At 42.2% G+C, this 62,540-nt stretch overlaps 3 protein-coding genes across 12 annotated transcripts; 1 reads left to right on the top strand and 2 right to left on the bottom strand.

Annotated features, from left to right (window-relative positions):
- Positions 1 to 1,874: 1,874 nt before the first annotated feature.
- trpm7 (transient receptor potential cation channel, subfamily M, member 7) lies at positions 1,875 to 34,836 on the bottom strand (the record flags this gene model as incomplete). Of its 4 annotated transcripts, XM_079282660.1 has the most annotated exons (36): positions 1,875 to 1,961; positions 2,241 to 2,524; positions 3,612 to 3,677; positions 3,909 to 3,974; positions 4,600 to 4,659; positions 5,253 to 5,281; positions 5,913 to 5,950; positions 6,090 to 6,166; positions 6,265 to 6,361; positions 6,479 to 6,567; positions 7,625 to 8,421; positions 8,805 to 8,937; positions 9,143 to 9,321; positions 9,467 to 9,599; positions 10,558 to 10,732; positions 12,036 to 12,287; positions 12,457 to 12,585; positions 14,589 to 14,732; positions 15,108 to 15,263; positions 15,941 to 16,169; positions 16,264 to 16,541; positions 16,688 to 16,822; positions 17,072 to 17,212; positions 17,298 to 17,351; positions 17,443 to 17,577; positions 18,022 to 18,122; positions 20,356 to 20,428; positions 20,748 to 20,871; positions 21,864 to 22,038; positions 22,945 to 23,116; positions 23,315 to 23,439; positions 24,183 to 24,396; positions 24,813 to 25,020; positions 25,688 to 25,726; positions 26,717 to 26,796; positions 34,711 to 34,836. In XM_079282660.1, 36 exons carry the CDS (start codon positions 34,711 to 34,713, stop codon positions 1,875 to 1,877), a joined length of 5,277 nt encoding a protein of 1,758 aa, XP_079138786.1. The 4 variants fall into 4 exon arrangements, with proteins under 4 accessions (XP_079138786.1, XP_079138784.1, XP_079138785.1 ...); XM_079282658.1 differs by lacking the exon at positions 34,711 to 34,836 and having other exon boundaries at positions 26,717 to 26,823; XM_079282659.1 differs by lacking the exon at positions 34,711 to 34,836 and having other exon boundaries at positions 3,930 to 3,974; positions 26,717 to 26,823.
- A 5,693-nt stretch (positions 34,837 to 40,529) lies between these two features.
- sppl2a (signal peptide peptidase like 2A) lies at positions 40,530 to 51,382 on the bottom strand. Of its 7 annotated transcripts, XR_013772765.1 has the most exons (18): positions 51,187 to 51,382; positions 50,434 to 50,544; positions 49,872 to 50,054; positions 49,353 to 49,442; positions 49,104 to 49,237; positions 48,513 to 48,658; positions 47,331 to 47,427; positions 46,923 to 47,024; positions 46,327 to 46,408; positions 46,063 to 46,137; positions 45,640 to 45,696; positions 45,043 to 45,096; positions 43,766 to 43,865; positions 43,440 to 43,520; positions 43,133 to 43,305; positions 42,894 to 42,994; positions 41,663 to 41,696; positions 40,530 to 40,999 (listed from the first exon to the last, which is right to left on the bottom strand). XR_013772765.1 is itself a non-coding variant. In XM_079288484.1 (17 exons), exons 1-17 carry the CDS (start codon positions 51,238 to 51,240, stop codon positions 40,959 to 40,961), a joined length of 1,614 nt encoding a protein of 537 aa, XP_079144610.1. In that variant the 5' UTR covers positions 51,241 to 51,382; the 3' UTR covers positions 40,530 to 40,958. The 7 variants fall into 7 exon arrangements, 6 of the variants coding, with proteins under 6 accessions (XP_079144610.1, XP_079144609.1, XP_079144612.1 ...); XM_079288484.1 differs by lacking the exon at positions 42,894 to 42,994; XM_079288483.1 differs by lacking the exon at positions 42,894 to 42,994 and having other exon boundaries at positions 41,667 to 41,696.
- Positions 51,383 to 58,231: 6,849 nt separating this feature from the next.
- Positions 58,232 to 60,423, top strand: LOC306793890 (putative gonadotropin-releasing hormone II receptor; the record flags this gene model as incomplete). The annotated part of the gene is made up of 3 exons (XM_079291688.1): positions 58,232 to 58,774; positions 59,085 to 59,289; positions 59,897 to 60,423. 3 exons carry the CDS (start codon positions 58,232 to 58,234, stop codon positions 60,421 to 60,423), a joined length of 1,275 nt encoding a protein of 424 aa, XP_079147814.1.
- Positions 60,424 to 62,540: the final 2,117 nt, after the last annotated feature.

The raw sequence follows: 62,540 nt of genomic DNA, 5'->3' as shown, positions 1-62,540 counted from the left end.
TGCACCCCTGGGGGGTGCGCGAGCTGCCTCTAGGGGGTGAGCGAGAGGAAAAGTGTAATGGCGTCTGATGGTGTCCATAATATTAAATATTAAAAAAAAAAAATTATTTTAAAAAGTGGGATTTTTCACAAAATAAAAACATGATTATAAAAATCCCCTTTGTAAGATTTAAAATTAAAAACGTATAATTTAATAAATGCACTTGAGCTCCTTCCGGCAGTCTTGCCGCCTGCCGCCAGTCGTACACACTAGCCAGCCTAGCTTGTGCAGCTAACAGCGATCTTCATGCATTCAGCAACATTCATGCAAATATGCCTAAACTGGCTGAAATCGGGGAAACTGTCAGGTGGGTCGAACGGGGAGTCGAACGGGAGTCGAACGGGAGTCGAACGGGAGTCGAACGGGAGTCGAACGGGAGTCAAAGGGGAGTCAAAGGGGAGTCAAAGGAGAGTCAAAGGGGAGTCAAACGACACCAAAAAGGAGGAAGGGATAGCACAGACAAATCGGGAGCACATCGGCCCAAGGTGAAAAAAGAGGAAACGAGAGTGAGCATCAGACTGGGAAAAAAAAGAGGAAATATGATGAAAAGTATGTGTGTCTGGGCTTCACTTGGATTGGCAACGCAGATTGCCCAAAGCCACAGTGCGTGGTGTGCAGTGAGGTTCTGGCTAACAGTCTGAAGCTCTTATTTACGTCGCCACCTGAACACAAAGCATGCCAGTGCAAGTCAAAAGCCCCTTACATATTTTAAATCGAAATTGGAGGAGTTACAAAACAGCCAAAAACAACTGGAGTCTCATTCATGTGTTGGGTCTATAAATGACGCACTACGGGCTTCATATCTGGTCAGTTACAGAATAGCGAGAAAGGGGCTACCGCACACAATCGCCGAAGACGTGATCTTGCCAGCTGCCAGAGAGATGGTGGAATGTATGATTGGGGGGAAAGAACCAAACAAGTTGGACATGATCCCGGTGTCCAACAACACTGTGTCGCCGCATCGATGCTTTGTCCGAAGACATCCTGGCTACATTAGTCGGTCATTAATTGTAAGTTAAATGTGATAATCTGAGCCTGTGCGTGTGTGCTCGCCATCCGTATTGCTATTTAAAAGTGACGCCTTGTGTAACTGAAAGTTATTGAAACTTTGTTGCAGTGTTTCAGGGCGTTTTCACACCTTCAGTTCGTTTGCTTTGTTCTGATTCAGGGATTAATGATACAATGTTGCAGTTTCCCCTTTGTTCGGTTTGTGTTCACACTGCAACATTTAACAGCGGACTAAATATTTTAAACTAACGCCACGCGCGAGCAAACTGTTCTAACATTGGTCAGATTTTTATGCGGCTGTAAATGGGCTCTGTTGCTTAAAAAAAAAAAAAATTTATTAAGGGGGGGGGGGGGGGTTGCGCGGTCGGGATGTAGAAGGGGGTGCGCAGCCTAAAAAGTTTGGGAACCGCTGCTTTAGAGGAATAGGTTTGCATTCTTGGAAATGCACTTCTTTGTTTACTTCCTGATCAATACAAACTGTGCGTCTGTTCAATACGAAGCCAGCCGACAGTTTGCTTAGAATAATGACTGGAAACATTGGGAATCAAAGTGCAATGCAGAGGCGTGTTCCTCAAGTTGGGTGTACAAAGGGCTTGTGTTCATAGTCAATTGTGTTCATCGTTAATTGAGGTAGTCTGTACAACAGGTGATTTACACCTGTTGTACAGACTACCTCAATTAAATAAGCCAAACTACAATGAGCCAAGCAATATCTGTGACTTGGCTGTGTGCATAGCATCTACAATCATGAGAAAACATATCAAAGTTTTAAGAGATGGGGGGGATTTTATGCGTCCCTGTTCTGCAAACCCTTCTTCAGCGCGTGCTCACCTCGGTGAATAAGGACTCGTCTTCGGCCTGATTTGGTTGAAGGCAAACGTCAGCTTCTGAGCAGCTCGTTGTTGCTGAATTTCCTGGAGTGACGTAGAGAAACAAATGCTTTTGTCATGGCCACAGTTTTTTTAGGTTAATGTTTTATGACAGTTAATTTAGGCTATGTCGTTATAGCGAACAACTCTTATGCATTTTGAGATTGCAATTTTGTAATCTTAAAGAGGCAGAGCCGGATTGTTTGACACACTGCTTTCAAAAAGTGGCACATCAAACAACTAGATCTAACTGAAAACAAGCTGAACAGTACAGGGAATATGCGAGTATATGGGCTCTTCCGGGGACGTGTCTGTGCTCCCTACCCTGAGACAAAGGTGCAGCACCGTGTCCTCCTTGTAGATGCTCTGCCAGGTTTGAACCACCTCAGGAAGGAAGGATTTGACTATATACAAATGTCCTGCTTTCAGGATGTCGTACTCTGACCAAGTGCAGAGCACCTTGAGGGCCCGTCTGAGTCCTCCTCCCATCTCCTCCTTGCTGAGAAACTCTATTTTAGCACAGAGGCCCCGCTGGGCCCAGGAAGACATGCTGTTGTTGATGGTGTTGGGGGAGCTCTCCTCCAGACGGTACACAGTCACCGGCTCCCCTGAGGAAACACAGAGCAGCAGGTGAGTAACGCCTCGGTTACACTTTCCACCAGGATGATTGCACGGACGTGACGAGAAAACGTTTGGAACTTTTATACTCCGTGCAGGTTTCTGCTTTCTCAAAGCTCCTCAAGGTTCTCCATTTTCTCCACCCATCCGCGAACATTGACAAATGCACCCTAATGACCACCTTTTAAATATAAAGCAGCCGTACTATTCAATTGATGTTATAATACTGCGTGTTTTAGTAGTGATTTCACCCATTAACTCTTTATTTAGGGATATATTTGCCATGCCAGGTATTTATTTATCTTAAGTCTTTTAAATATATTTTGGACATTTAGCATGGAGTACAACAGAGAACCAGACAGGAAATACAAAAAATGACAAACAATGCAGTTACAAGGAACGCCTGACACTGACATCTGTTCCAGTGAACAAGCAGAGTTTCTGCTACCTGTCTAGTGTTTAACTGGCACAGAGACAGTTTGTTTTGGATGTGCCACTCAGAGAGAGCCATGAAACTGTGCAACAGATGTGTCAAGGAAACAACAGTTAGATGATTGCTTCACTTCCTCAGAAGCTTTAAGACTACTGTTGAATGAAGGTTTATATCGGCTGGTGTCAAACCTTTAAGAAGTGAGTTGTCCCTACATTTACTTTGGTCAGTTATTGTTGTGTTTTTGTACATCGTCTGTACTGACCTATAAAACCAAAACACAGCAATTGCATACTTAGTCGGAATTGAGTCAAGACCAGAATCTGATCTTTTACTAGAACACAGAGGTAAAAACCAAAACCAAAACCAAACATCTTTACTTCCTGAATTGTGAAGCTAAAATAATTATAGAAAAAAATACAACACACATACAAGGCAGAAGATATACTTTGCTCATCAACAACTTGGGCAAAGCTGTAAAGCAAGCAACTGCAGGTGTGAGAGGGCGAAAACAATGCAGAAAGCACATCTCTTATCTCCCTCCAAACTTCCTCATTCTCCAACTGCCGCTCGTCTTTTCTCAGAACTGTCTGCGGTGTTTTCACCTGAAATGACACGTCTGGGTATGCAACGTGATCCAGACTTACCTCGAGGGGGCACAGGGGTGAAAGGGATACTCTGGGACAGCCTCATCAAGTTGTTGCGCTCTACAGCTGCAGGAGGAAAAAGTATGCGAGCACACGTCAATAAATACACAAACCGGTTGAAAAGAACCGTGTGAGAGGAGTCAGAGGTGGAACCACTTTGTAGAGTTATTCTTTGCCTCAGTGAAACAATCATTTAAACCCACAGACGGCACTCTGAATTAAATGCATAGTTTAAATAGAACAAAAAAATCGACAATCATCAATTTTGGGAACTAAAATAATCTGTAAAACACTGACATTTTATTCTCGCTTTCTCACCCGAGTACTGGTCATTTTCGATGGGCTTGAAAGGAGAGCCAATAGCTATGGAGAAAAAGAAAAGAACCGTTAATCTTTTTACAGAATTAGCAGATTTGATCAATTCAATGAACATGCCAATGATAATCATTACATTAAAAAACATTAGGGCACATTAATGCAAAAAAACCCCCAAAAAAAACACCCTGAGCTGTCTCAGCATCCACCAGTAGATGTCTCTGTACGACTTCACAACAAAAGATCGAGCTCCACAGTTTTACTTCCTGCAAGTCATTTCTGTCGCTAGGTAAAAAACTAAATTCATATTTATATGCATGTTAAACTTCTTGCATATTCCTTTTATTCTCATAAATAATAAAACATCAAGTGCAACACTCTAGAAAAAATAGACCATCGTTATCACTGCAGGTATCATTTTAACCAGGCCCGTCTTACTGTCATCAGTTTATTTGGGGGGTAAAAAAATGGCAATAGACCGATAAAAACAATGTAGAAAAGCAGAAAAATAGCCACATGGGAGAAGCTGGAACTAGCAAATGTTTGGTACTTTGACTATCAAAACAGTTGCCGCTTAATCCTCCGTCGATCAGCCAATCGGACTAAACGTTTAAACCTGATATACGGCTTTGAGCCGGTTGTGCTGTTTGTTCAGTCAGTGTGGGTTACTTACAGTCCTTTCTGGCTCCGAGGTGGGAGTGCCGAGGCGTGTAGAGAGAAACTGCTGCTGTAACTACAGAAGAAGAAAAGCACAGTGAAGCATTCATCCAGAAGCATGAGTAGACATACACGAAGTGTTGTACAGCAGAGTTCACTCCCTTTTCTAGGATATTTCATCAACAAAGATCCATAATTACTTGCAAAACAGGCATGCTTTCTTTCTATCTCAACTGAAACACCATCTAATGCAATATCTGCAAATGTAAGAGTTGAAATATCTGTGGAATAGTGTTGATATTGCTCACTACCCCAGATCTTTCATTCACTTCTATCAACCTTTCCTGGTCTAGAATAAATCTCCTAAAACTTTCCTTAATATCCAGGAAGTAAAATGACACATCCTCCTTTCTGTTGCTAAATCCAGAACACAATCACACCACATACTGTTCTCCAGTAAACCATGAGAAACATCTTTTTCCTTTTTGGTGATGATGTTACAGTATGGATGTTATCACACACAAACATGCATTGGATGCCAAGACAGGCTCTGTTATCAAAGTGACCTTTGACCTTTTCCCTGTGAAAATGCTGCTGGACCAGCTGTTCCAGACAGAACGAGTCGGACCAAACTAAACCACGCAAGATGGAGGAACTACATCTTCTTACCATTTGGTGCATCTTCCACAGGGGCTCGCCTGATAGAGAGCAGGAGAGACAACAGAAAGACATTCGTTCAACAAAACAGATGAAAGCGCTTGTGTCATGCATTTACATAAGGTGGTGTGTGAATAAAGTGTGTATCATCGAGTGCTGGCTTTAAACAAGTGAAAAATAAATATACATCAGAAACAAACTTAAGTCAGACATTAACTGGTCTGACTTTCATTCGAGTCCTTAAACGTGGTGTGTGTTTGTGTGAGCGTAGCCTACTTGCACGAACTATCTTTGTGAGAACCAGACTGAAAATTAGACCGGGAGAATGAGGACATTTTGGAAAGTGAGAACATTATGCCTTCAGACAGAACTGTAAAGGCCTATGTGAGGGTTTAGACTTGGTTAGAATTAGGTTTAGGTTAAAAGAGAGGCGGTCTACAGCCCACGGGTTCAGCTCATGGTCCACGGCCGCAGGTAAAATAACATGAACTCCTCTGAATGTAGAGTAGGAGGTGGGGTTGGGCATTTAGTTGAAGTATGTTTAGGGTTAAGGTCAGGAGCTGGGGAATGTATTATGTCAATAAGGGTCCTGCTCACAGGTATAGAAGTACGTGTGTGTGTGTGTGTGTGTGTGTGTGTGTTGCGTGTGTGTTGCGTGTATGTGACACATACAGGCTGCTGGCTTGGGCTGATTTGACCTGAACTCTTTCCTGGTGGAGAAACGAGGAGTCGTTAAACACTGAGAGAAACCAGCATCAGTTAAGTCAACAACATTTAAACTTCACAGAGCTGTGCTGTATTTGTTTTACTTTGTAATCATGAAAGTACATATGTAGACACATTTCTTACCAGTACTGCAGCCCGGGGGTCCTCGTGGATGAGGATGTCTTCAGCAGACACTCTGCTCCGGTCCTTCTTCTTCAGAGCTACAAAAACACAATGAACAATCACCAACCAGAAAACGATCACATGTATTCAAAAAGGTTCTTCCTTAGCAGCCGTTTCCTTATTCTTGTGAGCTTACTGGAGTCAGGATGGAGGAAAGCCGGGAATCTATCAAACTCAGTGAAGCCAGCGTAGGAGTTGACTGCTCGGATATGACCGCGGTCTTGAGGCTGAGCCTGTGGAAGACAGACAGACCGAGACAAAGACCGATCAAGTAACTACGTTAGGAAAAAATATATATACAGTCCATACACCAAATAACCACATTTATTCACACACACACAAACACATACCTGCAATCTGGTCTGTGGCACCGGGCTTTGCTGTCTGCTGGAAGTCTCTTTGGGTGTAGAGTGCTGGAGGTCCAAACTGTCTTTATGCCCTAAAACCAGAAACATATTGTCAGTGGACATTAGCCACGTTAGTCTGTAATAAAGTAGAATAAATTACTTTTATTTTCCCGAGTAATTCATGTTTGGCTCATGCAACAGTATCCCACCAAAACAATCACACAGAATTATTTGCTAGAACTATTTGCTAGAGATTTGTTTGCTACTCCCATTGTTAAATCTAAAGCAATCGTTGTGAAGCACTCAGAACAAGACAAACAAACATGTGGTGACATGCTCATCACCACAAATGTTAAAACAATCAGGTTCAAACATTTGATTCTCATGACAAACCCCCTCACCTCCACCTGCCAAACAAATCCATAAATCATAGAGAGCTCGGAAAACCTCAACCAATCACTCAAACATGGGAAGACCTCAGAACCGCCCAGGAACAGAAAGTAAACAAGACAGACAAGAGGTCGAGACAGAGCAGAGAAGAAAAGCCACCAGCTTAAGGTCTCCTGGGATCCTGATCTGGAGATGGACAGGCCCGAGCACCCGGCAGACGCAGTCCTCAGCCTAAGCTCAGACTGAAACTCAAACCTCTTGTGTTTGGCTCGCTTGCCGTGTTCCTCCTGTCAAGCGGGATTTCTGACCCGCTTTGATCCTCATAGCAGGACGCTGGTAGGGCAGGTGGTCCTGACACATTCCCTTCCCTGCTCCTTCGTCTGTGGGGCCTCCCGAGCGCCACGGCAGGGGCATGCGCACAACCAGGCAGGCTGCTGCTGTTGTTTCTGTGGGCGTCACCCAGGGATGACTCAGCTTCAGGAGCCAGTGGGACTTCAGTGTCTGTACTCCGTCCACTCGGAGAGCCTGATCGGCCTTCGTCGTCACAGAACGCCTTGTTCACGTACCCCCACCCCACCTCCCCCTCTCTCCCGCTGCCTCCTAACACCTCTGTGTTCTCAGGCTTCGCAGTGCAAGCAGGCAAGCAATCAGGCCGAGCAGAGCCCGAAGTCTTAGAGACAATGACAACAGTAGGATACACACACACACAGTTCTCAACCTCCTCATCAACACCAGATTCAACCTCAGTCTCGTACTTACCCACAAACGCCCCAAACTCTACAGTGGTGCTGTCTGGCTGGAGGGGCTGCTGGCAAAGCCTAGCTTGGGTGAGTTCTGGGTGGCTGGAGCCACTGGGCTGGGAAGGGGTGCTGCTGATGTGGAACTGAGCCCCGGGGGAGGGCACATTGGGCAGGCTGGATGGGGAGTCGAAAAGAGCCGGCTCTTGTGGACGGGTCAGTTTACTCTGGGTGAGAGAGCGGCCTCTGAGACGCAGCTCCGGCGGGGAAATGGCCACAGCACTTTGTACAAAGGCACTGGAGCCGACACTGCCCGAGGAGCCGGCCTCTGCAGCAAGGAGCCCAAATAAGCCCCTCCTCTCTGGACTCAATGCTGGGTTGAGGTTGGGGTCCAGCCCCAGTCCTGCTCCATGGCTGTGCCCAGCTTTCCGGCTACTTTCCGTCCCAGCCCCTCCCCCTACACCAATCCCAAAAAGAGAATCTGCAATGTTGGCTCCTGCCTGGGGAAAAGAGGAGACGAAGTAGGCCCCCACACTGCGTTTTCCGATGGCGGACGATTTGGAGTGGGGGCCGGTGTCTGTTGCCCCAGGGCCGACGCTGGGGACCAAGTTCTTCGAGAGGCTGAGCTCCCGTGTGATCTGATTGTGGACCTTGCTGGCCTCTGACGCCCTCTGAGCAGTGAGGGTCTTCAGGGTGTCCACAGTCAGTGCCGAGAGGTCCTGCAGGTGGCCGATCTGGGAGTCCAGTGTGTGCAAAGAGCGTTTTATAAAGTTGACCTTGTTGCCAACCTCCTTCAGCTGCAAACACATGGTCTCAACCCTGGAAATGACAAACGGTAGACTCGGTTACCCACAGCTCAGCTCGTGTGTTAAATGACATTTTGAAATTGGTCAGGTTTTTTTTTATTTCTAATCCTCTGAGGAAATGTTTTCATTTCAGAATTACTGTATATTCAGTGGAATATGTTACTCATTTGACTGTGGAGTTTTCACCTCTAGTGGCGCTCTGGAGAAGTTTATTATGAAAGAGTCCCTGTTTAGTTTGTCTCAGGCACGAGGACGCACATGCATGCACATTTGTTAGACCTCAAGGCTAGACATAGTCATGCATTTTGGTGAGTAATGCTGACTTTAAACAAAGCTTTTCTATGTTTACAAGAAAACTCCACAGTGCACCTTTAAGAAGGCCATAAACAGCCCCACCTTTCTGAGGTAAGACGAATACGCTCCTCACTCCCAGAGTGAAACTGATCATCCTTTTCATGAAAGTACGTCTCCACACATTGCTCCTCAAAATCATGAAGCTTCTTTTGGTCTTCCTCTGTGAGAAACAGCTCTGAAAGAAAGAAAGCAAGAAGGCAGACATGCCGTACTTAATGCCCAGTTAAGCAGCAACAGTTTGTTCAAATGTATTGTTCTGTACACAATGCATTTTAATCCCAGTTGGTTCTTGAAAAATACAAATAAATGGCAGGTTTTTAACAATCAATATTAAGGAGACATGATGTTTCTGCCAGGAAACGGCAGTAGTGTGGTCGTACTTGGTCCGTAGGTAAGCTCCTTCTTCCTCTTTCTACACGTACAGAAGAGGGAGTAGATATGGCAGAGGAGGATGAAGGGGGGTGGGAGGACAGGCTTCTCATGGTAGGCCATAATGAAGTGGTAGCGCTGGTACTTCCACACCAGATTAGAAATGGACTTCACTTGCAGATACACATTGCTGGAAAACAGAGAGCACAGAAATGACACCGGGGATGACGACGCTGTGGAGAATCCCAGCAACATTTGATAGATTCAACACACAAGCCAAAGCTAACGAGTACCCACAGTGTCCTGGATTTAGCAGTGAAATGTTGTGAACTCACTTGAAGAAGGCGATGAGGAGGTTGACCATCAGTATATACTGTACAAAGAGGTAGACTGCTTGAAGGAGAGGAGTCAGCCACACTCCTGCTGCACACAGGGGCCTTGATGATGGTTCAGTGTTATTGGCACACACTGTGAAGAGGAGGAAGCTTTTAGCACATGCACACACGCAAGTATGCACGCACATACCAATCCCCCTAAATAGGCTGAAGATATCACCTCCGAGTCTTGTTTATTGCACAATCTGTAACTCACTATCTGACCTGTGTGGGTTCAAATGTGACCATACCACGCATAAATACATACCAAGACAAAATAGGACAATACTCACTTGAAACATTATTTCTTTTAACTTAAAATCCTGTTTATATTTGTAATTAATGTGTTCATTGTGATGTTTAAACTGGGGATATGTACATTAATTGTTAGATTAGCTGTAATAATTGTAAATCCCAAAAAAGGACGACACATACATGTGTAGATTATCCTTTACTTCAGCACTAACAGCTGTAAGCTGCTTCCAGTTGAGAAACATGCACTCTAACTAGGATTTGTTCAGAGGAATACTTTGTTTTTTCAAAAACAAACTTTGAGCATTAAATGATTTTCTGAATGTATTTGTTAACTCCACAACAAACTTAGACTTTGTAATTGACATCAGACTATCCACCACTTCCAGGTCGTAGTAACAGTGATGAACCATGTGATCAATTTCAACGGTGGGTGAAACCTTTGGGATTCCAACTCAGGTTATGGAGCACAACCAGGCGCTTTGTTCCACCGAAGCGTCAAATGCGCACCGACTCAAGCGACGATCACTTAACCGTTGCCCGTTAGCCAGAGTCGAGGCAGTCGATGCTGCGGTGAAACAAAAAGCCCCGCCCTCCCAGAAGATACCTGCGCGTCGGCTGCTTCGACGCGTGACCCATGTCGTGTGAAAGACGTTGTGAGGCGGAGGCAATGATTAGGGCACCGTGGGTTTGATTTGTACAGCGCTCGAGTGACAATCAGCCATCATGCCAGGGTGAGAAGCATCGAATAAAACTGTTCTTACCCTCGTAATCTCCCCAACCATCCTCATCGTCCTTACCATCGATTTCATAGGCATACACTTCCCCGTACATCATCCAGTATGGCTGGAAGACCACATCTTTGGCCAGCGTCCAGCTGGGCTCCTCGTTTGGGTACAGAATGGCTTTCCTGGGTACGCCGTAGCTCAACAGGACGATAGCCATTATTACCACAATATAAAACATGTTGGCCACCTGAAAGAGACGTCAGACATTCCAAATGAAGCGTATGACTGATGGCATCATCACTGCTTGAAATAATATTGGACTTATTAAGGACATCAAGACAGTTTTTTTGAAATCCCCAGGGCAGACGCATTACTGTTGAAGGTTTACGACTACTTGACAGCTATGCCGGTGTACATGATGGAAACTTGATTGTGTTCTGATCAAATCTAGATTCACTTACAGAAGGAGTTTGATATTTTAGGAAAAACACTTATTTGCTTTCATGCTGAGAACTGGATGAGGAAAACAATGCCGCTTCAACATCTCTACAGGAAATATAAAGCCACAGCTAACAGCTGCTTAGCTTAGCATAAAGACTGATGAACACGCGAATCGGCTAAGCTGGCTCTGTCCAAAAGGTAAAAAACACACTTAGCCAGTTCACTAATTCGACTTCAGGAAGTCAATGGCTCAAAAAAGGTATCGTCCAACTTTTATCTCCCAAAAACACTCATCTAAGCTGATTCAATAAGCTTAGGACAGACGCATGGTAGTCGTTTCTCCCTGCTTCCTGTCTTTATGCAAAGCTAAGCTAATTGTTTGCTTATTCTAGCTTCATATTTAGCAAATATTCAAGAAAACCAGTCGGCATACATAGAAACTCCTCAAACTCCTCTTTTAACTAAATTAAACAAGACATTTTTGACATGATCTTAACATACGTTTCATCCAATATCTGTTGACGGAAAGCCTTCACCTCGGAGGTTATATAAATACTTGAGAACTACGACACGGAGCACAATAAACGGACACAATAACAGCAGAACGTTCTATAAAGGGGCTGCTCAGGATAACACAGTAGGTTTAAGATACCTGGTAACAGCATGTAGATAATTAATGCTGTTTAAATATGAATGTTTGAACTGATTAATACATAAATATTGATGAAATCAAGTTGTGAATGCACAAAAACAACAACTCTCTCACATGTTCAGACTACAGTTTAACCTAAAAAGCTACTAAACAATTGCGTGTAATTTAAAGTGGTCTGTTGTACTGTCATGGCCTTAGGTACCGTACAATAACTATTAAAACATTCATAACTTCTTACTGTATATGACCCGTTCTTGGCTTATTACAGTGTCACATCAACAAAGTAGTGTAAGCGTAAACAATGTAATATTATTCCTGTTTCATTACATTTCTGACCAGAAAAAAACATGGTTGGAAAAATAACAATAATGTTCAACAACTTTAACACCGTGTACAAAAACCTTCTCGTCTGCTGACTCTACATTATGTTGTGGTGAGACCTCTCACAAGAACTCACCATTTTAGCGATCATCATGACATACGGTCCGGCTTGCTGGTTGACAGCCAATATATCCAGCAGTCGCACGTACCAGAAGATGATATTGAGACAATACACCGTCCTCCCGGGGACAAAGGCAGGACCTCCAGCCAATCTCAAGCCAAAGCCGATAAAGAAGGTAACAATGGCCAGAAAGTCAGACACATTGAAATAGTCACTGAACCACACCTTTACCTTCTGGCTTATTTTTCCGGCTTCAGACATAAACATCTGGGAAAAAAGGAGAGCGAAGGGACAAAATGTGAAATAATACTGAGGAGATAAGTTCATTTACAATCTGTGGTGAGTCTTTAAAGGACTACAAAAACAACGGAATCTTCATTACCCACTTTAAACATCAGAGAGCACTGTGTGCCTAACACTTGTATGTTGCACATACCTCTCGAATTTTCTCAATGGCAGAGGTGAATATGTAGAGGATGACCACCCACTCTTGAGGAGAAGGCCAAACGGGCATTTTCACCAGAACCACGTACGAGTAGAACATCAAGAAGCCCAGGTAGAAGAGCTGACAACGTGAGATACACACCGATAACGGTCATAAGCAACACAAAAAAACAGTACAACGAATGTAAGTAAGCGATTCATTCTCCCAAGCATGGGAATGCAGTCATTCTTTTTTACTTTGCATGTCAGAAATGTGGCTACACTGCATCTAAGATGTTGGACTAAGATGATCACTGGCCTGTGAGGACAAAGAGCCTCTAAATTCAGAAAGCTCCCGAGAGGGGCTTCCTCCATATTTTGAGACGAGGTCAGTCGAGGCCCTCTGAAGGGGCTCAACCTCATCATGGGACTTTGAGTCGGGAGTAAATACTCTGCCATTTTGACTCGGAGTGAAAATCACAGTTCCCAACAAAGTCTGCTCACAGAAGGGAGGGGTGAGCGGTTCAGGGGATTATATAAGAAATGGAGATTGGAATTTTCTACTAATTTAAAGCTGCAATAGTCAGCATTTTTGTCACAACACTGAATGAAGCTACTGTAAGTAATTGGACTGTTCACTACCCTCATCAACCAGACGTTAGTCATAACAACTTCTACTAGGTGCGAGATATCTTGACAAGTTTTGAATGGATCGTGACATTTAGTTCAGACATTCAAACCTCCCTCGGGAGGAAACTGTGAAAACTTTAGTGAGCCCTTAACTTTCCCTTTAGTGCCATCATACGTTCAAATGTCAATCAGTCTAACACTTTCCCAACAGCCTCAGATGTACATTGTTTTTAGAACTAATTAGCAAATGTTGTTCAGCTAAAACACTAAATTAAGATGGTGAACAAAGCACTGTTGTGCCAAAGTACAGCATCACAGAGCTTCTGGCATGGCTGTGGACTCTCTTGTTTTTTTATCATCTCATTAAATAGTTATTTACATAAATGAAAACTCTCGTGCTTTCTTCTATTTCTGTATAGAAACAAATCAAAGCCACATGATAGTCTCCCAATGGTAAATGTATTCCCCACTATTGTTTAACCTGCGCTTGAACAACCATACTGCAGACTGTGGGAAAGTCACACACACACACACACACACACACACACACACACACACACACACACACACACACACACACACACACACACACACACACACACACACACACACACACACACACACACACACACACACACACACACACACACACACACACACACACACACACACACACACACACACACACACACACACCTTGGGATTACAAAAAATTGCTGAACCTTGACATGGGAGGTGTGAACTGCTGGGAAAATCAGCCATTAACACTCACGTCTGATCGGTAAGCTATTGTGTGCTGCATTGATGTGTTGAAACGGGAATGGAAGCAGGTACAGCAGATGTAGATAAGCTTGGGCACAGGCTATATTATGCAGAATAGCAGTTTCAGTGATGGTATCAGCACCTCGCAGTCTTGAACAGCCTGAAAAACAACCCTGCTCCTGAAAATAAAACCCTCAATGACGTCGCCCAGGCTCCTGAGAACCGGCCTCAGGCTTGTAAGTAAACATAAGAACAGGCGAGAAAAGAGTGAAAAAACAAGCGTTAACTGCGACCACTGCTTTTTTTTTTCTTGACAAATCTGTGGCCCATAAATTAGTATTCTTTAAATTAAGTGTAAATTCATGCTATCGATTTCAGATTCGTCCTCACTCCACTAAGCCAACCAGTAGGAGTGCTGGTGCAGAGGGACGGAAATAGTCCCTCATTTGCGTACCACTTGTGAACACTTCTAATCGGCTTTAATGGAGCGCAGAAAAAGTAGTGGCTTATATTTTATTCAAACAATTTTATTAAGAAAAAAAAGGGGGAAAAAGGGTGGTTTTTCAATTTCACATCGCTATACCACTCTGGGAAAGAGATTATCCGACTGCTGAGCATTGGATTAAATACTTCTCACAAATAATGGAGGGGTCCAACTAGATGCATGTTGTGGATTGTGAACGGTTTGTGTTCCCTGAGGCTGGATGGATGTGTAAATGTGTGTGTGTGCATTCTCTTCTGTAATCTCCATACCGTGTTAGACCAGAACTTGACAATGGGAGCGTGGTAGAAGGCATATATTTTCCTGGTTAAGGGCAGCTGTCTGGAGCGAATTTGTGTCTCCATGTCATTCTTTGCCTCCACGTGGTCGTGGGATCTGGCCTCCTTGAACACATCCTGCAGGGAGGTTAAAAAAGGCCCAAATTAGACAACAGCAGGCCACAATGTGGAGAGAAAATGAGAGCAAACAAGCAGCGGAAAGAGAAAAATGTGAGGGAACGAAAGCAAGCAAATAAATGACTGAGTGAGCAAAATGTTCATCTTTTAGTAGCTTTGCTACTTTTGTTATTACGCAACAGATCTCCAACCTGTTCACAGCTCATGAACCCTTTAACACCATCTAAACTATGGACAGTGTTTCATCATCATGAATTTGGACATTTTCAAAGATTTATTTCATTGTAGGACTGCGTTGACGCTGGGGAGATGCCATATTTAAGAGTTTCAAAAGAAAAGGAAAAAAGTGACTGTATTAAAATACAAAAATCACACCATTTGGATTTCTTCAGTTATGCTCTGGAAGTTGTGTTCGCTGTCCTCCATGGTCATCTGGTGGTCGTCCTGGCTCTGAGGGATGTGAGCCATCTCAGCCTTGGATTTGTACTCCAGCAGCAGGATGGCAGGAGGCACCAAGATACTCAGGATCACCTGGAGACACATACACACTCAGGTGGGTGGATGCTTCTATATTTGTCAAGAACGTCCTTTGCACACGCACTCATGAATCCCAAGTGTTTTATTGCCCAAGTGTACATATAGTATAACACAGGCTGCTGTGAAGGTCTCCACACTGATGCAAACACTTGAGACTGTTTATTTGTCACCAAACACAAAGAAATTACAGCATGATCATTTTATGTGAGTATTCAAATCCAAATTTAGAAAAATAACTTAGGGAATTTAGGGAAGACATCTCAGAAGAAGATCAACCCTACTAAGCTACTGGAAAAGCTTATTTAATCTATTTATTTTCATATTTACTCAAAATGTTTGGAGGAAAAAGTGACTTTTGTAACAGAACTTGAAACCAACAAAGTGTTTTTGCAGTGCAGATAGTTCCTCTGGTTTTATGAACGGATTTTGATCTATAATTCAGGAAACGCTAGTAGGAGGTCACCTGCGATAAACAAGTTTAAATATTGTTTAAATTCTGTTCCTATTCCGAACCATGAATCGTGGTGGCAGTCCAACACCTCAACAAAGTACTTGAAATTAGGGATTAGATACGAAAGCAGACCTTTGTTAGGCCCCAAGAACACTGCATCTGTTGACAACACTTTACCAAATACAAATATCAAAAATAAAAATCTAAATGGATCATGAACCTTGTACCAGGAGTTCTTGCGCATGTTCAGCCGCCCCATCCACATGTCTGACAGCAGGAACTGGGTGCAGGTATGAGCCACAAAGGGCCGCAGGTGGGAGGAGACGGCCAACTTCAAACAGGTGGAGTTGCTCCAGTTTTTCAGCTCGTAGGTGAGCAGCTTCATGGCCATGGTCTCATCCTGCTTGAAGGACTCCTCCAGCAGGTCCACTGCCAATGTCCCAAACTCACTGAAATACGTCAGCACAGTTTGTTTAGTCCTCACAAAGAAATGGGACAGTTTTATAGCTACCCGACACGAATCAAAGCCACAGGAAAACCTACTTTGAGTGCTCCTTGAGCTCCTCCGAGGTGTCGTCCACCACGTCGCTCTTCTTGGCCTCGTAGCCCATGGATCGGCAAAGCTTACAGGCCACCAGTGCCTTTGCCATGTTCTCCTCGCCGTGCTGCCAGAAGAAGAGGGACATTTTCTGCCTCTTCATCAGCACCGCCCACACCAGCAGCTCATTGAAAGGGTAGGGAAACCGCCGCGTCTCTGGGTCGTCTATGTCCACAATCTCTTCTTTGCTCCTCTTTTTGTTCTGCTCGATGGAAGATTCAAGCTGGGAGGAGAGGGAAGCAGCGGTGAGAGGAGTAGAGGGAGACTGACTTCAGACAGACAGCGCTTCATCACTAGACCTTTTCATTTTTAGGGACGTGGGATGCGCCAGTCTAAAGGAAGCCCTGTTCCTTTTATTGAAACATTTACCTTAGGTTTGTATGGCTGTGCAGTTTTGATGAAGTGGTTGTGCCTCGTCTTCTCCTTTTTGTCAGCCTGCATGCTAAAAGACTCGTGACTTTTCCTCAAATGAGAACCAGGACCTGCAGTGTGGCGCCCAGACCTCTGTGCAGAACATTAACACATTTTCAGATTGGTTGATTTTACTCTGCCGACTTTTACAACAGTTTCAGGCCTAACATCAGTGATACAATGCATTCAGTGTTACTGTAGATAGTTTAATTTTTCTACTACATACACACGGCATTCCAGGTTTTCACTCCAGTGCATCGTACCACTTTAAATAAAGTTAAGACACAGACCAGAGGTTTAAATATCAAACCATAAAAAAGACGTTTTGGACACTTGACTCACCCTATTGTTGCCATGGAGGTTGTTGTAAATGATTCGGAAGCGTTTCCTCGTGTAGTTGCACCTGTAAGTCCCGCCCATCAGGTGCTCAATTACCAGGCCCACATCAATCAACGTGATCTTGTAGTTTGGAGGCAGATGACTCTGCAAGCAGGCACAGTGGTGGTGAATGAACAGACTCTGGTTCAACATCCACTGATGAAAACGTTACTTTGCGGCTGGACTATACCTGTTTAACATCTCTAACCAGGTGGAGGAGAGTTGGGTTGGTGGGAGCTTGTTTCTAAAATTTAAAAGATACAAAAACATTGATGTATATATTGTTTACACACATCTCTGTCACTCGGCGGCTGGTAGGCGTTTCATAACGTTACCGTGTTGTAGAGCTCCTCTAACCGACTGATTGTCAGGAATCGATGCATGCTCACACCGTTTTCTATGAGCAACTTGACAAAATCCACCCTGTCCATCACGAGTGCATCCAGCATTGCTTGCTCCAGAGAGCTCACCTATACACACACACAAAGATAAACATGATGTTGTGAACCATATTTCAACAGCAAATGAGTGTTTATAAAACAAACGCAGTGAGGGGAGAGACCAAAAATATGTCGATTACAAAAAAAAACACAAGCAACATAACTAAATATCATCTATCCTCTTATTCACGCAAAAGCCAGGATCCCCCCCCCCCCCCAAGTTTCAAAATAAACATCAGCACTGAGGGCAGCTTCTAAAGACAATTTTAAGAGAGTTCATGTTACAGTCAAGACAAGCAGTTCATGGCAGGCTGCCCGAGTCCAGTCCCCCGGATCCTCAGACTGCAGATTGTGGTAAGCAAGAGGTTCTCGGGGTCATTTTGGGCAAGTCCAACGATTTGGAGGTAATGCTGAGCGAAATAAACATCCATGAACAAAAACACACACACAAGACAAATAAACACGCATACGTACCAGGAGCTGCTGTCCATACACAAACACGTGATTCTTGGCGATGTCTACCCGGTCCCAGGCCAGAGTCAGGACCAGCTGATCGAAGGCTGATGCGTTTGTGCCTGAAACACACAGGTACAGCCGTGTGTGAACAACACGTACACAAATATTAATTCCCAGGAGAGGAAAAACGTATTAACCGTGTCGTCTAACAGATTAGACAACAAAGTAAATCCTAGTTCAGTCTACTGCTCTCTTCCACACTCATCTGCTTATTGTCCTCTAGGAATCATCTCAATCAAATAATCATAACCACTGGACACAGAATTGATTGTGTGCCTGTCAAACATGAAACTCAGTGGGAATTTGATTGGACTAAAATGACGATATTAAACGCCAGATAACCTGAGCTCTCAGGTAGTCTGTCTGCTTAAAAAATCCACATGTAGAGAAGAGGATGTATTCAGCGATGGCAGTTTCAAACTTCCCATTTAATATCCAGCCTGCTGAATGAATTGAAACACAGTTGAATAGAGTAAGATCTTAAAGCAGCACTCTGTATTCTGTAGCAGGCCTGAGAGCTTTTGTACTCGAGGGTCCTGTTGAGGAAGAGTTACTGTTTCACCACGAGGACTGCGCCTTAGGGAGACAAATATTTGCCTGAGTGGACATTTTCAGTCCGTCTGTTTGTCAGAACCATTGTCTGCAGACTATCCATCAGCTGCTGTCACTCGCAAAGCCTTTGCTTTTGTCTAAAAACACAAGAATTACAAGAATTACTGCGACCCACCTACATTCAGTACAAAACACTTCTTCCAGGTGAACAACTTGCTCCACACTTGAGACAAAGAATGCTTTTGTTCACACAACAGCTTGTCAAAAAAATCATTAAGTGGGAATTCTTTTTTTCCAAATGCATTCATACAAAATATATATATATTAGGGGTGTAACGATACACGTATTGAACAGTTCGGTACGAGGCTCACGGTTCGGTACGCATGACGAACCGAATACGTTTGAATCAAAAAAAAAAAAAAAAAGTGTATATATATATAAATAATTTGGGTATATCTATATTGAAGAGGTCTAGTAGTAGTAACGGCTGTGTAGTAAACAACTGTCAAATCAAATAAAGAAAGTACACATTTAAGTACACAATTATATTTCAACAAATATTAATCTCATTTTTCAAATTTAACTGGATGGATTATAAATAATACATAGAAATACATAAATGTTCTTCTCATTTCAAGTAAAATAACGGCTGGATTAAAAAATAAATTACTGAACCAAATTCATTTTAGCAAAATAATTTTCACTGAATTGCCCTGCAGCTTTAAATTCAGTTCATTCAGGGTGAAGTGAAAAAGCCATAATATTATATTTGTCTCATCTTCTAAAAAGAGAAATTAGTGTTTGACTGGACAGACTCATGTAGGTGAATTCTTCAGAGTCTAATGACTCTGGTCTCTCTGGCCATTTCTCTCTTTTGGAGATCGTCCTATGATTTGACTTTCACGACTCACACCTCAATAAATAGTCCTGCTCTGCTCTCTGTATCCTCGTCTCTCCCCGTGTGTCACGGTGTGTGTACATCTCACTCAAGTCAGGAAACTTGTCAGAATACTCATATTTGATTGGCTGAGCTTCATCACGTGATGTGATTCACAACGCATTGGGGTGTTTTTCCTGCACCGCTGAACAAGTGCCGTAAATGCTGGAATAATTCCGCTGCATAAAAATGCCCTTCAAAATATTTTTTATTTTTATTTTATTTTTTGTTTTTTTTTGTCAGGCAAAGGCCCGCGACCCACTGGAAACGGGTCCGCGACGCACTTTTGGGTCGCGACCCACCAGTTGAGAATCACTGTTCTACTGCACCGAAACGTACCGAACCGTGGCTCCACTGTATCGTACCGAACCGAACCGTGAATTTTGTGAACCGTTACACCCCTAATATATATATATAAATAAATAAAAGTTAAAAAAAGAAAAAAAGTACAAATCCTCTACCGCATAATGACAAAAGGTGAACATTTTTCTCTTCCTCTAATAGAGTGTAGAGAAGAGAAATAGGACTGAGACGTGCAGCTCAGTGACCGGCAGTGTTGGAATAAGGAGGCCCTGTGAATGTGAGCAACATGATCTCCTCAGGAACACAAAGAGAATGGCACACAGGGGGAACGCTGCTCTCAAAGCATATCTTCATCACAATGAAAACATTACAAAGTCCTGAAATCTTTATCTCCCAATGCAAACAACCTCAGCACATGAATAGACTGAATCAATGTTTTCATGTGACTCGGTCCCTTCGTGAAAGAAGTTGAAGGTTCAGAGAGAAGTCATCTACTGACCTTGGAGCAAAGCCCTCAGGATGGCGATGTCGATGTCCTGGTGCTCGTCGGAGCTGATGTGAAACACGGTGATCTGTTTTCCAAGAAACAATATCGCACTTATCAACATGTTCCCACTGGATATCCAGATGTCTCAAGAGTTTGTGATATATCACTGTTTGCAAACTAACAGTGGGACCATCATAGCCGTTCATGCGTCGGTTCTATTCCCTCTTTTTTCTCTCGAAGCTTTTGTGTTTGGTTTCCAGGAATTGTGTTAAATGACTCTGATCTCTGCAAGTTTACCGCTACACTCATTTAAATGGGAGTAAATAACTAAAACCTTAAAAGATAAGAAGAGTATGAAAGCGATTTAAAAAATAAATAAAAATTTTAAAAAAGCATGAATGTACCAATTCTTTGCTTTTCATGCACTCCATCAGAGTCTGGAAGAGGTGGACGGCATCGCTCTGGCTGAAGTTGAAGGTTTTCTTGATGGTGGCGATGATGTCGGTCTCCACTCCAACAGGAAGACTACTGTCGAAGAATTACAGAATAACATGGCTACGGTCACACTGCTCAAACCTTACAGCTTTAAAACACAGGTTGGATTCCACCACAGAGTGATTTGATCTCTGGGGAACACGCTACGAGAAGGTTTTAAACAGTATATACTGCAGCCGTACAATCCCTCTGGGGTTTCCAACGGTTTTATTTGTTCAATGACGCTAGTTTGTACTATGCTAGCTGCCTTTTGCTGTTAACTAACCTTCAAAGGAATGGTTAAACCATAACCTCCTCTGGATCGGTGCATGTTTCCTGTATCTAATCACTACCTTTTTGTTGTTTTTGCACAGCTGGATTGGAGAAACCTGGATTGACAGAACGAATAGAGCTCATAATCACCGTTAAATTAATGAAGATATTGGTCAATTAAGTCTTTGCATGTAAGCTAACAAAAAGATAGATCTTAAATAGGAGCAGCACAGAGATAAGTAGTCAACCTGGATCACTGTTCTGTATAAATCAAACCAAACACAGCAGTAATGTTGGCTGAGGTGGCATTTGCAAGAGGATGAGGGTTTCAAGTTCATGGACAGACGCATTCAAATGAAAGACAAAGTGTGGTCGTGTGTGATTGTCTCATCATTTTGCAGCACTATGTGCAAATTTCATTGGCTAATTAAGCTCGTCAGCAGAGTACTTTGAACTGCATTCTGTCACAAGCTCAACTATTTTCAACTCTCTTGTAACAGACTGGGTTGCGGCTCGGTTGTTCGAAATCCTTCTGGGACAGAAATAGATGGGAGCCACCGACGACGCTGGCATCAGAGGAATTGTAAAACCGTGATCATTCTCTCTGGGTAACTCCTTCCTAATTAATCACGAATCAATACTACTGCTTCTCCATGCATTCCTTTCTTTGCAATCATCGGACCATTTCTATTGCGATTACACAAACACGAAAACGTTTTTTGGAAAGATTGGAATTTCCCCACCCACCCCTGTCCCGTGTGTGCGTGTCCTACCCTCCCTCCTCGGTCTGCTTGTGGACGTAGGCCAAAATGTCAGCAGCACGGCCGGTCCCCTCACACACCACCACTGGGACAGGAGGGCTCTCCTGAAGGTAGTCCAACACGGTCCGGATCACGTTGGGACCCCCTTCTAAGATCAGGGCCACAACGGGAACACCCTGACCAATTCCTACAAGAAGGACGACGAAGAGTGAGCTTAACGTTTCGGTTTGTGTTCGATTATTACTCTCAGCTTCAGTGTTATTCCCTTAATACAGCTCCACCCAACTGACAGTTTAAGAGGTTTAGATGATAATAGCCAGCTCACTGTTATCATCTGGTTTCCACCAGGCAAAGACAAACTGACTTCTTAATGGTTACTTACCGTCATACATAATGTCTAATATAGGACTCAATGATTCCAAATAACCACTCAAAGTTTGGGTTGCTTTCCTGTGATGCGTCTGGAAGTCGTGGTATTCCCACCTCAGTATACACTCCACATATCTGCACTTACAGTATTTTGTAAACCAGATATAACTGCTAATGAATAACATCCAGGAAATGCCGGGGCAAAAGTTAACTATGGTCGAATAATATAATGACCATTCCCACGCTCTATTGTGTCTCATCAATTGTTTTGTTGCTCAGATGTAGGTAAAGGAGGCTGGTGGGTACTCGTGAACCCATTTTCATTCAGATATCTTGAGGTGACCCCGTGAATAAGGGCATTCCAGTTTTTTTCTTGCCAAAACTTTTGCCAAACTTTGGAACATTATTTAGTCCCCTTTCCAACTAGCTTCATATGATGTGATGATCAGCACATTTTTTTACATAACATAGAATTTAAGTTCAAAGCCCCTAAAAACAAAATGATGATAAAAGAATATTCTTCGGGACAAAAATAAACTCAAGTTGGCAAATGTTTTCTGATATGGATTTCAGTTCTTTAATGGATGCAAGGTGTGGCATCTTCACTAGATGGGCACACACACAGTCGTGGGCTCTTCTTCTGAGATAATGCAGTGAGAGCTTTTCTAGATCTAAAGTGATCACTAACGATCTCTTGTTGTAGTGAAGTTACAGTTGTTCTTACGTGCGTGTATTCTTTGGAGGTTGATGTGCTTCTCCAGGTCCCGCCGCAGTTGGACCTCAATGCCGTACTTGCCCACTGTCCCATCATCCACCAGGAGGAAATGGGAATGCAGGTTGTTGAGAACGTTGAGTTTGCTGAGAGGGTTCAGCAACGTCTGATACGGAGCGACAATCTGCAGTGTGGACATGAGAAGGTAGTTCAAGGGAAGTGGATAGGAGAGTTTAGTTTAGAAAGAGAATAAAAAGACTTCCGTTACTTAATAAAACCAATCTGGGACAAAACCCATGCTGTCACGAGTCAAGATTAAATAGATTGAGAGGTTATTAAGTATGTTATAATAACAAAGGGGATTGCAAGAGCTGTTTCTTACGTCTCTGCCAATGAGATCGGTACGGTTTTCAATGACTCCCCAGGGTGCGATCCCGATAGTGCAAATTTTCTTTGATGATCTTGAACAGTGTTCTTTGAGAGCGTCTCCCACATGCTTCGCCACACCTTTAGGAAGGATACATTAAACAATCAATACACGTTCAAGGTTTTATTGCCACTTAACCGGTGGCATACCTCAGTTAAATTCCCCTTAGTACATATATTTGGCAAGTAGAATTTTGCTGCAAGTCTCTGTCAAGTAAAAGTGTGCTAGATGGTGCAGATTCCATTAACCATGCATGTTTAAAGAAACAGCCAAGACACTCAGGCTTCTGTGACCTCAACAAGTGCATTCGTCGGGGTTGTTTGTGAACCACAGTCCTCAGCTAATGGATCTCATGGATTCAGCAGTAATTTGTGATCCAGGAGACCATCCCGACTGGTCAGGCTGCCAGAGGCATTAGGAGTAATCACTGGTCTGGGTAATTGACCCTGTGAGTAATGATTTAAACACTAGGATCAGACCACACCATCTTAACGTCGCGCTGTGGCTGCAGACACACCTCGGCCACGACACACAGCCAAATGACACGCTTAGAGCCCGGTATTACAACTTCTGCTACATCAGCGCATCGCCCTCTGATGGTGTGTGTTTGTGCAGGTTTGAGTACGATATAAGTGTGTGTGAGTGTTCCTTTAAAGAATATGTAAGTGAGCAAGGGGTGGAAAGTAAGAGTTATTTAGCTGCCGTGTTCAATAACAATACTGATTCTTTATTGCACTCGGGCAGGTTAACACTCACACGTTGGCCGTATTATTTTCCCATGACCTAAACGTTTATTTGTTGTGCTTCAGTCGAGACTACAGACCTGTGTTGACCCCTCCGGTGAGGATCCAGGCCCCGGTGGTGACTGCGGCTTTGATGAGGCCCTTGCCCACCACCTGCTTGAGGCGCGGGTGCAGCTCAAAGTTCTGAACTCCTCCATGGACAGAGATGAGGATCTTAGGAAGCTCCATATGCCACTCCTTCAGCATCAGCCGTAGGATGCTGTCCGGCCGCGAGTCGTGGGACAAACGCACATACTGCCCACAGACACAAGACAAGTTCACATGAACACATTAGCCGGGGAAAGCTAGCATGACGAGGTTTGGTTGAATCGCTACTCATCGATTGATCGATTGTGTCAGCACAACATTTTTTGATAATTAATAATAACCAGTAATAAAGACTGGGAATATACTTTTCCCATGATCCCTTTTTCCCCCTCTTTTCTATATTTTGTGTTTGGTGGTTAACAAATGCATATGAACATAATATACAAACAAAATCACATTACCACACGGGGTTAAATGTATGTCAACAGCATTCACAGAGAGTCGCCGCACACCTACATTAAAGAAAACACCTTCAAATACAGCGTAAGACTGTTTCATATCTGTGTCACAGTTATTAGACATGAACGGCTCGCCCTCCAGCAGAGAAGACTTCGCCGTCCTACCTTGGCTCTGTACGAGTGAGACCCTCCCTGGAAATTGATGACACCGTAGGCATCACTGGGGCTCGCCTCTGTGTGTTTCTCCACCGACCACTCCTCCAGCTCGGGCGTGGACAGGTTGGAGTTATCACCCAGCTTCACGTCCGAGTACTTCGTGGCCAAGCTGGCTGTGAAGCCAACGTGCTGCCGCACCAGCCGTCCACAGCAGCATCTTTAAAAAAGGTGAACAGATATAATTTTATATTGATATAATAATAATGTACTTATTAATTTCTATACATTTTTAGCAGCAATGTTGCAGAACACAGCAGATACAACTGAATATTAACAGTAGTACATTTAAAGTGCGTTGTGCATTTATGGCACATTTATAAATCACTGTGCGAAACAGATATTCAAGAGCAGGGAAATGATATTAACTGAAAGTTTTCAAAAAGGAGCTTTCAATCTATCCTGTATGTAGCCACCAAGTACATATTTAAGACCATTTAACATGCGTCACACATCGGATACAATCTGCTGCTGACTGTCAACAGTCGCTGGGTTGAGAGGGGAAGCCTACTATTTTTGACTTTCTCCATCCTTGTTTGAGATTTGGCATTTAAGTATTGAATATGAATGTTTAACCTAAATCTTTCCCTATTATCACCGTTAACTGTATATGCAACATGTGAGAATGCGCTTTCTAGATCAAGCGTTCTAGTTTCCACACCTCCTTTAATTACCTGAGATGAGAATATGAATCCTGACATAAAGTCAGGGGGTAAATCGTTTCCTGCATGTGTTTTCTGGTGTAAAGTAAGTGGTTAGCATCGACTCTCTCCAGCTAATCCTGTGAGGTAACAATGAAAGAAGGCAACAAACAAACAAATACTTACCGGACTAGCTGTTGGCAAATCTGGCATCCTGGAAGGCATCTGGAAGGAATTTAATTTAACATAATTAATCATTGATTTGAATAAATACAAAATGTGGAGTACATTTGACAAAGACAGTTATAACGGCCGGATCTCTCCTAGTGAGACGCAAACTCTCCGCAGACAAAGTTTGAGGACACTATGGAAGGTTATCGGTCAGCTGGGCAGGACGCCCGGTTAGATTGGCCTTTAACCAAGAGAGGGATGTGAAACCTGCCAAACTCTCCCTTCCATCACAGTCACATGCAGGCCTTTGGCCTCATGTTAAACGTCTCCACTAACACCTTTGAATCATCTTTGAGCAGCAGCACGTACTGTAGTTAGCGAAGAAAACCCAGCGGCAAATAATTGATGTAAAAGAAAACACAGAAGTAACCAAGTATCATTGCGAGTGTACAAGAAGAACGTCGGGACTGTGACTTCTGGAAAGTGTAACTTAAAAACAGAAATGTCTTCCACACAAAGAGGGGGTTAAAACAAGCATCACTGCCAGAAACGTCTTTGCCTATTTCTTTATAGCTGGATGCATTTTATACCAGCTGCTGTACCTTTAATTCAACTATTTTGTGTGTGTGCTTCTCATGCACACACATGGTATATTGTGAATGAGTGGCCTGCATGAGAAGTCAATAAGAAGCCTTCTCCATACTAGTTTAACACTGCTTTGTAAGATTAACTTTTTTACTATTTAAAATGAATAATAAGTCAAATTTAACAGGAAACATGAAATGGGAATGAGACTTTATTGAATCCAAATGATTAAATCCAAACTCTCTAAAACAGCTGACAGGTAAGAAGATATGACACACTGCTTCATCACTGGTCTTCCCCCTCACTTACCGCTATAATTACAGTAACAAACATATATATCTAAATTATGTGGAAACAGACTCATTTACTCTTTGGAGAGTAGTGGTTAGGGTTTGGGCCTACTTTAACACACGCCATACAATTACATACGGGCACACTGCAGCGCCTCTGAGCACATACCTGTGGGGGTCCTTTGACACTGGAAGTATGTAGACACATTCCCGCTTGGTGAAAGTGCTTTCTATCCAGGGTTTCTGGGACTGCGAAACAAAGAGAAACAGTTTCATATTGAGAGCAGTGGACTGATGTTCCCTCATTTGTGTTCGCAGCTTTATTACGTTTGCATTTACAGAATACAATCCGATAAGAAAACGGTCGCTTGCTCGTCTGCGTAGCTAGTGAGTGCTCCTACAAAGAGTGCCGACATGATATCCAACGTAGTCTCACAAAGACAAAACAACAAACACGGGGATAAATCAAAAGTGATAAGCTGTCGGTTTTCTCTGAAAATAACAGAACATCCTTCTGAAAGAGGGCTCGTAACCCTTTAATCCAGGATTTAGTCGAGGGAAATCAAACGGATTAGAAGTTTTAAAATGAAAAAATCAAATCAAAACAATAAGGATAACTATAGTCATCAGCTACAGGTGCCTGCCAAATTTCTAAACCACAATACAATAATAGCATTCTGCATCACTATTCCTTTAAAACAAGGATTTATGTCCCAGGAATTTTCAATTAAATGCCTCATGCCTTATTGTTCCCACCGGTACGGCTCAGAGCGATTAGCACCATTAATCCCTCCGAGCACAAAAGAGGGAAACCTGCAAACACCGTCACCTGCTTCCCACCAAAGCGTTTCAACTATTCGTGAAACTCTAAACAACAGTATTGCAACAACCAGGGATGGAAAGGCTGTGAACCAGGCGGCTACCAGCAAGTCAACAATTCCAAATATGTCTAAATTTCAATCATTTCATCTCTCCCGAAAGTCTCTTATTTCTCTGGTGTCAAGAGTCCCGTCCATAGTGGCCCTGGTTCTACGCTGCAGACAACAAATGTTGGTTTTTACGGAAACATCTTAACCAACAGGTCATCCCACCGCTTTGACCAGTCCCACCGAGCCACCGAGCCTGTACCTGGATGTCCTCCTCTTCATCTCTGTGTTTAAGGGCTTTGTACAGAAACATGCCAAGGCTCCTTCATGCATCTCCCGGACAAACCACAGTCGCCACAGCTTCTCCCCCCTGAGCACTGGATCGTCGGCAACAAATCGCTGCACTTCCCTCGACCTCCCGTCTCTCAAAAGAAGATTTCCATACGCGTCTCAAAGTCTACAGCGACGCCGTTACCACACAGATGGACCCGAGTTAAACGCTGAGCGATCAGTGAAAAAGGTGGCAGCCTCCAAACTCCATTCACGGTTAATCTGTAAGAAGCCACTCGGGGGGGACGGATGAATGTGTCTGAGACCAACTAGATATTATACTTTGGTGTGCGGAGAAAGAGACGAGGGAGGCGGGGGTGTGGGAGAGGATTAGTGGAGAGGCCTCAATGATATATACCTAGTTGTCTACTGAGGACACACCACCAACTGTGACTAACGCAGTACACACAAAACCTCTCCCAACAACACGGGCTCCGCACTTCTTTTGAAACTCATTTCCAAAAAGTTTACCCTGTGAACTAAAAGAGACACGGAACCCCAAACGCAGGTTTATACGGAACCGTGTTTTTGTTATTGAGAGAGAGAGTCTTCCCTGTGGAAGAAGGCTGCATCGGGTGTGTCCACACAAAGACATCTTGATAGATGACTCACTTTTCTTCCCACAACAGTGCTGGAGAACATGCATGAGTTGGGAAATGAGTTCAACAAAGTTTGCTTTAATAATGTAAATACTACGCTAAGACAACTACATCGTGAAGAACACCATAGGAAAATGCATGCAGTGATTTGGTATCAAAAACCTTTTGACATTTGGAAGATTTCTGCAAGAATTCAATTTCCAGCAATTTGGTGGCGAGCACAGAAAGCGCAGAAACTCCTTTGTTTATATACACTGTCGCTCAAATGTTTGGGGTCTCCTGTTATGTTGATGTTTTTCTTCTTTCGCTGACTATGAACTTGAGTATTTATATTTAAAATAGCTTTGGCCCCAAAAGAAGAAACCTATGTTTCGTCATGAGGCTGTGATTATCCAACAGGTCATTTTAAACCGTGATGTAAAGTGTTTTTTAAAATGGTCTCACGATGTGAAATGGACGATATGGGGACAAACATCATCATACATGAACACAGTCAGGCTCATTGGCGCAACAAGAGTCTCCGATTTCCAGTCATACACAAGTAATGCAATTCCAGGACTGTTTAGCGACCAGTGTGCAGAAACCATTTTAGAATGCTGTAACAAAACAACAGAAACAATCTGTATCGGACAATATGGATCACAGACAATTGGTATCGGTGTAAAATAAAAAACGTGATCGGGGAATCTCTTAAAGTTATATCTGCTCCTTTTTGTTTCGTTTTTTGTTGTAAGAAATAAAGAGAGATGCTGCACCAGCTGTTGCTCTCCCTGGAGACTACTGGACATCGCTGCGGTAAAGTCAGCAGACACTTACACTTTATATGCTGAAATTCACGGTAAACGCATTTAAACGGCACAGATCGGGAGCGAGCGAAGGACTTTGAAAGTTAGCGGAAACATTAACGTGAGACAACATCCGGTTTCTTCAGACAAACATCCGGTTTTCAGAATAAGATGCCAACAAAGTATGAATTATATTCACATTAAGTATGAAACATGCTACCTGCATCTCGTGAACCAAATATTATTGCACTTTTGTTCATATAGCAGTACTTATAAAATAAAAGTGCGCAATACACTAATACACTACCTTTGAATTCATTATTGAACTTTGCCATAACAATGCGATTAATCGCAAAAAATCCATGCAATGAATCGCGATTAAAGATTTTAATCGTTGCCCAGCACTAGTTCATACATTTTACTCTGTAGCCTACCTAACTTTGTTGTTATTATCACATGCGGCCTTGTAATTGGTCGTTGACTCTTCAGTGGCCCCTTGTTCATCGACTTAGTGACCTAATCAATGTCTGTCCTGCGCTGTGGAAGAATGCTTTCAACGAACACTGGCGGCGTCGTCGTCTGGATCTAACAAAGTGTTAATGAGGCAGATGAAGCACGACTGTGCTCTGCCAACCTGTAACCATGGTACCTGAGAATGTCCTGCAAGAAAAGAAGTGAACACTTCAGAGCTCCTGCCAAAAACACCCCCCCACACACACACACACCCCCCTTGCTCCCTCCCGCTTCCTCTCTGAGCTCCACTTTATGATTACTTTGTTACTGTAGGAAATGTAACCCAGGACCTTTCCATCTCCCTGGGTTCAACAATGTAGGACGCTCAACGTTATGAACTCTGTGTGTGTGTGTGTGTGTGTGTGTGGGGTCGGTCATGTTCATCTGCACAAACATGCGTTCATTGAAGCGAATGTATCGGAGACGCACACATCTGATCACAAACTGATGCTTTAGCTTCCTGCTGTCACCTCCCAGCACACACACAGTCTCCCTCACACGCACACACACAGTCTCTCTCACACGCACACACACAGTCTCTCTCACACGCACACACACAGTCTCTCTCACACGCACACACACAGTCTCTCTCACATGCACACACACACACAGTCTCTCTCACACGCACACACACAGTCTCTCTCACATGCACACACACACAGTCTCTCTCACACGCACACACACACAGTCTCTCTCACACGCACACACACACAGTCTCTCTCACATGCGTGCACACACACACAGTCTCTCTCACACGCACACACACAGTCTCTCTCACACGCACACACACACAGTCTCTCTCTCACACACACACACACAGTCTCTCTCACACGCACACACACAGTCTCTCTCACACGCACACACACACAGTCTCTCTCACATGCGTGCACACACACACACAGTCTCTCTCACACGCACACACACAGTCTCTCTCACACGCACACACACACAGTCTCTCTCTCACACACACACACACAGTCTCTCTCACACGCACACACACAGTCTCTCTCACACGCACACACACACACAGTCTCTCTCACATGCGCGCACACACACACACAGTCTCTCTCACATGCGCGCACACACACAGTCTCTCTCACATGCACACACACAGTCTCTCTCTCACACACACACACACAGTCTCTCTCTCACACACACACACACACACGAAACCTTGCCAGCTGAGCCCTTCCTTCCCCCTCCTCCTCCTTCTTCTTCCCAACAATGTGACGGGGCCGGCTGGTCGACCCATCATTCCTCTGGCCCTGCCTGACGTAATACGGGGTGAGATAACATCTGGCTTGGCCATTCTATTCCCCATTAGAAAGAGTGGCGGATATGGGGTCAGCACTTAAACGTGAGCAGTAGCCAAAGAGAAGATTGGTTCTCAGAGAACCAACAGAAGCTGTTTTTCCTATTTATTTTGAGAAAGTGTAGTTTGCTGCATAAAGGCTTCAAGGAGTTCAAATAGAGGTGTAAGACACTAACTGGTAAAAAGATAATTTAAAGTACAAGTAAAATAAGAGTAGGCCATGGGATTGTGCTTTGCCTTACCATTCTGATGCACATTTGAGATATATATATATATATATATATATATATATATATATATACACACACACACACACACACACACACACACACTATATTTATAAGCATGGGCACAGAACTAGGGCACTCTCTACGCTACAGTGAACTCCTGTCATGAGTTTTTCAAAGCCATAACCATAATTCCTCACCGCTGCTTCTCTTTGCATTGAGTTGCATCACAGGGGAGCTGCAGTTGTGCCGCACAACCCCCCGGAGGTTCTACAAATCTGGATATAGACGCAGACATTATACACTTTGGATTAGTAGATTATTCAATTAGATGATTTTGACAGTCAATTAAGCAATTATTAAGCAAAATAAATCTGCGGTTCCAATTTAGTTTTTTTATGTGAATCTTTGCTGGTTTCTCAGTTTCATAGGACGGTAAATTTAATATCCGACGGTTTGTTGGACAAAATAAGTCAATTGAAGATGTTATCTTAGGTTTTAGTAAATTGAGATGGAAATGTATTATTATTTTCTGGTATAGAGCAAACAGTTAATCGAGAGAGTAACTGGCAGATAGTTAATAGTTTGTTTGGTGTCTACAGAATACAGTCTACAGAAAAGCAAAGTATACCAACATATATGCAGGTCAAGTCGTTCTTGTGCCGGAGCAGGTCTCAAGTCAGGTTTACCCAAACAAACTGGAAGTTAGGACTCAGGTCTATCACGTCTCTGAATACTGACCAGTCACATTGATAACATGGCAGTTGTTCGAACATTTCCTTTCAAAGCCGGTTCAACAGTGTTTGTCAACGGCCCGGGTTGTGTTTCAATGGAACCTTTATTTGACAAAATGGCTGCGCTGTGACTTCATGCAACAAAAAGAAAGAATGAATACTCTGAATGTTGCACACTAATCCTCTAAGGACACAACGTGAAAGTTCTGCTTCAGGTGACCTGGCTCACATCCAAGTCTCAGTTACAGCTCGAGCCATTACAACCAGTCCTAGTAAATGTTTTGATCGTGCCAAGACAGGATCGAAATAGGCCTTTGTAATGGCATCATTAAAAGAGAACATACAGTATATATTAAGGAATGTTAAATGGCGGGAAACAGTTCAATATAACCTTCAGATAAGAAGCAAATTGGTATCAAAGTGTCACGGCTGTAATAAAGACAGGAAAGTCAGCTAATACAGTCATGAGACCAGCTCTCCCCATTGCGCCCCGTAGGCACAGCTCTGAAAGACTACGCAGCATGAGCCGATACCATGCTGGCATGCTACCCCGAGTCTCATAGCTCCAAGCAGCTGTATGACTTAGTAATGTAAAGCATGCGATGGCTATTCCTCTCAACATCTGGATGGTTATGTGAGCCTATGAAAACCCAGGTTATACCCGCAGGAACAGCGCAAAGTTACTGCTTCTAGACCTCTTTGCTTAAATAACAGAGCGAGTGAACAAAATAAAATATCAAACCTCTCCGTGCACATTAAATAATAATAACTGCAACATATTAAACTGGTTTTCCCTCAAGTGTTCTTCTGGTAGTACAAAGCACATGCAAGTCAGCTGAGTGGAAGCAGTGTGTGTGTGTGTGTGGGGGGGGGGAATCAGCTGGGTAACATCTACAGGGGAGCACTCCATTCATAAAATCAACAAACTGAGACTCTGACTCCAGAGCCGCTGGAAAAACTTTATCAGTCATCTTCAAATGGGCTTGTGTTGGATTAGAGCGTGAGATAACAGAGCTCAGAGAGGCATAACTCAGTCACTCCACAGGCTGAAACACGCAAGCAGCTACTGCTACACACAAACAAACACGGTCAGTACACACACACACACACACACACACACACACACACGTACTGCTAGAATCTATTCTGGAGCACCATAAAGTGATGCAAGACCATTTTCAACCAACTCACAGAGCGCCAAAGCCCGAGCCGATGACCAGTTCAACCCGCCACTGTTTCGCAAGAGACTGTGACTTGCAGTAACGAAGCTCTATTACGGATTGATTATTAAGATCAAATCAAGCTGGTCTGCTCTGATGAAGCAGACCAGCATTGATGCATCAGCATTAGTTCATTAGACTGCTCAGAGCAGCAGCACGCAAGTCTCAATCATGTAAGCCAGGGCATGTGACCAGGCCAGCACTGTGGGAAATAACTCAGGTCTGCACTGAGGCAAAAAAAAAGCAACGGCTGCTCTGGCGTCTCAGCTAATAAAAGGATATCGGCTATATATATATATATATATATATATATGTATATATATATATATATATCGCATTACGAAGCTAAGAGATCATCTGTAATACACAGTTGGGCTAAATGATGTTCAATTTGAGAGAAATGAGCAACAAACGTGTGCAGGTGCTTGGCCGTCACAGCCACGTTATACATTTGTTTTACTTTTGTAAACACGGTGAGTTTGTCTTTAGATTCCTGCATAAAAGTGTCAATAACGAAAATAATGTTAGAGACCATTGTGGGCAATGCTGCAGACGAGTGAGCCGGACTGATAGATTTGATGAGGAACCGTTATTTGTCAGGTCTTCCCCCATCTGGTTATTGATTTTCTAGAAAATGTACTTTATTACAACATACATACATACATACATACATACATACCATATAAGGTTTTGCTCACGGCCAGATCGCTCCTAATCTCAATTTAATAGCCAAGCACCAGGTATATTATGATAGTTGATTTCGTCAATAGTGCCTCGTTTTCACACTGTGTAATAACAATAATACTGACTTTGGCTACATGTCACCTCCTCTTTCCAGTCAGCCTGAGCTCCTCCAGAGAAGACTAGACAGGAACTCATTAGTGACAACATGGAGGCCATGCTCGTCCCAAAGAGGAAGAGGAACAGTTATACCAAACAACCACAAACGTTGAGAAAATGTCTGAAGCCTAATAAAACAGTCCACCCTCACCAGACAGCACGCAGTCACCAGTGGGCGTACGGGGGACTTGGCAGTAACTCAAGGCGGCATTGACTTGTTACTGGCAGTGACAGCGTGTCTTGTCCGACATCCGAGACTATCCGGTAGAAATGTGTCTCAAACTAGTGCCAGCTGCTCTGACGTGCACTATGTTGTCCGTTTGTACGAGAGTTTGGAGGAGAGTCTCTGTCTCCGTCGTTTCATGGCAAAGAAACGACGCTACCGGGGAGCTAACAGTTAGTTAGCTTCCGTTACACACCTTAGCATTCAGCGCTCGCGAGCTAGCTATTTAGCCTGCTAACGTCAACGTTACGCCCGTGTGTGGTTGTTTAGGGGTGTTTTTGCAGCTAAGACAGCGTTGTTTACCTCACTGAGAGAGTCACCGTGTTTTAACAGTACAGTCAGGCGAACACGGCAAAATGCCACCGGGATCTCTGATGGGTGTCTGACAGACAGGAGGCAGCATGCATAGGAGAGGGGGGGGGGGGGGACCTGCCACTCAAAACCACCGATCAGTCACGACGGCACATAAAACCCAGAGGAAGGTAGCCCACTGACTAAAGATCGGATCACGTACCATTCTCTTCACCGTTGAGACTCAGGAAGCGCTGCGTGGTGGCTCTTATCCATCTATCGGCGGTGCTCTCTGTTAGCCTTGGAAGGAAAGCCCGGTGGCCGTTGGAGAGATCCGCTTCGGCTGCAGCTCCAGCGGAAGGTTGCTTTTTCATAATTGTGCGACTCCAGACTGACGCGGCGTGACGAGCCGGCTGAGTCAGCCCGCACGCTGTCACGTGGCAGAGGCGGAGCCAGCGGGCCACATGTGCGCTTTGTTTTAGTTCCTAATAGTGACGAACAGCCAGCAAAGAGATACATTGATTAATGTCCCTCGTCCTGTGCCACTGATGACAGGGTGAATGGCTCTAAAATAACAAAGCACAGTTCCCCTTTATGATAAGGTACCCTTACTTAAATACTTATATTAATAATGGCTTTAAATGTAATGGCTTTTTAAAAAATCATACAGAAGTTATTTAGAGAAGAACAACGTTGTGGGTGGCTTTAATCCTCATCCATTTATTTATTTACTTACAACTCTTTAATTCATCAGCAAGACCGCCTCCTATGTACCGTTAATAATAACCCAGTGAGCACTAACCCGGATTTCAACGTTGATTTCTGGTTGAAAAATCGTTGATATGGGGTCTGAACGTCTAAGACGTATTTTAACCGTCTTTTGAACCGGCTAAATTACGGTTACAATATCAACGTGTCACAAAACACCAATTTGTTTTAAAATATTGATGGTTTGTTCAGTTGTAGGTCGAAAGAGACGCGATTTTGGTTCCTTTAAACGTATTTCTCCAAAATCATATTACGCTGTCCGTTCATATGTGGTCTACACCGAGACGTGCTTTCAACGCATTCAATGTCTCATATAAAACGTCGTAAATATGGTACTATAGACTGTGTGCTGTCAACAAAGCTCCCAGGACATCATAATGAGAGCAGAGCACATTATGTCTGTATGTTCACTAAAACACAACTCAGTGTTTGTTTATTTTATATTGACATATATATTACTGTAGACTTTAGAACCTGATAAAAAGTGAGAGAGCCATTAACATGTATTAATATTTACCTAAATTTATAACATGTTATTCAAGCAGATAACAAGACAAGCACATTTTGTTTTGACCTAGTGAACTAAACTTGTTATGAACGGCTTCTAACTGGTATAAAAAGCCTTCATAAATTAACCATTAATATTATATCAGTCACGAATGAGATATTTAGTGTTTGGAATAACGAACGTTCCTACAGAACATGTCATAGCTGTCAGTTAAGTCTTTTTTTCCTCAGGCTTATCATGAAGGACAAACAACTGATTGATTAAAAAAATACAATTACAACAACTGCATCATTTAGAGCGTATCTAATTGAAATATGATGAAGTGGCACAAGGCAAGGCAAGGCAAGTTTATTTGTATAGCACATTTCAACAACAAGGTAATTCAAAGTGCTTCACATCAAACCATTCAAAGCATCAACACATAAGGCAAAAGAAAAGGAGATTTCAAAAACAATTAAAAAACAGTGTAAGAAATAAAATGCAGCAGTAAAATGCAGAAATGCAGGAAATTGATTAATATATTAATTGAATGTGGTTCAATTAAAGGCAGCAGCAAACAGAAAAGTCTTCAATCTTGATTTAAATGAGCTGAGGGTCTCAGCAGACCTGCAGCTTTCTGGGACTTTGTTCCAGATATGAGGAGCAGAAAAACTGAACGCTGCTTCTCCATGTTTAGTTCTGACTCTGGGAACAGAAAGTAGACCGGTCCCAGACGACCTGAGGGGTCGGGATGGTTCATAAGGTAGCAGCAGATCAGAGATGTATTTTGGTCCCAAACCATTCAGTGCTTTGTAAACCAACAGTAGGATTTTAAAGTCAATTCTTTGTTGGACAGGAAGCCAATGCAAAGACCTCAGAACTGGAGTGATGTGATCCACCCTCCTGGTCTTAGTGAGGACTCGAGCTGCAGCGTTCTGAATCGGCTGCAGCTTTCTGACAGACTTTTTACAGAGACCTGTAAACACACCGTTACAGTAGTCCAGTCTGCTGAAGATAAATGCGTGGACAAGTTTTTCCAAATCCTGTTGAGACATAAGTCCTCTAATCCTTGATATATTCTTCAGGTGATAGTAGGCTGATTTTGTAATTGTCTTGATATGGCTGTTCAGGTTGAGGTCTGAATCCATAACTACACCTAGATTTCTGGCTTGGTTTGTGGGTTTCAACATCAGTGACTGAAGCTGAGCGGTGATTTTAAATTGTTCGTCCTTGGTACCAAAAACAATTACTTATGTTTTATCTTTGTTTAATTGAAGAAAATTCTGGCACATCCAGTTGTTGATTTGTTCAATGAAGTTACCCAGCCCTTGTATGGGATTATAGTCCCCTGGTGACATAGTTATGTAGATTTGTGTGTCGTCTGCATAATTATGATAACACACTTTGTTGTTTTCCATAATCTGAGCTAGTGGAAGCATGTAGATGTTGAACAGAAGAGGCCCCAGTATTGAATCTTGGGGAACACCACATGTCATTTTAGTCATCTCTGATGTGTAATCAGCTACAGACACAAAGTATTCTCGGCCCTTCAAGTAGGATTCAAACCAGTTAAGTGCTGTGCCAGAGAGTCTTTCTAGGAGTATGGCATGGTCGACCGTGTCGAATGCAGCACTGAGATCCAGTAACACTAAGACTGAACTTCTGCCATTGTCTATGTTTAAGTGGATGTCGTTGAAAACCTTAACAAGAGCAGTTTCAGTTCTGTCGTGCTGTCGAAAGCCTGACTGGAAAACATCAAAGCAGTTAATTACGGCCAAGAAGTCAGTCAGCTGTTGGACAACCGCTTTTTCAATTATTTTACTTAAAAATGGGAGGTTTGATATTGGCCTATAATTTTTCATCGTTGCGGAGTCTAAACTATAGCTTTCTTTAGGAGTGGTTTAATGACGGCAGTTTTTAGGGCTTGTGGGAAGACACCTGAGAGAAGGGATGTGTTTACAATATGTAAGAGATCAGTGGTCATGCAGTTTGAAATATTTTTGAAAAAGTGTGTTGGTAGAATATCCAAGCAGCAGGAGGATGACTTCAGATGTTGTATGATGTCTTCTAGGCTTCTACGGTCGATTGAATGAAATTGTGTCATGATATTTGAATGGATGTTAGATCGGGACAACACATATCCTGTGGTTGATGTGGAGGCACTGACTGCTTGTCTAATTTTCTGAATTTTGTCAGTAAAAAAGGAGGCAAATTGATTGCATGCCCAGGTGGATTGGAGTTCAGCAGCTACCGACACTGGAGGGTTTGTTAGCCTGTCGACGGTAGCAAATAATGCGGGTGTATTGTTCTTGTTTTTGGTTATGATGTCAGAGAAGAATGACTGCCTTGCATTTCTAAGTTCCAAATTATAATTGCGAAGTCTCTCTTCATAGATGTCACAGTGAACCTGGAGATTAGTTTTTCGCCACCTGCGCTCAGCTTTCCGACACTCTCGTTTCTCCATTTTGACCAACGTAGCATTTCTCCAAGGAGATCTTTGCTTACCCGAGACAACCTTCACTTTAGTGGGTGCAATGGCATCAATAATATTTTTAACTTTAAAATTGAAGCCATCTACAAGCTCATTGACTGAGAGGCAAGAGAGGGCTGGTGTGGAGGAGAACTTCTGAATAAATAGTTCACTGGTGTTTTCAGAGATGTAACGCTTTGTCACAAGGAGATTGCACTCTCAAAGAAAACACAGAAATGATCAGAGAGTGCAACATCAGTCACAGCAACCTTGGAAATGTTTACACCTTTGGTGATGATTAGGTCCAGAGTGTACCCCCTGTTGTGGGTGGGTCCTGTCACATGCTGAGTCAGATCATAGTTATCAAGGACACCACATAGTTCTATAGACTCTCTGTCCTGGGGATTATCAACATGGATATTAAAATCACCAACAATAACAACACAGTCAAAATCAATACAGATTACAGACAGCAGTTCAGTAAACTCATCAAAGAAGGTTGCACAGTATTTAGGCGGTCTGTAAATGTTTAGGAATAAAGCTTGATTGGAATTCAGAGCCACATATTCAAAATAACTAAAATGACCAAAGGACATCTGCTTGCATTGAAGAGAATCATTAAATAAAACAGCAACTCCACCTCCTTTCTTATGCGCTCTTGTTTCGCTCATGAAACTGAAGTTGAGAGGTGTTGATTCAATAAGAACAGCTGCACTGTTATCTTGATTTAACCAAGTTTCAGTTAAAAACAAAATGTCCAGTTTGTGCCTAACAATAACATCATTGATTAAAAATGTTTTTCCTGACAGAGACCTGACATTTAATAAAGCTAAGTTTAATGTGGTGAAAGCTTTCTTTGCCCAATTTATTTGGACAGGCTGACGAGGAATGTATGTTAAGTTTGATAAGTTTGCATGTTTACGATTGTTTCTTCGCAGCCTCACCTTTCTTTTTCTATAAACGTGCAGGACATGAATTGAAACGGCTAGCTGCATACAGGGCCCCGACTTTTCCTGGAGAGAGTCATTGGTATCATTAGCCCTGTAGTCTGGACCCAGAAGATATCAATTATTTCCGTTATCATGTAGGGGAGACAGAGGATGGTTGTAGAGCCGTCGGGGAGTGTGAAGAGGTGTGTGTTTGGTTCCAGCAGTGACCAGCTCTTTCATGTTGTCAGTGAACTCCAGGTGGGGGGAGGATGGGGAGAGTGTGAGAGAGGATTGCGATCCAAAGTATGGACCCGAAATAGCTGGGGAGGGAGGTAAAGACTCCGTGTCTGGGAAGGGTGGGGAAAGTGGGAGATCGGAGGCGAAGGCGGTCCCTGATGATGAGGATGGAGACTCCTCCTTTTGGCTGTCGTTAGGCGGGGGCATCCTTCCCGTAAGGTCTCCATGGCGATGCTGTGTGGTTATCTCTTGTTTAGACTCCTCTTGTATCTTGTCCTTGGCAGTAGGGACAGACGGGTGACGCAGGGAGAAAAACAGGTTTGAGGTAAACAGTTTTACCCCTGACTTGTTCAGGCAAATTCCATGCGCTGCAAAATGATGTCTGCGCTCCCAGAAAAGGTAGAAATTGTTGATAAAATGTACTGAATGGTCAGCACATGCAGTAGACAGCCATCTGTTCAGTGCAAACAGCCTGCTGAATCCTTCATCTCCTCCTCTGACTGGTGGAAGAGGGCCACTGATGAACACCTCAGCCTTGACAGAGCTGACTGTGTTTAACAGATCAATAAAGTCTCGCTTCAGAACTTCAGACTGTTGTTTCACAATATCACAGCTTCCTGTATGCACGATGATGTTTTTCGCTGTGGGATAGTCAGCCACGATGTCCACACAAGACTCATAAACACACCAATGAGGACTGTAGACGTCAAAGACCACAGAAGCCTGGTTGGAGGGATCGTGCTCCTCCCCCGGACAATAACGGTCTTTTATCATTTTACATTCAACATATTTATAAAAAAAAAAAAACTGTTTTCAATGGGCTCCTTAGCACCAAGTCTATGAGACACAAATAGTGATCCGACGGCCTTCATTGTACCAACTGTTTTATCCTCTTCACACCGTCGACATCCTTTGTTGCAGAATGAATTCAAAGAGCCTATTGATTGATGCTTGGCCCCGTCTGGCCCCCGGCTACCTCACAGAACAGAAAAGGCCCCACAAGTCGCTTAATAAGCCGTCTTTCCTCACAGCTCGTACACTCAATAACAGCTGCGTGGAACAGAGCGATAAGTCACTGCTCGACTTGATTTTGTGTCCCCAAGTATCCGTGTGGACGTTTCAACAAGGAACACAATACACCTACAACAACATTAAATATTAGTTCACTTTATTATAAGGCTATGAAAGAAATCACGTCATACAAACAGGTTACACAGAAACCCCACAACATTTATCAAAAATGTATCATGTTGTGGCTACAAGGAATTTAACCCCCCCCGCCTGATGAAACAACTGTCAAGCTGAATATTATAAAGTGCTTCCTCATTTTGTCGTATGCAATCATCACAAAAGGAAAAGTCATCACAGTCTTCTGAAACTTGAGCCTAACAAACCTCTCAGGCACTAAACAAGCCAACACAATATTCATTAACCTTCTAGCCATTTGCAGCAGACAAATAAGCACGTAGAGTTTCAAGAATCTGTTGATCAATAACATGTGTTCCCTCGCTCTGCAAATGCAATATTAAAATGTTTTTAAGAAAGCATCCAGCGGTGGGGTGCATTCTCAACCCTCTAAGTCAGCAAATCCGTCCTTCCGCGGAGCAGTCGGTCTTTCCCTCTAAAGAAAAAGAGAAAAGAAATAATTCATATTTCTGGGGGTTTACCAAATACAATTGACAGACGAAGAGATTTTAGGAAGTTTAAATTGCAAAGCGCACTGCATGTACAACACCAGACGGGCTGCATGTTGTACATATAGCAAGTCACAGAGAGAACACATCCTGGTCTCAATAACTGCAAGCAACATGCAGACATGTAGGTAACTGTGTGAAGGATGGAGGGATGCAAGTATTAATTCCTGCTGGGTGGAAAAGATGGCTGAGTGGAGAAAGAATGATAAAACAAACAAAATGCAATAATGAGAGGAAGTTAACGGTATTCCAGGACCATGGCTTTAACACAAGGTGTGTTGCTGAGAAGCTCTTCGGACATTTTTTGATTATATTCAATCAACTAGAGACACCTAGTGGTGAGTTAATGCAAAACTATGTCCTGTCCAAAGGTAGGTCCTCCAGGTTCTTTGTATTTTAAAAAGTAATTCGATCAGTTGTGTCTGTAAATATCACATTGACCCTGGAAGTCAGGGGTTAAAATGTCCAAAGAAAAAGATAAATGGGGACTAAAAGAAGCCCCGAAGAAAAGCTTAAGGCATCGCAGTAAGCAACACTACAACAGGGTGTGAGAGATGGAGGGGAGAGGTCTGGGTTGGAGGAAAGCAAACCTGCCAGCAAAGGTTCCCTTGATGAGTCCAAGACCTGGTGAAGATGAAGCCAGGTCAGAATTATCTCTTTCCTGCTCTTATTTTCTGTCTCTCACATAAAAAGACGAGCATATTCATACGACACATCCCATGCAATCTAGGACCTCGAGGGGAGAAATGTTCACAGCTTCAAAGGATTTTGCAGGCTCTTTGTTAAACTACAAACGTACTATATTAAGCCAACTTCATAACTTCCAAGCAGCCATTGATTCAGTTCATGCTAGTTGCACATGAAACATTAACAATTAAGTTACTGAAATTACACTGCTTAATATTTGAATCTCTCTTTTCTTTTTTAATATTTCAAAACATCATAAACATGTAACAGGTTCTGCTGCTACATTTTAAATAATGCCACTGCAGGACACATTTCTTTATTCTTATATTCTTAATTATCATAACGTGTCCTTAAGTCATTGTGGGAGACGTCATCAAATGGTAATGAACGGGTGTGACAAAGCACATGCCGGGCTAAAGGAGCATGTAACAAAACAGATGTCTTTCCATTGCCGATCACATTCGGTTCTTCAAAGACAGCACGACATCTTGGAATAGAGTCGGTCAATACACTACCAGTGGGTGACTCACAGGAATGTCTGAAGTGCGAGCCTGAATTAGGGTAAGTGTAATGACAGTGTGGTGATGCTGCCGTGTTTACTCAGTCCCTCCAGCTGCAGAGAGCTGAGCTGACGTCAAATTAAAGTTGGAATAAAAAAAAGGGGGCAAATAGTAGTAAAAAGTAAACATGCCTCACATTAAAAAAAAAAATGCAGCTTCTATTACACGTTCTCTTGTGAGATTCATGCTGTGGACCATGCAGTCAATAAAAAACAGCAGCGTCTACGATTGAAACTTCTACCGGTCACAACAGAACGAGTTCACATACTTTTCAACATCAGGTCAAGAATCATTTCCCTTGAGGCTGCCATTCAATAAACGGCCTAATCTCAGTTCACCTGCATGACACACTGGCAACCATGAAAGCGGTGTTGCTACCTTTTTACTGTTTTGTTTAAAACAAACAGAAAGAGAATTAAAACCATCTTGCTCTGCAGAAAGTCTGTAATAATGAAGCTGCAATCCCTCAGAGCAGACCAGGAACTGTCTGAACAGCCATTTGTTATGTTGTGCACAGGCAGCTCGGCACTAAAGCTTGTACGCCTTGTTTGTGTAAGTAAATATTAACAACAACCTCCGAGCGACTAGCAGTGAGCATATGACTTGTCAATAAGCCTCGACTGTGTACTTCCGTCTTTGGAACAGTGCCGTCTGTGTTGACTTTAGTATCATGAACTGGTGGTGAAGAAACATACGTCACAGATAAAAGTAGAGTGAACTTCATCACAAATACACTGAAAACCTGTAAGGCCGCAGGAAGTCCCACAGGAAGTCCCCAAACGGTACAGAATAACTTTAAACTCTCTCTCTCACCGGTCGTCTCACCTCATAGGTGGTTCCCGCCCAGAACTGCCTCATCTCTCCCCTGCACCCGGCCACCACGGCGGAGGTGATCAGGGTGAAGGGCACCAGGTAGAGCAGAGCGGGCTGGCCCATCCCCGACAGCAGCATCACAGCAAACGTCACGATCATTCCCAGCAGATAGGCTACAAGGAGAGAGACGGACAAACACAAGCATGGTGACGTACCGTACATGTGTTCTTACAGGATCAACGATGGGGAGATAGATATAGATATATAGATATATTTTTAATACAATGATAGTTGAACGGTGATGTACCTATGCAGCAGCAGACAAAGTAGATCTTCCTGCTGCTGTTGATCCAAACATCAAATCTGCTGCAGTAGGCCACCAGGAGACCTGTTGGATCAACGAGGACGCAGAGGTTGAGTCATCACACTATAAATGTTGCCGTTATTTATTGCTTCTCAGCTCAGAAGCCGCGCTGCTATTTGTATTTCTGCTTTTTTTTAATTTTTATTAACAGTTAGTTTTGGTACTTTTAAAGCAACACATGAGACCTGGGCCACAATGCATGTGTGAACTCCACACATCAGTATTTACCTGCTGTGTTTAAACACCGTCTGTGATACTTTGGAACTCACCTGGAATAATGATATCTCCATAGCCCAGGATGGAGAACTGCATCCCACACAGGTTCTGAGCCCAAGCTGAGAACCGTGGGACACGCATGACCACTGGCAGCTGAGCAGAAAACACATTTGATATGTTTATAAACGTAAAGTGTGAGAGCAGAATTATTGTGTTGTATGCAACCAAATACAGTGAGCTCTACATTGTGTTACACTGACTCAATCCGACACTTTACTTAATATCAATTTCTCAAAGCAGCGATTTGGTGTGTATTGCTCGAGACCATAAGCTATGCTGCAGGAAAAGTCCTGCTTCAGTTATCCAACAATGGCTTAACATTCCAAACATAAACCCCGGGGAACTCTAACTGAGGAGCAAACACACTTACAAGTATCAGAAAACAATGCTTTCAAATGGGATATATACAGAAACATTTCTACAAAAACAAAAGAATGGGACACCCTGACGGCCAAATACAACACAGAAACATTGCTCAGACACTGATTCAGCTTGAGCAGAACTGCCGTGTTGAAAATACAAATCAAGTGACTTGACCAGACAATCATGTGAGAGTCTGACGTGTGTGTTGCTTCCCTTTTGTAAAGAGGTACGGTAAAAGCATGATGTAGATCTCACGTGAACATTGTTTTTGATGAGGATGATAACAGCCAAGAATGTCATGAACATTATAGATTAGATCACAGTAGGTGTGGGCGGGCTGAATGGGTCCGTGGCTTTAAACTGTGACTAGTTGAAAGAAGACTAAAACCCAAATTATCCCCGATCAGGGCCGCCATCTTTCTCTGCTAGATACTGACCTCTGGTGGCGTGTTCTGTGTACTGCAATCGTCACATCAATTCAGCATTAAAAAAAGTGGAGCATCTGTATTCATGACGGTATTTTAAATCGTACCGTCGGGATTTTTTACATACTCTGGTATACATCGTAGTACAAGCCTAATACACACAGACAGTATGGGCACCAAGACACAAGTGGGGGTACAATATTATATTTTATGTTTTATACTTTTAGTTGAAAGAATGCTTGCTTTGTTTTTTTCTCCGGTTAGTAAAATTTGAGTTTTGATGTGTCTGGGCAGTCCATGTGTGTTTATAGAGTAATATACAAAACAAAAGAAAGAACTTTCCGCATCATATTTTTAAATCACATAGTGATTATAAAAGGGGAGTTCTGCTCATGAGAATCTATCTTGAGACCAAACATCTACGACCGCCTCAGGATGTCGCATTAAGAAAAGGAGGGGGAGGTTAACAAGTCAGGCCTTACTTTCTCAGAGGGAGCCTGGGGTTCAGCCGGGACCTCCACCATGTTACCTTGCGTCTACGACAGAGCCCACCCAACCCCAACGCACAGTTAGTCAATCAGTCCATCGGGCCTCATCGGGCATCAACAAGCAGTGCTGATCAGCCAGCATGTTAATAAAGCCAAAGACACTACGAAGGTGAAGGGGAACTCCACCAAGCTTACGGTGTAGATTGTTCTCCAGGACTTAGGTGAACTCTTGCACACTGCTCTTCCTGAACACACATTCCCTCCTTCAATTGAATTCACTCATGGAACCATGTTTCTTCTGTCTCCCAATAAAGTGAAACATGTTTGGACTCAAAAACCATCCTAGGTCAGCATAAAAGTGCCTGAGTTGGGTTAAAGAAAATGGTGATTTCCTATAAATGATAATGTAAATCATAATTCCAGATATTTAATAATGTACAACAACAGGCTGTCTGTTAATATTTTTTCAACCATTTCAAATCTCATGGAAAAAAAAACATAGACTGAATGTGGAATCTGATCAATTTGAAAATGCCTGATCGATTTGGTGAAGTTCCCCTTTGACAGAAGAAGCAATGCAGGAGGACTGACCTTCTCTCCTGATGCATCCGGGCCCAGGGCAACCTGCACCATGATGCTGACTCCATTCTGTGACAGAGAAGAGAGGCCAAGCATTCTTATTGTGTCACTCCATGCCATCAAACACCTGAGCTGCAAAAACATCTCCTATTCAATGACGTTCGCTGTCAGTGTGCAGTTGTGTGTGTGTGGCATCACTTCTTCACTTAAATTCAGCTTTTGTGCACATGTGAAATATGTTAACTGGACGTAAACAACAAAGAGGTGAACATATCAGTGGCAGTTAAGTCTGTGAAAAACCCTACTGCTCCAACCCTGAGAAAATTCAACTAAATAAATACATACGTACGTACGTACGTACGTACGTATGTATATATATACACATACACACACATATACACACACATATATATATATACACATACACACTCATACCTTGGTGAAGAAAGGAGTAATGAAAACGAAGAAGACGTCATACACAAGCAGGAGGCTCAGCAGAATCACACAGATCTATGTCATTATGGAGAAAAAAACAATCTGAGATTAATTCCAGAAGTGAGAAAAAACATTTATTTGAACATTTCAACACTGCTTTTATCAGCATTGACAACAATATCTGGTACAATGGGACAGTGTGTGACATGCTAATGACAGCAGATAATAAATATTAAAAATATACTTCTGGCTGTGAAGAGGTACCTTGAAGTTGGACAGAGAAATGGTCTTCATGAAGTTGAGGCAGAAAGCAACGCCAAGGAGGTCCTGCAAGATCCAGATCCAGCTGCAAAATGACAAAGAAAATCTCTTTTACAGTGTTTGAACTTGAGCATGTGTGTTTCTAACTTTAACCTGCTGAAGAAAATTCTGCTAAAACCATGACACAAAGCCGAGAGCAACGTGAATTAAAGTCATATGTTTGATATTTTACAGAGAGACTTTGACTTGAAATGTTTTTTGCGTTGTCACTCAGACCAATCTGTCTGAATAAGATCAAAACAGCAACACAGACATTGTGACAGGTAGGCTGAAAATAAAATATCCTCTGCTATAAATAAAAAGTCCTACAGTCAGCCTTCTGGTGAGTTTAACAACAAGCTATAAAGCTACTTTAAAAACTAACACTGACTTGGGTGATGCAATGTTAAAAGCACTGCTGCTGCAATGAGAGTGTTTACCAGATCATTTTAACCAGTACGCATCTCCTGCTTCACCACCAAAACAGTCCTCTGTGACGGTGGCCCAGCCGTGACCGAGTGTGTTATGGTTGTGTGTTTTGTGGTTTCCCCTCACAGTACCTGTCTTCATTCCTGTAGACGCCCCAGACCACAGCAATGCTAATACACACAGCAGCCAGTATGAGAGACCTCACAGAGAAGTTGTAACTTCGGATGGAGAAGCTAGAAAAAGACAGACACATAAATAAATAAAGACTTTCAGCAGTTTGTCTGCCAGGGTGTGATTCAGAGACAGACATGCCAACACACTGTGACCATAATGTCCGTCTTGTTTAGATGCGTTACTGAAATTATGGCGGAACCAGGAAAACATTCACACGTATTCACTTATCATCGGGGAGTATTGATACATCTGGCTGAAATGGTTGTTTTTATGTTATAACACTGTCTGCTGGTCTATCACACAATCATCCAACAGCAGTGGAATGTGTGTGTGTGTTTAGATTATTTAAAGAGTGGTGCTCATACCTTCCAGTGCCACAACCAATCTTTTCCATCACCGCATCTAGACAGCTGAACAGTGCAGAGGCAGACGCAAGGCAGAAGATAGCAATAATGACGTAAACTGGGGGGGGGGGGGGGGGATAGAAACACAGAACACAAAACTTCAGATAAAATCACTCCTCCTCCTTCCAGTACTTGAAGCGGGCCGGTAGGTACCCACGAGTACACAGTTATGTATAATGATGGTCCATGATGTACAATTGCATAGTTTTAAGTCAGAACCCTTCAAATGTTCTAGGGGGAGGATTACCAAACCAAATATCTCCTTGTTTCTTTTAGTCAGTTAATAATATGAATGCGTCTCTTAATCCTGCTGCGTAATATGTGCGAGCATCTTGACTTCTAAAACCTGAATCAATGGCTCACACGCCTCAGCTCGGCATGCACGCCCGCCTGCCTGGTGTTGATTCCACGCTATCGTACGAAACCATAGGCTACAAATAACACAGGAAAGCACTTTAAGGATTAACACTTTGGGTAAATGTAAAAACATACTACCGTAACGCTATAATGTTTGAGTTGGAATAGTATTGGAGTATTACAGGCCTACCATAGAAGATGCATAGCTGTTGGCAAAAATCGAATGACTAAGGAATGTTTTGCGTTTGCAAAGGCCTCACGTGAGTGTTTGTGAACTTCTTTTGACACCAAGCGTCTCAGCTGTTTTTGCGATTAGGCATCACAGCTTTCTACTTGATGAGCATTTCAGCTGTTTGTCCTAAATAAGAGATAATAAATCTGGTGAGCACGTCAATGTTTACGCAGAGCTGATTTGCAACCATGACGTTCCTGATTGGGGTAAGGTGACCCTTTTACGAGAACGAATTATCAAAGAGAAGTGATGTTCCAGACCTTATGCAGATTACTCTGTGCGAACGCAATCCTTCTTGCAAGAAGGAACAGAGTTGAACACATACAGGTTAATGCGTCAAGGCTGCTCAGAGGTCTGTCTCTGAGTTCCTGACATATATACTGCGAAACACATGCAGTGTGCTGGCACAGGGTCATTTGCACAAGTTCTTGACACAACGGATAACACACGAATTGCGTTCGCACAGAGTAATCTGCATAAGGTCTGGAAGGGAGTGCTGGCACTTGTTTTTTTTCCACTCAAAGCATTGAAGAGCTGTATATACTACCACTTACCGAGGACGTTGTAGAAGAAGTAAAGGAGGACCAGCATCCCACACATCAGGGCGACAAAGATGACCACTTTGAGAGGCGAGTACAGGAAAAGCTCTCCGCTGTCCGCTTTGCTCTCTCCCCCTCCTCCATCAGCGTTCAACCGGTCTCTGCCAACAACAGAAAAACGTTTGATTTTATCAAAAATATCTCAAGACATATTGTTTATAAAACTGGTGGTTCTTCGGGAAAAAAAAGACCAGGCAGCATCCAATACACAGAGGGTGGACCGTACAGTTGCATTCAATGTGATATAATAGCACTGCAATAAATATGACCTTTGGGAAAGTATCTACTGTATGTTGACATTTCAGTAAATAATACATTCACATTGACACTTAATTACATTGTCACTGCATACTAACCACCAGCATGTCCCACACACAGATTTTACTTGGCAAGCCGCCCAGGTATATTAACGGCTATCCCAAGTAAATTAAACGACCCATTTTAGCAGTTTTAACAATGCAGCAACTATATTTTCTGCTAACATGTGCTCTAGTGTGATTGAATTAAAATGTATAGTGCACTGTACGTGAAGCTGCAGTGTCCCACCTCTCACACGCCCCGCTCCAGAAGCCGCCCAAGGCGACTGTGACAATGGCAATCAGCAGCATGACTGCAATGCTCGCATCAATCATTGGGTGAGGTGGAGCATAAAGCTTCACCTGCATCCCTTCACCAAACTCCTGAGGACATGCATAAAGATCAAACATTTAAGAAGGAACTTTTCCAGTTTAACATTCTTCATCACATTGACCTTTATAGGAGGAGTGGTACCAAGACTGAAAAGTAAGGACTGACCGGCTGTGCTTCAAGGAAGTCCCTGTACCTCATGAGAGCCAGAGGAATATGGATCTGTGTGTACTCTGAGTCGTTGGCTGATGGAGTGATCTGAGAAGCAGGGAAGTAAGAGACATTTTCATAAATGCAGTTGTTTAGAATGACTTGTCTAGCTCTAGGTGAGTCATTTTATGCATGGTATATGGGCAAACAACAAGTATGAACAAGATGACACAGTAAACCAATCATGTCATGAAACAAGAAAATTTGGTTTCCATTTTAAATGGAAATCCCCACAGCCACACCACTGGTATCGTGTGTCAGTTCCTTATTTCTGAGTCACTTCTGCATGTGCATCTTACATTCATACATCTGGACGTTTGTATTATGATCACATACAGATCAACAACAAAACAAAAAGATCATGGTCCTCAATGAGAGTTAGTTGATCATTAATACACCTGAAATATTACGAAAATATCAAATCACATTCCAATGATTATTCTACTGACAAAATACAGTTTAACGTGAATGTCCTACCAAGGATGTGTTGGTGGCAATGAGCAAAGTTGTAGCTCCGAGGCTCTGAGCAACCAGAGCTTTCTGGCTGAAGTCACAGTCCCCCCTCATCACCACCAACGCTTTGCCCTTCACCACATCCGGACTGACCCCGGAGTTGTTACACAGCACTGTGCCGGTCAAATTCACCAGTGGATACTGCAACTGAGAAAGTGAAGACAACATGTAATGTAGCGATTAGGATAGGTGGAGAGTTTCCTTGAATTTTCCCCATCAAAACATTGGGAAACATAGAAGAAGTCACACAATTGTGGGTGTTAAGCAACAGCCACCAGGTTATAAATACAGGCTGTATAAGTGACATTTTACATTTTTAAGTTCATCTTAAGTTTGTCCACTGGCCACTTAAGCAGGTAACCACTTATAGAAGGAAATATAATTAATAAAATATTGAAAATAAAAGAAATAGACAGAAAATGGAAAAAGAATGGCTTAATATGTCAATAAAAGTCAGAGTTATTTCCCTTTCCTAATACTAATAATTAACAGAAGAATAGTGCTTGAAGAGGTTTGAAGAACTTACAGCAGCATCGAGGGTTTGTGACAGCGGGGTCCAGGAATGATTGTGGACGATACAGTACTCCTTATGTGTACTTCCATTTGAGACGTGCAAGATCGCCTCTTGGCAGTTTATCTGTCGGGCAACAAATGTTATTCTTTTGAGTTCCACACATATTAAAAATATTGAAGAAAATACCTTACCCCAAACCAGTCATGTCAATGGCATTTGACATTTGAATGTATAGTTAGAGCAGTGACACATACATACTGTAGTTACTGCTCTGTGATCATCACACAGGGCCTCAGTGATTAATAAGTCTGTCCCTATCATGATCTCTCACTCCTGAAATAAATATGTAAAATACTTCCTTGTTGATGACGTGGTAGATGACGTTGTCAAAATCACTCTCGGCTCAAATTAAACTATATGAATGAACGCAAAGTAAGCTAAATTAGATTTTAACAGCAAACACATGGGGTGTATGATTTAATTTGAGTTAAGGGAGCTGTAGCCGAGCTGAACCCCACTAGCGGTTGGGCTAACGCTAGCTCACCGACAGCAGCCGTTTGTCTCTCGGGTACCCGAACAACACGGTGCTTCCGACACACATATTAGCACAGTATGTTGACTAGCTACATACTCAGAATAACATTAGACAGATAACAGCAGTCGTAACTGGCGTGGTTTTCGACGGTTAGTCCAGCTATAAGGCCCGTCAATTGGTGACGCATACCCAGTTCAGTTTCTGTTTATAATAATCATCCGCCAACTTACCTGCGATACAGAGAAAATCACGGACAAAATTATGAATCTGACTGCTCTTTCCATTTCGGTAACATTCGTTTTTTTGCGGTGTCTGGCAGGATCCACATTAATTGACTACTAATATGACACGGAGACACTTTATATTCGCTAAGTTACTAGTACGTTCATTGCGATTATTTAGTCGCCACCAGCAGCTGCCGGGCACTTCCTGTATCGGCTCGTGAGTGCCACATGACCACATGAGACGCTGACCCATTGGTTTCACCTCGCAGCGTCTTAACAACAGACAAGCACACTATGATAATAAAGAAGTAGCACTACCAAAACGTAGAAATAATGAATTACCAAATGTCATACAGTGAAAATGTAAAAGTAGGCATAACGTACATTAATCCGTTTTAGTATAATGTAGCCTAAATTCTCAATAAGGAAGAACACTAGCCTATGGTGTTACTGAGATTATACCGATTGCTCAATTATATGCAGTAGATTTGGTCCTTTTCAGGTTTTAAATTAGGTCCTTCTTTTACACAGATTCATTTCTTTATTTCTTCTTTCTGTATGTGTGTGTGTGTGTGTGTGTGTGTGTGTGTGTGTGTGTGTGTGTGTGTGCGTGTGTGTGTGCGTGTGTGTGTGTGTGTGTGTTCATGCTCAGGATGTATTATTAATAGTCAAGACTGGATGAGATGGTAAATGGACTTGAATTTGTAAAGCGCCTTTTAGCCTTCCGACCACTCAAAGCAGTGACCTACTATGTGTACAGTATATACTGTATATATTATCCTTGTATGAGATTCACACTGTAGGCTACACTTCACTCACTGCTTATTATCTCTCACTAGGCTATTCTTCCCTCTTTTCCTTTTAGCTTTGCTTCTAGCCCAATCAATGTATGATTCATGCAAATCACCCATTAAGGTTAACGTGGGTGAAGATGCAGCCAAGTTATTATCGGTGATCCTTTTTCCTCCAGTGTATTCCTCAGCACTAATTAGCCAGTCTGCTCTCAAATTCATCCATTTCACGAAAAAAAACAAAAAAACATGACCAGTTCTCAACAACAGATTCGCTCAAGTGCAGATCCTTTTGTCCATTAGAAGAGACGATTTGTCAATATGTTATGATGGGGTTTATTAGGAGGTGGTGGAAATATTACCACATTATGTATACGGCAGAAACAAATGTATGTGGATTTTCCACAATAAGCAGCAGTCATTTGCATTTCATCTTGATTTAAATATTATCTGTGTCTTTTTCATTTCCCCCTCATCTTTATATGAATTACAGAGCAATATTTCACCTGTCACTGATTAATGTGTCACTGCATGGCCGAGAAGCTAAAACTACCATGTGGTGATGGATTTTCAAGCGTACGTGGAGACTTCACCCCTGAAGCTCCATAGCACCAAGACTTGAGATAAACACAGCAGCTGCCTTGCCTTGCATGACCCTGGCCTGATTACAAGGCTGTTGCAACTACGGCTTGGGGTTTTTATGTGCCACTTTCAAACCTGCCGTCTAACTAAAGCTTTCAAGACATACTCTAACAACTGCTGCTTTCGATGATAACAGTCATGTGGCTTTCAATGCATTTCATATTTCATACTTAAGTTACAACTTGAATCTACACTGATTCATGAGTAGATATTTCGCAGTAATCGATTGCGGGAAACGTCTGTCGTAAATTGACAGTGCATTCTAAATTGTTTGTTTGTATGTAAAGTTGTGTTTTACAAACAAAGTTCCTTGTTTTCAGAACAGGAATTCATATACTTCATAGATTGCCAAACCAAACCCTGTTTAGACTTCTGAACCACACATGCTTGCCCATTTGCTCGCCTGAACACACACACGCCTGAACACACACACACACACACACTCATGCATATCGAGCTGAAATCTTTGATGAATGAAATATGCTGATTCCCTCTGAGTGCAACTTCAGAGTGTCCTGAAATGATGCTTTTTCCTTCAGTGTGGGCCACAGGTGGTAACAGTAAAAGTACCAGTGACGGTCGATTGATAAAGTCCCCTCGTATAAATCAACACCCCTGCTGGCCAAGAATCGATGCCAGAGAAACTCCATTGAGAGAAAAAAATAATAAATGGTCCTTTTCGGCTAATTGTCTCTGCTGCGTGCTTAAGAAAGCACAGGCATTTCAAGCTCAGGGGACTGTGATGAAATGTTTTTGTCAGCTTGTCCTGCCTGTGTGCAGCAGGGAGTTAAACATTGCACTTTCATACATGTGTTGATTGGCCTTCAGTTCAATCCAGCTGTTTACAATTGGAGAGCGCTCTAGTCTATTCCCATCCTCATTTAGCATATGTATTATCATGCTCTCAAAATCTGTCTTTATTCTTGGCGATGACATATTTCTGTAGGTTTTCCTGTTACTATCCAGTCGTCAGTTGTCAGTGTTAAGGTGGATGCTTGATACATAAAATAGCATAAAATACGGTAGCACTGGCATTATTTAGGATACTGTACAAAATTCGACATTGCTTTGGATCTGTAAATCCATCACAGTGAACATGTTTGATTGTGTTTCTTCAACTTCACATTTCTGTTGTCTTAACATGCAGTGGATTTATTTGAAAAGTATAGGTCTGGTATGTGATGTTTGAAACTCTTGTGATATTTAAAAAACTAAAGCCTGCCAACAGAAAACGTGAATCAAAAAAGCTTGATCCTGTCTCATCATATTGTCCCTCTCTACTATCATATATTACATCATGATAGACTGTAAATGAGCTGCTGATGAAATGCTGTAAGAGCAACAATTTAGCATCAATATCTGGTAGAATATAAAGAACTAAAGAAATAAAAGTTGTAAGGAGGACACAGAGCATAAGCTTGGCTGGACATGAAGAACATTATACACAAAAGGTTCAAATTTAAACCCTTATGTTTGGATTGTGTACAAAAACTACACCGATAGATGTTGGGAATATAGTTATGTGGAAATAAGGAGTAGGGTTCACATTACCATTAGGAACAGTAGTGTAATATGATAACATCTTAAAATACAAAACTGTTCTTGACAAATGGCCATTCAACATCACTTTATTAAATACACATTTAGTTTTCTTCCATCTAACTTTAATCTACAAATAGTTCAATGTCTCTCCTTTTTTTATGCTTAAAAACACAGCTGAGTATAAACCGAGAGTATTAAGTTGTATTGTGTGACGCATATCGAGAGTATTATGTTGTATTGTGTGACGCGTCTTCCCTTCAAAAGCTTGTGATGCATGAAGCCGGAGGACTAGGGTGACAAATAACAACATGTTTAGGGTCAGCATGCTCCTTTCCTTCCTGGCCGTGAGTTAAACATCACATCACTATCTTTTCGAAATTGAAACCCGGGAAATGAATCCATCTCAATTAATCAAAACAAATCCTGCAACATGCATACAAGGACATCACAAAGGAAGGGGACCATTTACTGGTTTACCAAAACCTTCTCGGTAGATTATACATCTGGAAATGTTAAAGTTTCTTGAATGTTGTTTTTTTATGCGTCCATACATTTGATCTGTGCATATTTAGCTGTTCAAAACAAAAGACAGAAAGGTTCAACATAATGCCAGTTGGAAAAATAGTCAGTAAACAAAATGAAACTCTATACTAGGCAGGCACAACACAAAGGATCACCCCTAATGCACTGTACATCAGCACAGCCCTTGAACAATGCGACCACAGTTGCTTTCCTCCAGAGCACTTCAATTATGTTGAGTGCTTCCTTTCAACTTACATCTCCAGGCAAAGTCCATCTTTCCTGTCCAGGTCCACGTCTCCATGTAGGTCAGAGGATGTGGCGTCTCGACTGAGAAAATGTCACCATATATATATATATATATGTGTATGTTTTTTCTGATCATACAGCAAATTTTTAAAAGAGAGACAGACATTAGAAGATATAAAAATAAACAGGCTATAACAGGCTATACAGGCTTGTCTATTCACACCTGCAGTCCACACTAGATTTTGTGAAACTGAACTTGTTTTCCAGCAACTTTTGGAGGATTTCTGTTCGGTTTCAAAGGCACAACTATACAATAAACCCTTTCACAGTTGTAAATGCAAACATTCTAAATGTGACCCAGTTTCTTTCAGGTTGCAGTGTATGTGAATGACATCAGCTGACAGGAAGTAAACATGAACCCAAGCTGTTGCCTATCAATGCAATGCCACTGAAAATGCACCAAAACTCAGTTTTTCAGACAGAAGGTGAATACAGATAGTATTACTTTTTTTAAACATTAAACAACTTCTAACCCAAAATAAAGGAATGAACCTGGAGACAAGCAGAATAAGTCTCCTTTAAATCTCAGGACAAACACTGATGAGTGTGAAAAATGCAATCACTCAGCAGTAGAATATTTGCTTAATACTTCAATAAAGTAATATAAATGAGCAGGATGTGCTGCATTAATACAAGGGAAAATAGCTAATAAATTCGATTTAAATATAAATGTCTCACACAGAGCACCATGTAATGGCCCTTTGAATATGTAATTGGGACCTGATGGTGGCCCTCACTCTTTCCCTTTTAATTTCTACGGTTTTCAAACTAAAATATAATGAGGAGGAATCTGCTGTAAGAAGTTGAGAGACCGCTTTAATTAATCCCTGTCACTTCCCTTTCTCGCATTGACCTGTGTTTAACTTTCCGTGAAACATTACCATGGAAACAGAGCCCAGTGCTAGATGTACCCTGACAGATTTATTCAATTTTTTTGCAACCATTATATTAAACAGAGTAGATGCCTCTCAGAGGACAAACCTCTGCCAGTGAAACACATTTGTCCACATTCATATGACATATGTTTTTGTGGTTCATATTAATTCCTTCTCTACTGTTGTCAACTTGTTTAATATGAGGTATAAACAAGATATCCTTCTTAAAATGTCCAACACTAAGAATTTTACCTAATGACAGTGGGCAGTCATCAGCGTATTTGTCCCTTAACCATTACAGCTGCTTCTTCTTGTCTATGCCAAGAATATACAGTCACCACAATGGACCAGATTTGAGGATTGATTTTAACATAATAGTTATACGTAAGACTTAGGAATGTGATTGAGTTGTAAATTATATAGCCATATATAATGTTAAGACATACACGATATCAGTTTAGAATATTCTTAGAAATATATCATGGGGGTTGAAAGCAAGGTCCCACCTATGAAGTGTGTCTCAAATGACCAAACATGCTGTCACAAATTAGCATGACAAACATTTAAATTAAAGATAGTTTTGTGTCAACCAGCCTACCACAAAATGGTGAGCCATGCTTTGTAAAAAAAATGTTATACCACTTAATTTAGACACAAAAAGACAGGAGACACTTTCACGACTTCCGGTATCATATCGGGTCTTCTCAGCAGCCGTTTTGACATGTCATAGCAGGGTAAACATGGTGTAATTGATGTTATTTATGGTCCCGTTCTATTTAGTGTGTCACAGTCATTCCAATGATCCGGCATGCACAATGCTAGGCCCCCCCCCCCCACAAATCTGTCAATGAGCGTGGAGTCCCCGCCCCTGGGTTTCTGTTGCACGGCTCTGATTGGTAGAGATGGAGGAAGGTGGAGCGGCTGGAAGCGCACTGGACGCACTGGGTAATAGAGGAGCTGAACAGTTGTTGAAGGTGCCACTGCATTGCAAAACTTACAGCAGGCTCCGTTCTGCTATGATTTTAAGCTATTTTGGATCCCAGAATTGCGCTAAAGGGTAAACCAGCAGTCCTGCCCCCTGCACATGAACGTAAGTTGACTTTGTTTGCATGCAAAGCTTGCTGTATAGTTTGAGGTTAGACATGCTACTGTAGATAAATTATGGTGTATGGGCTGCGTGCACTTAGTGTCAAATGTGGGAATAAACAAAAAAAACAGCTGTGCCGAACTGAGTCTTTTTTTGCAGACACTAAGATTGTATTTGTTTTCTTGAATTTATTTATTTGGGTGTATTTCAAATCATTCAAAGTATCTGTGTGGATGAAGTCGGTAATTCTTACAGAATACCATCTGTGGAGCAAGATGACAGTTTTACATTATCGGGATACTCAGCATGTTTTCACCTCGGTCAAAATAAGGACATTTCAAAGATAAGACAGAAACCGGATGAGCGCGTGTGCATGCCCGCATGTGCGTAATTGTGCAAAAATGACCGCTGCTTTGCATGTCACATTTAATTTGGATTAATTAATTAACATTATTAGCATGATGTTATGTGTCGTCTGTTCAACCAACATGTCATTATTTGTGTAAAATGAAAGCTCACTTTTTAATGAACGTTAACATCAGGAGAAAATGGCAAACATGTGAGTCATTGAATGGACTCAAACGTTTTTGTTCAGCATCAGTCAATCTGTCAGTGATGCAGCTCTGCTTTACTGTACAGATGTGGACAACACAATACGAATGCTTATTAAATGCACAAGACACTGAAAATGATTTTTTCCTGTTGCAGTTTATTGGGAAACAATTTTAATTTGGGCTCACACAACAACAAATAATTACATATGGAACCCCATGTTTTTAGTTTTCAAATTGTAGTTGAGTTATAAATATATGTTGTTGGTACAACATAGTATTAACCTTTATTTATTACATCCAAAAATAATTAATAAAGACAAAATTATGTATAATCTTCCCTGTTGAAATGTTATTATGATTACTGAGTGAGGAATTCTGAGCAGAACATGCCATTTGTAAATTGTAGTTGCATATTTCCACTATTACAAGCAAGAAGTTCATATCATAATGTACTATATTCACAATTTCCATGTTCCTTACAGTTTGTGAGCTTCATCTTTCCACTGATTTGCAAAGCGAATGACACTCTCTTACTTTCTCTTGATAATATGTAAATAACTGCATTATTCATTCATCATATTCAAATGTGTTTGGATGCCTGGCGCCCACTTCATGGCCCCTGACTCATTCATCTTTAATGATGCTGATTGTCTTTTTTTTTGCTTTACTCTTGTCACCAGCACTACTCTTCATGGATGAGCAGAATGCTGCTTCCTCTAAAAGCCTCAGAAAATGAACGCCACTCTGTGTGACTCTGCGGCGATCATGTATCACCTGACAACGGACCGCCAACTGAATGCCAACTGCTCCTCGCCCTCTTCCAACTGGACAGTGTGGGATGATGCCCTGCAGCTGCCTACATTCACCACAGCAGCGAAAGTCAGAGTGATTGTTACCTTCATTCTCTGTGGCATATCGGCCTTTTGCAACCTAGCTGTGCTGTGGGCGGCATGCAGCGATGGGAAGCGTAAATCCCACGTCAAGGTGCTGGTAATCCACCTGACGGTTGCTGATCTGCTGGTCACCTTCATCGTGATGCCTGTGGACGCCGTGTGGAACATCACAGTCCAGTGGCTTGCTGGGGACTTTGCCTGCAGGCTACTGATGTTTCTTAAGCTGCAGGCGATGTACTCATGCGCCTTTGTCACTGTGGTGATCAGTCTGGATAGGCAGTCAGCCATACTCAACCCCCTGGCTATCGGTGAAGCCAGAAAGAGGAACAGAGTCATGCTGACTGTGGCGTGGGGTATGAGCGTCGTGCTGTCAGTTCCTCAGGTAAGGTCAGGTGTCCACGCTGAAGATAAGGGCCAGAGGTCAGGACTGGTTTTCATTAGATAAACAGGTTTTCCTTAAATCATGTCATGTCCAAATGTCTTTGTTTAGAGGAACATGGCCACTTTATACAGTCTGAAATGATTCTTACATCATGCTTGGGCTTAAAATAAGTACGTAAACTAAATAAAACGTAAAAGTTGAATGAACATGGCCAGTAGTTTATTCCTTTTGAGTCATCTGTCGCTCAATTACCATTTATTGATTCGTTATTGATTTGTAATTTATTGATTTTCCTCCTTTTCTTCCTCAGATGTTCCTTTTTCACAATGTGACCATCATCCTTCCCGAGGCCTTCACTCAGTGTACCACACGTGGAAGCTTTGTCACTCACTGGCATGAAACAGCCTACAACATGTTCACTTTTTCCTGCCTGTTCCTGCTTCCTCTGGTCATCATGATCACCTGCTACACAAGGATCTTCTGCGAGATCTCCAAACGACTGAAAAGGGACAACTGTGAGTTCAAATGGTGTCAGTGATTAACTCATAAACAACATAACTGCTGTCATCTGTTTCAACCTTTTATTAATAGAAGCACATTGATAAAAGCTGGGCTGTGTTTGTAAGGTGATTTAATGCTTTTTTGAGCTTATCAGCAACAGGAACCACATCCATTGTAATGTGAGCAGCATTGAAAAATTGAAAAGTCTTGGTTATTCATGATAATTCATAGACCCCCGCTGTGCACAATTATTTTCACATCATGAATCTACTAAGGAAGAAGTCACTAAAATGTTGTCAATTCTGTGGATTATTTAGAGCAGTAATTCAGCTCAAAACAACAGATGGAAACCTTTTGGCATTATAAGTTAGAACCGTGAACCAACCTTTTAAAGTAAATCACAGAGCAATTATTGAGCCGTAATTCAATTCAGCTGTTATCATCTACTCACCAAAGTCACATTAACAAACTATAGCTGTACCAAAACCTTCCACCACCTTTCCTCTACCACATGAACCACTCCTAATCATGAGGAATGACTATCTTTTACGTATTGTTTGTTTGCATTCAAGCCTTGTATAATGCGTGCTATGCTTGTGTCTGTCATTTGTTCTGCTCCAGTGCTCTCCAATGAATTGCATTTGCGTTGTTCGAAGAACAACATCCCCAGAGCCCGGATGAGAACTCTAAAAATGAGTATTATGATCATCTCGTCTTTCATTATCTGCTGGACTCCATACTACCTGCTGGGCCTGTGGTACTGGTTCCTTCCCAACGACCTTGAGGGGAAGGTCTCCCACTCACTGACCCACATCCTGTTCATCTTTGGGCTCGTCAACGCCTGCCTGGACCCACTCATCTACGGCCTGTTCACCATTCACTTCCGAAAGGGGCTCCGGAGGTTTTACTGCAATGCCACCACAGTGTCCGACCAAGACAACAACACGGTTTTAACTGGATCGTTCACTTGTGCTGCCAACTCTTTGCCACTGAAAATAAAGGTGAGCCCTGCCATCCAGGAGAGGTTCATGTTGTGCAGTGATGACCACAGCAAAACAGAGTCGACTTCACCAAGAAGCAGCTTTTCAACAGCAGACACTGATGCACAGAGAGATAAAAACCAGTCCAGCCCCGAGAGCATCATATGAGGAGAGGACAGGGGGAGACAAAGTGTTTTATTTATTCCAATGTATTCTGTGTCTGACTTTCTGTTGTGTGGGGTCCTATATTTATTGAGTATGTGTCATTTTGATTTACTTTACCTGTAACATGCTTCTGTAAAAAACGCAAAGCCAGCCATTAAACACAGAATTTTGTATTTCCTTGAAGGGGGGAAACTTCATAAAATAAACATGCAGATAAAACACACCACTAACATTATAACCTTCTGTTATAAAGGAATGTTTAGCGCGATGTACATTGTAACTTGTGGTCATCTTGAATTAAATGTATTTACAGTCTCTTGTGTATCCATTGCTGTGGGAAATGTTGCCAATTTTCAGAAGTGAAATAAATTGAAACAAGACGTCTCAAATATAGCTAATGTCATTATCACACAAATTCCTGTTGCACAGGAATGCCATCCAATGTATGTGCAATGTCTTATGCCAACACATATGTATGTCTGTAGTGATGTGTAACAGTAGGATCCCTGAGGGTACTGCTGATGTTAATCAGCGATGATTCACTGTGTCCAAATGGAAAGGCCATTTCTACCCTTTAATTGTGACAAATGAATATGTGGCAAAGATAACAAATAAATTCTTCTTCCGTGTCTTACAAAATAAAGTATTTATCTGGAAAATGTATTTAATCCGGGCAAAAGGGTGTATTTCAGTCCTCCAGGCCTTATGTGGAAGACTTTCTATGTTACTGAGCCATACTAATTGTGAACTGAAATAAGAAACTCTATCCATTCTTTAAATTGGCCTGTATCACCCATCTTCAATTAACTTCTTCTGCATGCATTTCTGCATCTATTTAATCTTGTATGTGACATTGAGGACACCAAATAATTTCATTCATAAATACTACAGTGTGCCACCAGGATCACAACATTTTTTAAATATGACCTTGGGTAAAACATTTGCAATGTGTTCAGTTAACAGCGTATTTCACAAAACGTCTAACTACTGTTTTTATCAACTTCACATCATCATTTCAGCATTTATTATTCTTTGTGTAGCAAAATAAGCTCAAAGTTTCTTAAATTGTGTAGCTTTCAACTGTTCCACAGGTTTGCAGTTAGTGAATCCCTGCCACTGTCATTTATGCTGTTTTGTTTGTCTGCTTATGCCAGGTATAAAATAAATGTATAAAAAGTCTATTATTACAGTTAATTGAGTCTCTGGGAACAGGAGAACATATACCCTCATCCTACCAGAGGTATACTTTTTGTGAGCTTTTAAAACCACTTCAAACCAACCACTGTAACAACATTGTGTTTGAAAAAAATCCAGTATGGTTTCAGGACCCAGCACAGAACGGAAACAGCTCTCGTCAAAGTTGGATGACCCCTCCTTTGATGAAATGGACCAGATATGTGGTGTCCCACAGGGACCCAATTATTTTCAGTCTATACATGTTACCACTTGGCAATATAATTAGAAATCGCAACATCAATTTTCATATATATGGAGACGATACAGCTATATATTACTTTTAACCCACATGATTACAGTTCCATCAAAAACTTGATTGTATGCTACTCTGACATAAGTCTGTGGACGACTCGGAACTTCTTACGGTTAAATGAAGAAGCAAAGTGGAAGTGATGGCAGGTTTGTTTTAGCATGTTATAGTGAAAGAAAATGTTAATGAAGCACAAATGTCACAAAAAACGTACTAAAGAACATCAAACCAACAGCAAAGAGTGACAAGAGTTAGAGTAAAGTCTCTGCCTCGTTGTAGGTGCTGAATATAACTTAAGAGGCCATTGCTGCATTGTTTCTTCTGTCTGATGTTGACAAGAACACATGCCAGGCTCTTTAAATACAGCACCTGCGCTTTCATTAAGCTCCAAATGATGTTTGGCTCTTTGGCATCAACACTCAGCAAAGCTTTTTAGAAATTCAAATGAGGCTTTCAAGCACTTATTAAAATCTGTATCAGTTGTACCAGCTCCTTTTCACAGAGAGTCACCACAGTATGATCTGATATGACTGGTGAAGATGGAGCACAAATGATGCAATTATGTAGATACACATTTCTATGCCAACAATGCGAGTGACGCCATACAAATGATCCAAAAAGCGCTCCATCAAAT

The sequence above is a fragment of the Melanostigma gelatinosum genome, assembly GCF_949748355.1.
Source record: "Melanostigma gelatinosum genome assembly, chromosome: 2".
Taxonomy (NCBI): Eukaryota; Metazoa; Chordata; class Actinopteri; order Perciformes; family Zoarcidae; genus Melanostigma; species Melanostigma gelatinosum.
The sequence above is the reverse complement of the archived record's forward strand: the minus strand, read 5'-3'. Positions and strand labels throughout refer to the sequence as shown.

What these genes read in the sequence shown, in the direction of transcription:
- sppl2a (XM_079288483.1), bottom strand. Translation starts at nt 51,240, where the DNA reads ATGGAAAGAGCAGTCAGATTCATAATTTTGTCCGTGATTTTCTCTGTA. An exon ending in CACAAACCCTCGATGCTGCT is followed by an intron (nt 50,055 to 50,433) that starts GTAAGTTCTTCA and finishes TCACTTTCTCAG; the next exon opens with TTGCAGTATCCACTGGTGAA. An exon ending in GTCTACAGGAATGAAGACAG is followed by an intron (nt 46,409 to 46,922) that starts GTACTGTGAGGG and finishes GTCATTTTGCAG; the next exon opens with CTGGATCTGGATCTTGCAGG.